The following is a 72,089-nucleotide window of genomic DNA, read 5'->3' as shown; positions in this document are numbered from 1 at the left end:
GTTTTCCTTTCTCTCTCTAACTCTCTGTGTAGGAGCCAGATTGTTGTTTTACTTTGTAGGCCTATCACACATCTATTGTTGTCATATACTGCTCTTTCTCTCTGTAGGCCTATCACCTCGCTCAATCTCTCCCTCTCTAGCATGGAGCAAGAATCTCACAGTGTATGTGACTGCTCTCAGCCTCACTGTGAACTGTGTGCTAGGTATGATGTTGATGCGGTCAAGGAATATCATGCTAGGAGAAAGAGGGAGCAGCGTGCTAAGAACAAGCTTGAGCAGGTAGCACGTGAGGAAGACAATGATCAAAATGGTGATGCAAAGCGTCAAAGACTTTGCAATGACCTTGTTATGCTCTTCATTCGGCGTACAAAGGCCCTCGATGTTGCATCACGCTCAGATATTTTGTGCAAGTTTGTCAATCATCTTTCTCTTGGAGACCTTGAAATGCCCAGGGCACAAACAACCTTCGTGGAAGCCATATGCAACACAATAGATGCAATCAAATTAGCCAAGAGCGGACATGAGCTCTTTCTTAAAAGGTTCATCACCACAATGCTTATGAATGTTGAGTGTACATCTACCTCAAAAGTGAATGTTTCAACTGCATCTAAATTGCTAAATTTGCACAAGAGGAACTTCATAGCTGCAAAGAATCGGTTGAGGGCAGCAGGTGATGGCAATTTGCCAATCTCTTTGTGTGCTCGACAGCCCATGGATCGTGGTTTCATAACACCTGATGAGAAAGAGTTGATCTTCTCTTTTTGGATGTCTAACACTCGTGTTTCACCCAATAAGAAGGATGTGTGTAGAAAGTGTATTGGAAGAAATTCATATGTCAAACATCCTGTGCATCTTCTTGAACAATCTCAGGTAATAACTTGCTTCACTATATCCATTTTTGTTTTCTAATATTTGCATTCATGACCTATATTCACTATAATTGGGTTGATAAGAGTAGATATGAAATCGGATATGAAGGAAGTTATAAATGGAAATAAGGGGAATCCGTATTTGGTCCTAGATTAAGAGTAGATAAATATTGGATGTGAAGGAGAATATAAATGGAAACATAGTTTTTATCATATGCGTATGTTTGCTGAAACATACGTTTGCAGACGCATACTTTCACGCGCATATGATATGTATAAACAAATGGGACTAAAATTAAAAACCCCAAATTTCTTAGCGATTGTACTCTGCGAGTCTGCTCCTGCCTGCATAGCGTTCATAGTATTCCCTTCCTTGCTTCGCAGCCTTGCCTCATCTCTTCCACATGGTAGTTGCTCCCCAATATTGACAGGTCCGATTCAGCACTAGTAGCGAATTCAGTTTGCAGGTTTGTGCTAGGTTCTCTGTGCTAGGTTAACCTAACCAGTTATGTAATAACTAATACCGATTTTAAATGAAAAAATTGGTTTACACAGCGTGTAGATTAATTATAGCTCGTTAACACTTTTTTCCCACTAGTATAGAACTTGGTCAAGTGTATATATGTTGTATGTGAAAGATGTACTAGTTAACCCAACAAATTATGCACTTACTAATACCGGTTTGAAATGAAAAGACCAGTGATATAACGAGTAAATTAATTTCAACTGGTTAACACATTTTCACAGTAGTTTACAGCTCAGTCAAGTGTATATGTGGTATGTAGTAGACATACTACATAACCAATTATATAAAAACTAATAGCGGTCTGATATTACAATACCGGTTAACATAGCCAGTAAATAGATTTAAAACCGTTTACACATTTTATGCCAGTAAACATCTTGGTCGAGTGTTCACATGTAATGTTTGTCATACCAATTAGGTAAAAAACTAGTTTACATGACCAGTGAAAAACTTTTAACACTTATTTCTCACTGGTATACATCGTGGTTAAGTGTTCACATGTACTGGTCGAGTGTTCACATGTACTGTTTGTCATGTCAGATAGGTAAAAAACATATCGAAAGGAAAATACTGGTTTACATATCCAGTAAATTCTTTTTAACACTTATTTCTCACTGGTATACATCGTGGTTAAGTGCTCACATGTACTGGTTAGGTAAATAACATACCGGTTTTAAATGAAAAGATTGGTTTACATCAACAGTAAGAACATTTGAACTGGTTGACAAGTACTTATATACCACTGGTACGTACCAAGGACATGTGTTCATTTTTTTTAACACTTGTTTCTCACTGGTATACATCGTGGTTAAGTGCTCACATGTACTTGTAATGGAATTGGCCTATTTAATTTGAGAGTAGCGGAAATTAATGAGAGTACTTTTAAGAAATGACTTTGTGAGCATAGCGGGTGAACATAATTGAAGATAGCAACATAATCATAGCAATTAGTTAACTTGGCATGAACAATACTTTTGCAAGAGAGAGAATTTAGAGAACATGACAACACTTGAGGACCGGATTTATGTGGAGCCGGTCCCCCCTCCAATAGGCATTTGTATTATGTTTTCTCCCATTAAGAGAGACTTGTTACAATACAATCTTTGTGTTCCTTGTGACCTAGGTGATGCAATGAAGATGGAAAGCTTCATGCATCACAAACATAACATAAACTTGAAGAAAGCGTTAACTATCCCAAGCCTCAGTCCCAAGACCTCAAACACCTTTGAAGGTGGAGAGAGCTAGCAGGGAATGAGGGTAGGGAAGAGGAAGAAGAAACATTTCATAGGAGAAAGAATTAGTTCCTCACTTATCATAACTCTTGTCGCTAGCATACATAATAGCATAGTAATGAAGAAGAAGGAGATGGCAAAGCTTAAGCATTGAAGCATGGCTCTTGGTTGGATTTGCACTCCATATCCAAGAGTGTTGGTGTAGGCTCTCAACCTCTACTTGCTTGGAGAAGGAGAGGGAGCTCTTGCACTTTGCATAGCACACAATGAGAGTGTTTGTGAGTGTGTGTGGGTGAGTATACCCCCTAAGCAACCCCCTAGCTTGCTTGGGTCGACCCCCCCTTGTAGCTCATGCTTGAAGCTCATTGGACCCATCCAGGCCTAGCCAATCACAAGCAGGAGGCATTACAAGCAGCAAGGGTAGCCTTGAGACAAGTGTCCCCCTTTCCCTTTTGAGAGAGAGGGCTAGATAAATGCTACATCAATTAATTAAATCTCCTAAATTATTATTGGACCCCTTCGGTGGCCAACCAATAGGCTTCAGGCACACCATGAGGGCAACATGAGGAGGAGCTTGACAAGTGTCCCTTTTGCTTTCTTTGTACCACGCATGCCTTGTGTGAGTGTTTGGGTGTTCTCTCTCATCCCCCCTCATGTAGGGCTCGCCCCCTCCTTGTAGGGATTGAATCTTTGACTTTTTGACACCTCAAGCCCCTCATGCATAGGCCCAGTTCCCACTACAAGCTTGGCTCATAAGCACTTTTAGCTTGGGCTGGGTTCCCACCTCAAGTGAAACCCTAGCATCTCAAGCATGTCAAGCACCTCAAGCATCTCAATAATTAAGCACCTCAAGCATCTCAAGCACCTCAATCACCTTAGTCATCAAGCATGACAAGCAGGACAAGAACCTCGAGTTGGGTCGGGTTCCTTCGCCTCAAGCTCAGCCCTAGCATACCGAAGGTCAAAGGCCTTTTACACACATTATTGGAGGTCTTCAATGAAGCTAACCCTAAGGTCTTATGCTCCATTTGTTAGCCTTTCTCTTTGATAGACCATCTCTCATTTGTGCCCCTTTACCATTGGCCCCGTGTTGAGATAGATCTATAAGCACATGTTTATATCTTAACACTTGTTCCCGTTTATTCTCCCACATTAAGTGATCAATTTAATATGAGAAAATCATTTGGGTTGTTTAGATATTAGATTTTATGACATTACCTCTCTCTTGAAATCATATTCGTCCTCGACTATGAGGTAGAAGAGATAAAGCCTTAGTCATTAGTCAATTTTACTTATTAGCGGGTAGAGGATCCCTTTTTACCCTACGACATCTTTCCAAGATGGATGACTAATCCATTTGGTGCTTGGGAGACATAGCTGCCGCAAGCATGTCTACTCTTTAGTCCATTTCATTCTCCCAAAGTAGAGTGACAAATTCTACTTGGTGTTTGAGAGACGTCGTCATCACAAACATGATTCTAAGCATGCATACTAGTTAAATTTGTGCACAATTAAAAAGAGGACTAGTCTTATAAGACAAAAACATGATTCATTTAAAAGAAATTTGTACATTTGCTTACTCTAATGTAGCATTGTAAGCATTGACAAGGTTCATACTATCCTTAAGTTGTATTCCTTGCATCCATCTAGCATCTTCAAAAGGATAATTTTTGAACTTAATAAGATACCGTCGGATAATCTTACCATGTCGTAGTACCTTGTCTTCATGCCGAAGGACAGCTTCGGGCTGTAGCACCTCTTCTTGGTCTTCAACTTCGGGAGGGTCTTCAATAATTGGTTCAGTTGGTGGCTCTCCTTTGTAGGGCTTAAGTAGGCTTACATGAAAGGCATTGTGTATGAGCCAATGGTTGGGCAACTTGAGTTGATAAGCCGTCTCATTGATGGGCTTCAAGATTTGGAAAGGACCATAGTATCTTTTTGCTAGTTTAGCATAATACTTTTGATGGCCCGTAGGATTTTTGCCCGTCATTTGCCTTAATTGAGCCTTAGGAAACTTGAGTAAGACCCAATCATTTTCTTTGAACATTAAGGCTCTTATGTGCTTATCAGCAGCTTCTTTTTTCCTTTGTTGAGAGATGGATATAGCCTCCCTAATCTTTTGAAAAGATTCTTGTAGGTCACGGCTATACTCATCGGCGGCGAAGATCTTCACATGTACTTTGAGTAGCAAGGGACTTTTAGGTCTTCCCTCAATGATCTCAAAAGGTGCTTTTCCCGTAGAAGTATGTACAGTATTATTGTAGGCATACTCTACAAGAGGTAAGTACTTTTCCCATTGTGAGCGTTGATCTACTTCAGTAACATAAGTCTTGAGTAGATCAAGTATCGTAAGATTGGCTATCTCACTTTGGCCATCCGTTTGTGGGTGATAGGCCGAAGAGAAATTCAATTTTGTTCCTAGATTTTCAAAGAGAACTTTCCAGAAATTACTGGTCATTCTAGGATCTCTATCTGACACGATGGATGTGGGTAATCCATGGTGCTTGAAAATCTAAGATATGAAGAGAGTTGCCATTTGATGTGCCTTAATAGTCTTTTTGACAGGAATAAAATGTGCTTGCTTGCTAAACTTGTCAACTATTGTCCATATTCCTGTATTCCCATGGATAGACTTGGATAATCCAAAGATGAAATCCATGGATATACTCTCCCATGGTGAATTTGGAATAGGCAATGGCTGGAGTAATCCAGGTTGCTTCCCTCTATCATACTTGGTCTTTTGGCATACTACACATTTTGAAACATACTCTTGTATGTCCACTTTCATGGTAGGCTAATAGAAGTACGTCTCTACTCCTCGGAGAGTAGGTTGAATACCTCTATGCCCCGCATATGGAGGAGCATGGGATTCATACATAACTTTCTCACGAAGGGAATGGGTAACACATATCCTATTGCCGTGGAGAAGATAACCATCCTGCAAGGTGAATGGTTCCTTTTTCTTCCCCAAAGCAAGGGCTGACATTATGTCTCTAAAGTCAGGGTCAGTAGCATACTCATCTATCATAGAGGATAGATCATTGTGAGTAGCTATAGACACCACATTAACTTTGGGTTGTCGTGAAAGTGCATCGGCCACTTGATTGTGCTTACCAGCTATGTGAGCAATATGGAAATTAAATTGTGAAAGAAAATTTGCCCACCTCATTTGTTTGTCGGAAAGCTTGGTTTGCGTCATGAAATACTTGAGACTTTGGTGGTCGGTTCGTAGGATAAATGGAGTCCCCAATAGGTAGTGCTTCCATGTGTCTAGGGCATGTAGAACAGCTAAAAGCTCTTTCTCATAAATGCCCAAGACTCGTTCATCAATATTGAGCCTTCGGCTCTCATATGCTATGGCATGCCCTTCTTGAAGCAAAACTGCTCCAAGGCAATCACCACAAGCATCACATTGGACCTCAAATGGCTTTGAGAGATCCGGAAGCACGAGGACTGGTTGGGAAGTAAGCTTCTCTTTGAGCTTTTCAAAAGCATTTTTCTCCTTAGCAGTCCATACAAACTTAATGTTCTTCTTAGTTAAGTCGTGTAGTGGTCCTGCTACTTGAGAGAATTTTGCTATGAAGCGTCTATAGTATGCGCACTTACCAACAAAGCTTCTTAGCTCATGTAGATTTCTTGGGTTAGGCCATGCTTTTATTACCTCTAACTTTGATGGATCCATTTGGATACCATCTTTAGAGATAATATGACCTAGGTATTGAATCTCTTGTAGGAAGAATTCGCTTTTCTTTTGGTTGAGAAAAAGCTTGTTCTCCCTCAATGCTTGAAAAATCACTTGGAGATGTTGCTTATGTTCCTCCAAAGACTTGGAGTAGATGATGATATCATCAAAGAACACTCCAGTGAATTTGTGGTATGGTCTAAAAATTTTCTCCATCAAACGATTGAACGTAGCTGGTGCATTAGTCAAGCCAAAAGGCATGACTAGATATTCATAAAGACCAAACGTTGTGCGAAACGCGGTCTTTAAGATATCTTCATCCACTATCCTTATTTGATGATAGCCACTCTTAAAGTCAATCCTATTGAAGTAGGTAGAGCCTTGTAGCTTATCAAACAGATCTTCTACCCGAGGTACGGGAAATCTTTTTTTGATAGTGATATGGTTTAGTGCTCGATAGTCCACACACATACGATATGTACCATCTTTCTTTTTCACTAAAAGGACTAGAGAACAAAAGGGAGAGGAACTAGGCCTCACCATCGCTTTGTCTACCAGCTCTTGTACTTGCCTCATGATCTCCTCTTGTTGAGCTTGTGAGACTCGATAAGGAGGCTTGTTAGGTGGTGAACTTCCAGGAAGAAGCTCAATGCGATGGTCATCATCCCCTCGTTTTGGAGGTAAGTCCATAGGGATATCATCGATGAACACATCTTGGAATCCTTTTAGAAAATTAGACAAGTCTAACTCTTCTTGATTCCTACCATTTACATTTGATGAAACATTAGTATCTTTTAGAGACTCTTTGACAAAAATCATGTACGCAAAAATTGAGCTCTTCATTGACTTATCAAAAGCAAGAGGATTTACAAGTGGAATAGTGCGACCACGCTCACTAGCATCTATATACATGTTCTTTCCCCTATAGGTGAAGTAGATTCTCCTTTCAGGGAACTTCATGTTGGCAGCCATGCGATCAAACCATGGTGCCCCTAGGATAACATCCTCATGTTGGAGAGGAGAGATGAAGAAGTCTTCTTTGTCGACATAGCTTTGGACATGAAGCCTCAACTTCCCAATGAAGGGAGTAACGGAGGCTTGTTGTCCCTTGAAAGCTGCATCAACCACTACTATATCTCCCATCTCAAAAGCTTGAATGCCCAACTTGGTGGCCAACTCCATTGATATGAAGTTAAGAGTAGAGCCAGGGTCAAACAAGATGAAGGCATCATGCTCTCTTACCTTTCCCCAAGCATAGGAAAGTGATGATTCTTTGCAATGAGCATCCTCTTTTGGAGCTTCGATGGTGGAAGCCCTAGGAGTCTCATTGCGAGTATTCTTCTTGGGGCAAGAACGATAGCCATGTCCTCGCTCCCCACACTTGAAACACTTATGGTCCTTGCGAAAAGCTTCAAGCTCTTCAGGAGAGAGTTTGTTTTTACCTTTGTAAACTCCCTTCTCCTTGGACCGATTGTTGTTGTTGTTTGAATTGACTTGGGAAGTATTTTGAACATTGGTTTTCCCCTTTGCATCATTTTTGTCTTTGTTTTCCATGGGCTTGACATTACGTCTAGCCCCTTGATGGAAATTGATGCGTGAAGCAACCATGGTGTGATGGATTACATCGATAATAGTACCAGGCCGTTGAGAGTTGATGTACTCGGCCATCTCTTCAGGTAATCCCGCACAAAATTGTTGCCTTTTCTTGGCAAAGTCTATCTTTTGAAAGACAGTAGCCTTGAGATGTAAATCCCAAAACTTGTCTACATATTTGTGGATAGACTCGTGGGAGAGGAGCTTCAAGCTGCGCCATTCGGTAAGCACTTTGTCTTTTGCATCGCTTGCAAGGAATTGCTTCATGATGGAAACTCGTAGAGTTTTCCATGTCTTTGGGGCTTCACCATTGCCACGAAGGCTAGCCCACCATTGACGAGCTGATTTTTGGAAGTGCATAGCTACATGGCGTAGCTTGGAGGACTCTGTGAAGCTCTCATCTCCAAAAGCTGCATCAAATTGTTGGATGAAGGCCAACACTTTGTCGGTAGCACCAAAGGTGCCATCATAGGTGAGAAAAGAGATACTCTTTCCTCCCTCCTTGAACTTCTTTAGCTTTTGTGACCTTCGCCATGCAGGAAATGATTTGTGATGTCCTCCCCTCTTGTATTCTCTAGGAGAATAACCATAACTTTTGTCAGAAGAGGAGGAAGGTGAAGAAGAAGGAGAAGAGGGTGACCTCTTCCTAGCCCTTTTCTTCCTTTGTTTCCTCTCTTGCCTTTCAGACTGATGAGGAGAAGGACTATGTGTTGATCTTTTCCTCTTGGGAGGAGTGGGCGATCGTCTAGACCGCCGTCTTCGTGGAGCCACATCTTCAGAGGAACTTAAACTTTCATTGCTTTCTTGCTCTTTGGATTCCTCCTCTCAAATGGGAGAGTCTTCTTTTGGGGGTCTCTTCAAGAGGCCTCCTAAGCTCTCTCTCCTCTTGGAGAGGAAGGGAAATTCCATAAGCATGAAGTTGTTGAGTAACTTCGGCTTGCAAAGCAGGGTTGCCCATAGCTTGCTGCAACCTAGTGACGAGATAATTCACAAACATGGACGCATCATCATTAGCACCTTCATGTGCAAAATCAAAGCTATCAATGTTCATTCTACTCTCTTGATTATTTTCAGCCATGTTAACAAAATTTATGTATGTACTTAGTGTATGCTTTGGCAATTCAAAACCTTAGTTGCCACTCCTCTTAGCCTTTGAAAATCGGCTCTTAAGTATCTACACCCACGGCTCGAAGTGGTTAATTATAAGGAGTAGAGGAGTAGGTCTAACATAGCAGAATTGCCAAGGGCTAGGACTTCTTATGGCTCAATAATGGTAAAGCCGTAGGCAAGTCTAAAAAGACTCCATTATTACGTCCAAAGCTTCCGAGGTGTGCACCATCCCCCACATAGTGGGCTCAACAAAACCGATAATAGATCCGAGTTCCTCTTACCCTAATATAATTAACAACATCAACCATTTATACGCTACTTAAGGACCTCTCTTCTTAAGCAAGAAAAGAGAAACCAAATGCTCTGATACCAATGTAATGGAATTGGCCTATTTAATTTGAGAGTAGCGGAAATTAATGAGAGTACTTTTGAGAAATGACTTTGTGAGCATAGCTGGTGAACATAATTGAAGATAGCAACATAATCATAGCAATTAGTTAACTTGGCATGAACAATACTTTTGCAAGAGAGAGAATTTAGAGAACATGACAACACTTGAGGACCAGATTTATGTGGAGCCAGTCCCCCCTCCAATAGGCATTTGTATTATGATTTCTCCCATTAAGAGAGACTTGTTACAATACAATCTTTGTGTTCCTTGTGACCTAGGTGATGCAATGAAGATGGAAAGATTCATGCATCACAAACATAACATAAACTTGAAGAAAGCTTTAACTATCCCAAGCCTCAGTCCCAAGACCTCAAACACCTTCGAAGGTGGAGAGAACTAGCAGGGAATGAGGGTAGGGAAGAGGAAGAAGAAACATTTCGTAGGAGAAAGAATTAGTTCCTCACTTATCATAACTCTTGTCGCTAGCATACATAATAGCATAGTAATGAAGAAGAAGGAGATGGCAAAGCTTAAGCATTGAAGCATGGCTCTTGGTTGGATTTGCACTCCATATCCAAGAGTGTTGGTGTAGGCTCTCAACCTCTACTTGCTTGGAGAAGGAGAGGGAGCTCTTGCACTTTGCATAGCACACAATGAGAGTGTTTGTGAGTGTGTGTGGGTGAGTATACCCCCTAAGCAACCCCCTAGCTTGCTTGGGTCGACCCCCCCTTGTAGCTCATGCTTGAAGCTCATTGGACCCATCCAGGCCTAGCCAATCACAAGCAGGAGGCATTACAAGTAGCAAGGGTAGCCTTGAGACAAGTGTCCCGCTTTCCCTTTTGAGAGAGAGGGCTAGATAAATGCTACATCAATTAATTAAATCTCCTAAATTATTATTGGACCCCTTCGGTGGCCAACCAATAGGCTTCAGGCACACCATGAGGGCAACATGAGGAGGAGCTTGACAAGTGTCCCTTTTGCTTTCTTTGTACCATGCATGCCTTGTGTGAGTGTGTGGGTGTTCTCTCTCATCCCCCCTCATGTAGGGCTCGCCCCCTCCTTGTAGGGATTGAATCTTTGACTTTTTGACACCTCAAGCCCCTCATGCATAGGCCCAGTTCCCACCATAAGCTTGGCTCATAAGCACTTTTAGCTTGGGCTGGGTTCCCACCTCAAGTGCAACCCTAGCATCTCAAGCATGTCAAGCACCTCAAGAATCTCAATAATTAAGCACCTCAAGCATCTCAAGCACCTCAAGCACCTTAGTCATCAAGCATGACAAGCAGGACAAGAACCTCGAGCTGGGTCGGGTTCCCGCGCCTCAAGCTCAACCCTAGCATACCTAAGGTCAAAGGCCTTTTACACACATTATTGGAGGTCTTCAATGAAGCTAACCCTAAGGTCTTATGCTCCATTTGTTAGCCTTGCTCTTTGATAGACCATCTCTCATTTGGGCCCCTTTAACATTGGCCCCGTGTTGAGATAGATCTATAAGCACATGTCTATATCTTAACACTTGTTCCCGTTTATTCTCCCACATTAAGTGACCAATTTAATATGAGAAAATCATTTGGGTTGTTTAGATATTAGATTTTATGACATGTACTTGTTAGGTAAATAACATACCGGTTTTAAATGAAAAGATTGGTTTACATCAACAGTAAGAACATTTGAACTGGTTGACACTTATATACCACTGGTACGTACCAAGGACATGTGTTCATATGTACTGGTTTGCCTAACCAATTAAGTGAAAAAACATACTGGTTTGAAATAAAAATACTGGTTTATAGTAATGTAACAGTTTTCTTCAAAGATAATAAAAACCTGCAGTTTTCTTCAATGTTCTTTAACCATATATGTTTTTCATTGTAGGTGGAGCTCTTTCTCAACTACAAAGAAAAATACCCTGAAATTGTAATAAGGCAGCGTGCATTTGAGTACATGAAGCCATATTTTGTGTGGAAATTGAGAGAACGATATACTTGCTGCTGCATTTCACATGTTCAAATGTCCTTCCTAAAGGATGCCATAAATCACATGCTAAGTTCTGTATTCGGTCTGCATGGAAAAGCTTGCCAATGTCAATGCAACATATGCAAAGACAATGGTGGATGCAAGGCACCAAAAAAACCTATCAAGAGTGTAACAGCCTTATTGGACTCTATATTGTGTCTAAAATTAGATATGTCCACCTTCCATGCCCTTGCCTGCTTGAGTGGCCATGTAAAAGGTGTGGCCCGGATAAGTTAGATTTTTGTGCTGCAGAGGCTGCATTTATTGCTAAAAATATTGTGGTGAAGATTTTGGAGGACCTAGAAGTAGGAACTGCACGTGACGGTCAGAAGAAGAAAAGGAAAGTCTTGTCGCATAAGAAAATATCATGCCAGGATCTCTCAGTCATGTTCAAAGACCATCTTAAGAAATACATAATGCATAATTTTGTGTATAGATGGCAAGTAGAACAATATAAGGAATGTATACAAAGCTTTCCAGAAGATGTTGTTGTGTCAGTTGTTGACTTTGCTGAAAATTATAGTTTCAAAGAACAAAATGAGATTCAGTCCATGCACTGGTATTCAAATCAAGTAACTATTTTTGTGCACATAACATATTTCCGAATTGCAGGTAACGATATCACCCTAGATCAATATTTTTTAATTTATGATTTTTATATTATGCAGGTGACATCCACATGACAATTCACTTCTTCATTTCAGATGACAAGCAACATGACACACATTTTGTTCAACACTGTTTTCTGAACCATGCAGAATGGCTAAAGCAATTTGGTCTAAACATAAGGCGTCATTGGGTATGGTCTGATGGAGCAGCTTCACAATTCAAAGCAAGAAGACCATTCTATTTCCTTGCCAGGTATACCATGTTCTAACAAACATTATATGAAGGTGGTTTTAATATAGAGACCTACAATATTGGCATTAAAGTTGTAATAAAATGCTTGTCTAACATCAGTAATATTATAATACGTGTTTTTTTTGGTAATTTTATCGTGCCAAGAGTATATTAATCTTCTTCTATCCATTGAATAAAATGCAGATACATTGTTTTTACGGGATGGAAAATGTCTTGGAACTTTTTTTGGATCCGGCCATGGTAAGGGAGAACACGACGCTACGGGAGCAGTGATAAAAAGGTCTTTAACTCAATACCAATTGCAGCCAAGCTGCCCAAAGATAGACTGTGATGCAGATGTTGTGGCATTATTGAGACAGACCTTGTCAGATGGTGCTACAGCCACCTATGCATCCCAGGCCCGTTATGTAAGCAGGATTTTTTGGGTGATTGAATTGGGGGATGTCGAAAGGGGAAAAATTTGGGATGTAAAGGTTGTAAAAAATACCCGCTCAATGCAATCTGTTTTTGCATATTCAGAGCATGATACAACTTCTTTGAGAACACGTTCACTGTCTTGTTTCTGTAGTGCGTGTAAACAGGAAAAGTGGAGGAGATGTGTGAGCAAGTCACACGTTCCTTTTTGGACATACCTTATTTTGGAGCCTACAGAAGAAGGCAAAGACGATGACGATGAAATAAATGAGGATGCAACGTATGAAGGACACTATGACACCCTCAGTCAAGCTCTTATTGTTGGTGATAATTTTGATGTTCCTACACCAAATGACAATGAAGAAAAAGTGGATTTCTATATAGTGAAATGCACTGCTATTGAGGAGTTTCATCCAGACGCTGAAGATGACTGGGGCAATATCATTGGGCGAGGATCCTATGCTATCAAAGGGTTTTACTATTGTATGATAAATGAGCAAACCTACGAGCTTTTGGACAAAAAGCCAGAGGTGTTCATATATTCACATCTTGTTCGGGCAATCAAAATCCCCATGATTCCCCATCCCAGCAACTCAAAACTATATACAATATCACTTGATGTCAATGAGTCTATCTACAAAAATATACCTTTTGAGCTATAACCATCTTAAGAAATACATAATGCATAATTTTGTGTATATCTGCCTTTAACTGTAAACTGAACTGTGTTTGAAACCAGTCACTTCTCAGCATCATACCAATATCATACAAGTCTCTCTCTCTCTCTCTCTCTCTCTCTCTCTCTCTCTCTCTCTCTCTCTCTCTCTCTCTCTCTCTCTCTCTCTCTCTCTCTCTCACTTCTCAGTATCATACCAGTCACTTCTCAGTATCATACATTCCCTCTCTCTCTCTCTCTCTCTCTCTCTCTCTCTCTCTCTCTCTCTCTCTCTCTCTCTCTCTTTGTTTTTGTCACTTCTCAGTATCATACCGGTATCATACCAGTCATTCCTCAGTATCATACCGGTATCATACAAGTCCCTCTCCCTCTCTCTCTCTCTCTCTCTCTCTCTCTCTCTCTCTCTCTCTCTCTCTCTCTCTCTCTCTCTCTCTCTCTTGGCCAAGCAGGTTTCCGAAAGCATCATAGCACTATTGATCACCTTGTCACTCTTCGAGTTCTTATGGAAGCGTCTCGATTGAAAGGAAAAAAGTTGTATTGTTGCTTTGTGGATTTCAAGAAAGCTTTTGACATGGTACCGCGAGGAAATCTTTGGAGACGTATGCAAAGCCTTCAAGTGCTGAGAGAATTTATGCATGCAGTCTTTCGCATCTACCAAAAAGTGATATGTCGATTACGTATGAGAGATGGAATTTCAGAATTTTTTGCAAGCACTATTGGTGTCAAACAAGGATGCCCACTTTCCCCAACCCTCTTTGGGCTACTCATTGATGAATTGGAATACATGGTTCTTGATTTTATGCAGCAAGAAGGCATAGAAGAGGTTAAGATTGGAAATGCGGTGATCATGCTTTTGCTTTATGCCGATGATGTAGTGCTCTTGGCACATACCTTAGAAGATGCACAAAAGCTTATGAGTGTCTTGGAACGCTTTTGCCTACATAGCGGGCTGATCGTGAATGGATCCAAAACCAAGGTTATGCTTGTAAAGACCCTCAATGATGAAAATCCATGCATTGTATACAACAATGAGAAACTTGAAGTGGTAGATCACTTCAAGTACCTTGGCCTTGAGGTTCCATCCAATCATAAATGGAAGGATTGTGCAATGCGTCGCTTGGAAACCGGAAAGAGGGCTTATTATGCATTTGAGAACATGTGCAATGCAGGAGAGATCAAGTGTTGGGCTCTCAAAAAGTACCTCTTTGACACATTGGTGACACCGGTGCTTCTTTATGGAGTGGAGGTGTGGGGTGGAAGCATCGGGAAGTCTACTTGGAAAGAGTTTGAGAATGTCCAAAAGCGTTTTCTCACCAACTTTCTCCAAGTCAAGACACAAACACCCTACATGCTCTTACCTCTTGAGTCCGGATCGCTTCCCATTGAGGTCTTGGGCATGGAAAGGGTTGTGGAGTACATGCGTAAGACACAACGTAGCCCTTTGCATCGACTTCCTAGAATCGCATATGAAGCAAGTCAAAAGGTTCAAAAGACATGCAAGAGCAAAATACTAAGTTCGGGGTGGATGCTTGATATCAAGAAATGGTTTGGAAGATGGGATGCATGTCACTTGGTCAAGGATGCGTCGATCGACTCCCAAGTTAATGAGGCCTTTTTACAACGCCAATGTATCATGGCTTGGGAGAAATCCGGAGGTTCTCGCTTCAGCCATTACACCACACACGTTGCCCCAAACTACAAATCTCTCTTCTTCTCGGAACGAGGTAACCGAACCCATTCCTATATCCTTGAGCCCATCCCGTTGAGTGCGATCCGCACCATTGCCTCCATTCGTCTTAGCTCCCATTCTCTACGCTGCGAGACAGGACGTTGGGGCACTGGCGAGGAGTGTCATCGACTTTGCACCTTATGCCCTCGTCAAGTGCGAGAGAGTGAGTACCACACACTACTTGAGTGCTCAGCTTTTGACCACATTAGGTCCTCTTTTCCCCATATATTCAGCCATGAGCTCTCCCTACATACCTTCCTCTCCCAACCACGATGTGGACTCTCTATTGCGACGCTCATTTCAGCCATTTTTGAGCATCGAGAGTCACTTATGAACTCCACTCACACCACGTGACATGTTCATTTGGTCCCATAGGTCATATTTGACCTCCCAGGACGATAATAGAACTATCTATCTATCTATCTCTCACTCTCACTCTCTCACTTCTCAGTATCATACCGGTCACTTCTCAATATCATACCGGTATCATACCAATCACTTCTCAGTATCATATCGGTATGATACCGGTATCATACCAGTCATTTCTCAGTATCATACCGGTATCATACCTTCCCTCTCTCTCTCTCTCTCTCTCTCTCTCTCTCTCTCTCTCTCTCTCTCTCTCTCTCTCTCTCTCTCTCTCTCTCTCTTTGTCTTTGTCACTTCTCAGTATCATACCAGTCACTTCTCAGTATCATGCCGGTATCATACCAGTCACTCCTCAGTATCATACCGGTATCATACAAGTCTCTCTCCCTCTCCCTCTCCCTCTCTCTCTCTCTCTCTCTCTCTCTCTCTCTCTCTCTCTCTCTCTCTCTCTCTCTCTCTCTCTCTCTCTCTCTCTCTCTCTCTCTGTGTGTCACTTCTCAGTATCATATCGGTATCATACCAGTCACTTCTCAGTATCATACCGGTATCATACCAGTCACTTCTCAGTATCAGACTCTCTCTCTCTCTCTCTCTCTCTCTCTCTCTCTCTCTCTCTCTCTCTCTCTCTCTCTCACACACACACACACACACACACACACACACACACTCTCTTCTCAGTATCATACCGGTCACTTCTCAGTATCATATCGGTATCATACCAGTCAATTCTATTATCACTCTCTCTCTCTCTCTCTCTCTCTCTCTCTCTCTCTCTCTCTCTCTCTCTCTCTCTCTCTCTCTCTCTCTCCCTCTTCCTCTTCCGTGCAACTTGCTTGTAAATGTATTATACATGAATTCTGTTACATTGATTGACAAGAAGGCTGAGTAATTCTCCATTTACATCCATCGACAAAAAATACATCGACAAAAGTCGCCCACTTCACAGTCTTTATGAAGCTTTTTTTTATAATAAAAAAATGTTCCTTTCTTCTGGAAAAAGTCAATCCGCCATTTCCAATAAAAACGACGCACATAGGTGTCGTCAAGTTGTGCGTCTTCACAAATTACAGTCCTCTTTGTATACTCAATTCTGTCCTTAGAGATCAACCAGTGTGCTAGCCAGTTTATGACAGTGGTTGATAGAAAACAGGCGTGCACTTCTTTAGACTGCTTTTCTAACTTGGGAAAAACAAGAAATGACCCCAATGGATTAAACATTAGCTTATATCCAGAATCATCAAAGATAAGTGTGTCAGGTGGTAGGTCAGGAAAATTTTTGAGATTCTTGTGGAACACCAGTTTATCTGTCACACCCAATTTAAAAGGGGCCCTTGTGCACTGCACCTGACTTACTACTCTATTGAATCTTTTGTGGTGGTCAGGGAACACTGTCGCTAGCGTGCGTTTGAGCTTCTCAAACTCGCAGTAGCTCCATATCCACACTTCAAACCATCTGAAACAAAAATTCAGAAACACTTCTCCATCGGGCCTTACCCAAAACTGTGTATCCCCTTCAACAACATACCGCATTTCTGGCCAGTAGGGAAATTCTTCACCATATTTTTCATCAAATTTCTTGAGCAGTAATCCATTAAGGTCCAAAATGAGAACCCTACGCTGGATGCTCAACGGAGGTGGTGGCCTTGGCCATATCAGTGGGATTCTTTTAGTTAGTCTATACCATAGAGGAAACACGAGCACTGCAGGAGACAACACGCAATTCCATATTGCACGAATGTCAGCCCTGCCATTTTGCTTGTCAGCCCTGAACCTATCTGCAAGGCGCCATTCTTCAAGTGAAAACATATCTGCAGATGCAAAGTTACACAACACTCAAATTTAAATATGCAATTAGGACATATCTACATATTGAAATCATACAATAAAAATACGCAATGTTCAAAAATTAGGCACACGATGAAAGAGACGTCGAATGGGAAAGAAAGTTATATTAATTTCAGAAGTGGTTACATAGAAACATAGGGGGGGCAAACTATAATCTTTTGCAGGCTCTGGGTTTAGGGTCAGAACTTGTGTCGGTATTCTGCATCTCCTTAGTGTCTTCTATGTCCATCTCCTCTTCTGGCTGCCCCTGGGTCTCTTCCTCTTCCTTGCTTTTTTTCTCCATTTCAGGCTTCTAATCTGCAGTCTTCTCGATTTTATTTTATTTTTGCCTTTCTTATATGCTGAGCAAGGGTCTCCTCGGGACTTCCCTCCAGCCTGACATCTACACGACCATCAGCTTTAGAAAGCTGTGCAGCAAAAGATCATTTATTAGAGCCTTAATCAATGAAAAAACTTAATCTTGCCACGTTGGCCTCGTTTTCTCGGGGTCTTTGATCTTGTCACCCGCACGCCAGTGTCTAGCAACACATCGTCTTCCTCATTCTGGGTTTTCCCTTCAGCACCAGTCGTACTCTGCTCCTTTACCTCAAAGTTTTGTTCTTCTTCTGTTGTTTTCGGAACAGGTTTCTCAGCATTACCAGGGACACTTTCATCAAGCAAAACCTCCACAAGTGTCTTTTATGCAGGCGTCACTGCATCGTTCCCTGTGTCTTTACCAGTAGTAGTTCTGAAGCAGCTTGACTTTGAAAAAACATCAAAGAAGACAAAAATCAACCACCTGATTAAAACGATGGTGTGTTTCTTACCCATTGAAACAATTTTCTCACCTGTTTTTGGGCATGGTTCAACTGGCTTCTTCTTTAGAAGGGATTGGTCTTCTGCAGAAATAACTCCGGGGCAATCCTTAAGCAGGCACTTTCCTTTCTCAGCCAAGTGAGCATAGCAGAATGCATGGTATGCATGTGAACAAGGCAATAGAACAACATGGCTTGAGCGATTGTGATCATGAATTTTTACACCACAAGCATTGCACACATTAATGAGAACAACACTATGTCCAGGAGCTGAAACTCGTGCAGGCAAGACTATGGTTTCAGGTAGCATTGGTTGACTAATCATGTCTGTCACAAACGTGACACAGAGACCAAAGGTTTCCTCACGCTCCAAGCATTTGGATAATTCTTCCTGTAGGCAAGAGACCTCTGTTATCAGACAATGTCAAACAGGTATAGAATTGGTATGAGTGCTTGAAGATCGGTATAATGATGTTATCATAATGGTATGATTACATCCTGTCGATATGATGTTATCCCACCGGTATGATGTTATTATACTGGATAATATAACATCATACCGGTAGGATAACATCCGGTAACATCATACCGGTAGGATAACATTATACTGGAAGCATAACATCAAACCGGTTGGATTTTATCATATCATTAGGGTGTAATCATATTGGTAGGATATAATTATACCGGTAGGATGTAACCATACCGGTAGGATATAACCATACCGGTAGGATATAATCATACCGGTAGGATATAACCATACCGGTAAGATGTAATCATACCGGTAGGATATAATTATACCGGTAGGATGTAATCATACCGATATGATAACATCCTACTGGTATTGTCATCTACCCTTACCGAATTGATGTTATTGTCATACTATTATGCTTTTTTATTATTCGGTTTTGTGGTACCACATTCTACCCATCCCGGTATGATAGAGCCATAATACCGGTATTGTAAAACTTATAATACCATTTTCACTATTAGAGTTTCAGTATAGTATGGTTATTATAATCATATCGTATGGTACTTTGCAGGTATTATACTACAATCAGATGGAGTTAAAAGCATACATGTGCCTGCTATAGGGTGGCTTTTGCTTGGTCAAATTTTTCTTGGAGGTTGTCAAGCAAGCATGTTGGTACATTGGAATTGTCAGGGAAGTGCATTCGGATGGAGTCAAGGGCACCCTCGCAACGGTGCACATCAACAACAGATTTGACCACAGAATCCTTAGCCTTCTGACACTCGGTTGATACATTGTCATGAGTTTTCTAACCTCAACAAGTAGTTCTTGCAAGGAAGTGGATACTTCAACACTAAACGCAGACTGAGTAGTCGCAAAAAGCCCACTTCCGGCTGGTGTACTTCCGGATGGGGTATTTACTAACAAGATGGCAGAACCACTTGGGGTTCCTGTGGATACTTGGGAAGTCTCTAACTTCCATTGTTCTCTTTTCCTATCTAAGTGACCTTCATTGGTCACATTCTTCACCACCTATGCATACAAAATAAACATATCCGCGTGCAAACTTGACTCCCAGCAGATAGTTTGGTGTTTTGGATTGGTACACCTACTTGTAGAGCTAGTAGAGTGCCTTGTAGTGATCCGGCCTTGCTGTTTTTATCGGCACATTTTTCTCCTTCATTGGAAGACACGTGAAAACTTTCATCCAGTCGGATATGGGCACATCTGCATCTGTCAACTTCCTAACATCTGTCCCCTCAAGACTTAACCCATATTCCCTGTGAAAATCCTCCTTTGTCATGCAGAATGCCTTTAATGGCACCTCCACATCCTTGGGGTGAACAAAGCGGCTGATTTTGGGAGGAGGCTATAACTTCTGTCTCTGAAAAGAATAAATCCATATTCATTACTCAATGTATCCACACCTCAATACTCTACTACACATACAGGTTCGTTGTACACAACACAGAGAGAGACAGAGAGAAGTGACATACCTTCGTGGGAGAATGTTGGGTCTTTGTGGGGGAGACCTGTCGGGTTGCATTCCTTGGGCTCTTTCTTAGGTTGCTATCCATAGCGAAGGATAAGAAGCGTGCACAGGGGGCTGTAGAGTGAGCTGAGAAAGGCGCAGAAGGAGAAAGGCACAGAGATATGGAGAAGTACAGTCATGAAAACATTCGACTGAACATTCGTCTTACGTGGGCTCCACACGTGTTTGAATCCTCCACATGATTATTAAGATTTTGTATCCTCCACACGATTATTTAATTCAAACAATTCTTGCCCATAACACCAGTTTCATACCCCCTAAATTTTAAGCCTCCAAAAGCAACTTTCAACTGGTTAAAACCGGGCCACCTATTCATGCATTCACCCTTACGGGTTTTCAACTCCTTTATGTTCCAAGATTGGATAGTGAGAGACTCCATCATTAATGAGGGGTTCATTGGGAGAGAGGAATGAATTCTTCAGCATCATCCGAATCATCTCCCCCCCTCCCCTCCCCCTCCTTGGTCTCAAGAGAATCTGGGGTTTTCAAGTAAGGGGATTTCTTTTCTTGCAGTGCTGCAAATGGATTGTGCAGTGGGATAGTGAACCACCCTCCTTTCAAAGGGGTGGAGGATGGATTAGAACCTTTCACCTCAAGTGTTCTTACCACTTGAAGCACTTTGGAGTCTCTTGCCACTGCCTTCACCCTTTTGGCTCTTTTCAGACCATGGACTTGAACAACCGTCACCGTTGTAACTGTCATAAATTTCGGGGTAGCAACAAGAGTGGTGATCATATTATTATTGCATGCACTATTGGACATTTGTTGTACAAAGCTAAAAACAATTGTGTAAGAACTCTTTATCTTCTTGCAAAATACAAGTCGATTGGTAAACAAACAGTATTCAAGCAGTCACCCGATGTTCTTATACATGAATGCCGAAATGCTCAAGCATTTCCAAAAACAGCACTCGATGCACACCCTCAAAATACATTCTTATTTTGTGTAGGGTAAAGGGGCCAATATAAGGCCACTTAAAACATGGGGGCTAATATAGGGACATTCAATCTTGAATGATATGAATTATTTAATAGGATTGACAATTTTCAATGAAATTGATACAAAAAGATAGCTCATATCAAGCTCTTGCCATTCCCAATGCCATCCCAATCATAATTATCATTTTTTTTAATGGTATTTTCCATTTATTTTGAAGGTGGCCTTATTTTGGACCCCGGTTCGTTATTGGCCCCTTTACCCTAGCTAAACTGAATTCCATCTGTTCCATACACTTTGTATCCTTCCACATTATCCCTTGTGACAATAAGAGAAATATCGTTCATCATGCTTTACAAGCGCTCCAATTCATAAGGTGAAGCGTGTCATATGGCCATTTCATACTCCCCCACTTAGGAATGGAATCCTTCCCAATTAACCATGGTTCCATAATACACAAGAACACATGTCCAAGATGAATCACTTCTAATTTCTTTGATCCATGGTTTCCCCATATAGAAAGGGTGATGACATCACAACTTTCGTTCCTTATGATTCTGGCACACAGACAGAGTACTAACTCTCTGCCATACTTTTGTAGTTCATGTGCTACATAGTATACATTTGTGTGAATTTCTCGTGGCATGATGAAGAGCTTAATTAGTCCCATTGATTTCCCTAGCAGTAGAAGTACCATGAGGCATGCAAAACCATGGATGCGGTCCATCACAATGTATTGTTTAATGATGGATTTCCCTAGCAGTAGAAGTACCATGCGGCATGTGAATCCATGGATGCGGTCCATTACATTGGATTCACAGAGCACATAGCTTTGTTATCCTTTAGCTTGACATGTAGGCCCAATATTTCAAGCTCACATGCATCGACACAACCAACTCCAAGGATCTAATGCATCTAGTGCATCACCCATTTTTGGCCTGCCCAAAGGGCTAAGGCCATAGTGATGTGTTTCCTTTTTGCTAGTGAAAAAGGGGAGGTTAGTATTTTAAAATTACACAATTTTTTATTGGCCACAAGATGCTCATTACATGGCCACTGAATCATTATAGATTTTATATTTACTCAATGGTAGATAGACTTGATTCTATGAATCTCTCTAGCCAGATCTCTATTGAGATTATTATTTGGCTTCCTTAAAGGGCAAATATGATTGGTAGATAAATAGAGCCATGATGGGTGAATCCTTCAAGTTTATTATGTTGTGATCTCATAAGTAGTTTTTGGCCTGCCCAATGGTTGCAGCCTTAATAAAGAGAAGGTTTTTGTGAAAATTAGAGGGATGTTTTCTTGGGAAGAGAGAGGGAGAGAGAGGCATGTAATGAAATTGGCCTATTTAATTTGAGAGTAGCGGAAATTAATGAGATTACTTTTGAGAAATGACTTTGTGAGCATAGCGGAGGTGAACATAATTGAAGATAGCAACATACTCACAGCAATTAGTTAACTTGGCATGAACAATACTTTTGCAAGAGAGAGAATTTAGAGAACATGACAACACTTGAGGACCGGATTTATGTGGAGCCGGTCCCCCCTCCAATAGGCATTTGTATTATGATTTCTCCCATTAAGAGAGACTTGTTACAATACAATCTTTGTGTTCCTTGTGACCTAGGTGATGCAATGAAGATAGAAAGCTTCATGCATCACACACATAACATAAACTTGAAGAAAGCTTTAACTATCCCCAGCCTCAGTCCCAAGACCTCAAACACCTTCGAAGGTGGAGAGAGCTAGCAGGGAATGAGGGTAGGGAAGAGGAAGAAGAAACATTTTGTAGGAGAAAGAATTAGTTCCTCACTTATCATAACTCTTGTTGCTAGCATACATAATAGCATAGTAATGAAGAAGAAGGAGATGCCAAGCTTAAGCATTGAAGCATGGCTCTTGGTTGGATTTTCACTCCATGTCCAAGAGTGTTGGTGTATGCTCTCAACCTCTACTTGCTTGGAGAAGGAGAGGGAGCTCTTGCACTTTGCATAGCACACCATGAGAGTGTTTATGAGTGTGTGTGGGTGACTATACCTTGCAAGCAACCCCCCTCCTTGCTAGGTCGACCCCCTCTTCTAGCTCATCATTGAAGCTCATTGGCTCATGCCAAGCCTAGCCAATCACAAGCTTGGGCCATTTCTAGCAATAGGTGTAGTCTTGGGACAAGTGTCCCCCTTTCCCCTTAGAGAGAGAGAGAGGACTTGATAAATGCAAAAACAATTAGATAATTGTTGTAAATTATCATTGGACCCCTTTTAATCCTAGCCAATAGGGTTCAAGCACCTCATGGAGGTAACATGGGTAGGGGCTTGCCATGTGTCCCTGCTGCCTCTTTAAGCTTGGGATTTCCTTGAGAGTGTGTGTGTGTGTTCTCTTTCTAACCCCTAAGAAAAGGGCTCGCCCCCCTCTTTGTAGGGATCTTTTTGACCTTGGGTGCTCAAGCACCTTAGTCATCATGCATGGCTAAGCACTTGGACTAGGGGGCGCTACATCCTGTCGGTACTGCTTTCATCGTGTCAACGAGCGCAAATGTGCACCGATGCAATTTTTTTGCACCGCCTTGGTTCATTGTCTACAAACCATGCTTTGGCTGGAGCCATTATGCATGGGGTCTTGTGCATACCTTAGCGTCAGCTTGAAGTCCCATAAGATAGGCTCCATGAAGGACACGCAGGTCCAGGGTAGAAATGTGACCAGAAGGGAACTTTGTCAGCTGCCTCGCGAGGTCTTGGCAATAGGTGGCGGAGCTGCTCAAGGATCTCCGTGGCTTCCATGTTTTCCATCTCCTTCCCTGACGAGGGCAGATCATTCACCGGAATTACATTGTGGGCTCCATTCAGAGCCATCTTTCAGTATGAGCTCATCAAAGCTTCACGCACTCATTCTCTTGAGCACTCATTCTCTTGAGTTGATCTATGAGTGCCTTTATCAGTATTTGCAGGATACAAGGTGGCTATGGAAGCTTATGAAGCTCCACACATGGTATATTCGCTATGGATCATGGTATTCAAGGCAAGGATGATAGCCCAATCAGTTGGTAATAGGGCCAATGTTTCAATCTCAAGAGCTGTTAGCTACATGGTAGGGTCAGAAGAAGGAAACCAAAGCTGGACATCAATTGCCTTGCATAGTCTGAATGCGCAAGATAAGGGACTTAATGATGGACCTCATGGCGATAGAGGTGAGACCACAAAGTATAGTGGCAGTTGTGCATGCATGATGATCAGATGCCGCCGTCCAAAACATGATGATTGGTCTCTCTCTCTCTCTCTCTCTCTCTCTCTCTCTCTCTCTCTCTCACACACACACACACACACACACACACACACACACACACACACACACACACACACACTCACATAGGTTGAATTGCAAGAGGATCGTCCATGGCACACACCCAAGCAAAACTGTATGCGCCACTATTGTCTCCATACCGGAGGTGGAAACGATAAATCTGGAGTCAAATTGGGTTGATGACGTTAATTTAAGCACTTCAGATGTAGCTTAGCTATTGATTTCTCATGGAGTTGTATAGAAAATTTTATTGTGTAGCATTGTGTATGTCTGTTGATAGTGTAGGTGATGGAAAGCTAAGCCAACATTGGGAAGGTGCAAGCAGAGGAGAAAGCATTTGATTCAAAAGCTTTTTGAACTTTTTGGATATTACTTGACCTTCTTATGATTCTTATGAGTGTCTGGGGATTGAAATCGTTTAATTGTGGGAGAGTATGTCCCCCTAATTTTTTTTGCATTTCTTTTTGTAAGAATCCAGGGAGATACCTTTGTTTAAAGGGATGTAAAAGTAAAGGTACGTATTTTAGTTTGAATAGAAAAGGAAGCAGGCGTCCACGTGACCCATTAGTCAAGATTTTTGACAATTGAGAAATGTTCTTTAGTGGTTAGCATGCAATTTGTCACATAATATCTAGCAAAAAAAAAAGGAGAAGGCAATTATGTCTAGAATATTAACTAGCTCAAATATAATTTAAATTACAATCAGTTGTTATGGAAAGCTATAAAAAAATCATTTTTGGAGAGGTTTGCTCTGACAACCAAGTGTACTTTGGGATTTTTGGAAAATTTGAAGGGCATTTTGAGAATTTACGAGAAAATATTGGGAGAGCAAGATTCTTTTATCGCAGACAAGACGTGCATGGGCAAAGGGCGGTGGGGTGTGCATCGGCCATTTGATATTTTTGTTGCATGGACGTCAGGCGGTGCAGGGTAGCATTGCATGCAACAACTGGGACGGAGACATGCGCCCTCTCCCTCTCTCTCTCTCTCTCTTGTCTTATCTGTGCGCGCTGATGTCGATGTATTGGGTGGACGCAGACAGAGCAGGGAGCAACATCGACGAGAAGGGAAACGGGGCTGCGAAGGGGAGGCAAGGCGTGTATGCCCTAGGTTGTAGGGCAGCTGAGAGAGTGAAGAAGGTTTGCCTTTGCAGGGTGCAAGCCTGTGCGATCTGCGTTGCTGACTGCTTGCAATGACGAGAGCGGAGACAGAAGGTGGTTGGAACTAGGGGAGGCATGGAGAGCAAGGCGATGGGGAGGACGAGGCGACAACGAGCTACGGTGAGCTGTTGGAGCAAGGAGCATGTGGATCGGCTCCAATTGATAAAAGTTAAGGATTTCAACGAATCTTCGTAGGGAATTAATTAATGAATGTGAGAACGACCCAGTATTAGTATTAGTTGCTAATACTGGGCGACTTCTCCCTACCAATTTTAGTTAGTATTAGTACTAGTAAAACGGTGCCGCCTTCGGCGGCAGCATGGTCCCTCTTACCCTCAAACCCCTTGCTTCGACTGCCTATTCAGAGAGGGTTTTGGACCACTAAACAAAGTTATGAGATACCACGATCAGAGATGCCTTAGCCTATTTTTATTGGAGCTACACAGATGTAGGGAGAGCCTCTCGAGGAGACCAGACAGTAGGAGACACTTACAGAGGGAGATCATCGATTTCTTTACACTACATACGTGGCATTCAGATGAGTAGGCATCACAACAGACCCTCAGAGTCCACCTGTACCAGAGGTACACTAACTGATAGGGCCACTGATCTTGGGAGATCCAGACGCCCATGACTATGAGGGTCATCGAGACATCGGTAGAAGCTGCATCAAAGGGTACCGACTGTTCTAGCACAACATGGGAGACGCCTAGTCAGAGTACTCACAGAGGAGGACCGTTGATGAGCTGAACCAAAGACCGATGTTGGATAACATAGGATAGGATCTTGATTCTAGCATCTCAGCATTTCATTTCATCCCATTTCACTTTATTAGTTCAGTTTTAGGTTCTTACTCTTTTATACAGATACTATATCAAATTCACCATTTGCAAAGATTCTCCCTCTCACACAGTTCATGTATCAGATATTGCTTCTCTCTTGGTGTTGCTTTGCTAATTGCATCTAGAGAGAGACCCTTGTTCGACATCCGTCCAAAAGAGCCAATAACTTTTGGCCATGTTTGGCGTATCCCACAATCATTGCATTCCAAGAGACGACATCCCGGACAGGAAGCTTCTCAAGCACTTTTTGTGCTTTATGAGGTGCAGCCCGTTTGGCATACATGTCGATCAAGGCAATGCGCTCTTCCCCTCAATGTTTTCTTGTGGAGCAGATATTGCGCTTTCTTGGCACTACCCTGCTGATTGCATCTCTAGAGAGAGATACTCTTGATTAGCATCATCAGTGGAAAACAACCCAGAATTTCCTGGCCAAGTTGAGGTATTGCACAATGAGTGCATTCCAAGAGACGACATCCCGGACAGGAAGCTCCTCAAGCACTTTTTGTGCTTTATGAAGTGCATCGGATTTGGCATACATGTTGACCAAGGGAGTGCACTCTTCCACCTATGTTTTCTTCAGTACCGGATATTGCTTCTTTCTTGGTGCTGCTTTGCTAATTGCATCTAGAGAGAGACCCTCGCTCGACATCCGCCCTCTAGAGCCAAGAACTTTTGGCCAAGCTGGGCATATCCCACAATTAGTGCATTCCAAGAGACGAAATCCTGGACAGGAAGCTAAAATGTTTTCTTGTTCATTGCATCTTTAGAGAGAGATACCCTCGCTTGGCATCATCAGTTGAAAACAATCCAGAATTTCATCGCCAAGTTGGGGTCTCGTACAATGAGTGCATTCCAAGAGACGACATCTCGGACAGGAATCTCCTCAAGCACTCTTTGTGCATTATGAAGTGCACCACATTTGGTATACACGCTCTTCCCGTCCATGTTTGCTTCTGTAGGGGGGATTTCTTATTTCTTGGCACTTCTATGCTAATTGCATCTAGAGGGACACCCTCTCTTGGCATCCGCCAAAAACAGCCCAAATCATCTTGGCCAAGTTAAGCGTATGCCACAATCAGTGCATTCCAAGAGACGACATCCCAGACAGGAAGCTCCTCAAGCACTTGCTGTGCTTTATCGACCAAGGCAGTGCGGTCTTCCCCTACATGTTTTCTAGTGTAGCGGATATTGCTTCTTCTTGGCGCTGCTCTGCTGATTGCATCTAGAGGGACACCCTCTCTTGCCATCCGTCGAAAATAGCCCAAAGCATCTTGGCTTAGTTAAGGGTGTCCCACAATTAGTGCATTCCAAGAGACAACATCCCAGAGAGGAAGCTCCTCAAGCACTTTTTGTGCTTTATGAAGTGCACCACATTTAGCATACATATCGACCTCTCTCTCTCTCTCTCTCTCTCTCTCTCTCTCTCTCTCTCTCTCTCTCTCTCTCTCTCTCTCTCTCTCTCTCTCTCTCTCTCTCTCTCTCTCTCTCTCTCTCTCTCTCTCTCCAGGTCGCAGGAGCGCCCTCTCCTCCATGATAAAAAAGTCTAGTAACTTGTAGGAGCTCCCTCCAAGGTGCTAAGAGAAGAGAGAGTACATAGGTATGCGGTGTAAAGTCGTGCCCATTTTGCATAGAGATTCAGCTACAAAAGAGGTGCTATGGTACTCTTCGTGGGTAGAATGACCAAAAAACTCCACCCTTCAACATAGCCTTTTGAAAAGGCCTCCACGACTATTGCAACCATAGCTTATATAAGCCTCCGACAACACATCCTCCGACTCACTGAGAGGGACTGCCATGATGTCATTTGAGAGGGGGAGAGATCGTTGCCACCATGGTCGGATCCTTTCAACTTCCCCGCCTTTTGTTGGATTAGAGAGCCGTTTACTTTTTAACTTTTCACCACAGCAATACTACGTACAGGCACAAAGTCAATTACAACCTACCATACCAACTTGGGCCTTGCACACAACTGCTCGAGTTTGCTGCACGGTTGCGAGCTCCCACACCTCAAGCTTAAGACCTGCTGTCATGGCAACTCACCATCCCTAGTGTCTTTTCGGGGATGCCACTCTTAAAGCTACAACCATGGACACTCTGCAAGGTTCCCCGAGAATAGCTTGGAGCAGCAAGCCTGAAGTCTGCTACAAATCGTAACGGCTAGCTATATTGGGAATTGGGGCGCATTAGGGGGCGGGGGCAACGGGCCAGCGGCGCCACAATGAGCAATGAAACTCTCTCTCTCTCTCTCTCTCTCTCTCTCTCTCTCTCACACACACACACACACACACACACACACACACACACACACACAGTCGGCTGGGTTGCAGACCACACCCTCCGATTGAAGGAAACCTTGCCACGTGTCGAGGGGGGGGGGGCGGAATTCCCTCCCCCATTATCTCTGTGTGTGTGTGTGTGTGTGTGTGTGTGTGTGTGTGGTACGCTCATGGCTCACTTGCTTGTCTTGAAGTTGCTAAGTTGGCCTTGGCTAGATTGGAGCTAGTCTACAACGGGGGCAATGCTCTTTGCTCAATGCATGTGCACTGTGGCAATGAGGGTGCCACCGTCCAGTGTCCAAACCTCTCAACGGCCCAATCGTGCCTCCTCACACTCACGATCCCACAGTGGACCACACAGACGCACTCACAACACAGTTGCGGCTCGCTTATGGTCTCACACAATCCGGACCAATCATTTTTTCAAGCATACAAAATTCTTTCCCTTGAATGTTTCAATAGGAAAAGTTATTAAATTATGATATTTTTTCTGGGTTTTTGCACTGTTTTTCTCTATTTCGGGATGGAATTTCTCCTTTTCTCCATGCTCCGAAGTTTTCAATAGAAAAACTTATAAAATTTCGATATTTTTTCCGGGTTTTTGCACTCTTTTTCTCTATTTCGGATGGAATTTCTCCTTTTCTCCTTGCTCTGAAGCGGTGAAAACGGCACGACATTAAACTGAGGCATTGTTCCCGAATGCTGTCCGACTTCAGGCCCTCTCTCTCTCTCTCTCTCTCTCTCTCTCTCTCTCTCTCTCTCTCTCTCTCTCTCTCTCTCTCTCTCTCTCTCTCTCTCTCTCTCTCAACCGCCACGGTATTAAGCTAAGATGCATTTTTCACAAAACAAAGGACTCCAGGAAATTGAAACCGGTACGGTATTAAGCTGAGACGCATTTTAAGGACTCCCAACAGGACGCGGGAGACTGCGTGACGCAACAGAGAGAGAGAGGGAGGCTCGGACTCATCCCGTGCATAGTAGTCTTGGCAGTGTTCGAGAAAAATGTGTCTCAACTTAATATCGTGCCGTTTTCAATTTCCAAAATGCCGGTTGAGCGCAAGGGGAATGGGAGAAATTCCACCCCCCAAACATGAAAAAGTATCTTAATTTTTTAAATTTCCTCTTGGAAAATTCAATGAAAGGAATTTTGTATGTTTGCAAACTCCGAGGCTTTAAATTTCCTCTGGGAAAATTCAATGAAAGGAATTTTGTATGTTTGCAAACGCCGAGGCGGCTCTACTCTCTTCCGCCTGCACTATGCATTGTGCACGCACGTGCCAAGTCAGTCAGTCTCTCTCTCTCTCTCTCTCTCTCTCTCTCTCTCTACTGCAAGTGCGTATTGCGCATTGTTTTCATTCGCCGTTTTTGCTCAACGCACACCAACCGGAGCCCGCCTGAGTGTTCAGGAGATGACATGTGGCAGGGGGGGGGGGGGGGGAACCGGAATCCCCTCCCCCATTATCTATTAGTGTAGATTAGTTGCTAATACTGGGCGACTTCTCCCTACCAATTTTAGTTAACTCGCAAGCCTCGTGATTTTATCAGTTGGTCACTTTCTCTTTTGTTTGTAGCTCCTTAAAGAAGATTTCTCTTAATAACAAACGTATCTAAGTGTGCCCGTCTCATCAGGTTAGTTCTAGCTCTAAGTACACATTTATTAAAATTCTTAAAATAGACTTAGTTTTGTATTCAAAAATTGTAAATCGGTTGTGGTAATGCTACATTAACCGATGCTCAAGACAAAAATTCTGGTAATTTAGAAGCACTTTTGTACCAAATCTATCTAATGCTATTCCCATATTCTACATGGTTTTATTAGCAAGAATCTTTTGAGCTTCTGGCTCACCCGTTCCTTAACCCCTGCGCTTGGAGGGTGCTCCCACGCCGGCTCGTCCCCTCCCCTACACGCCTCCCTACTGAGCTTGCTCCCCTCTCGTGTCCTCGCCTGCATCGCCACACAACCGTTGCCTCACGCTGCCCGTTGGCACCAGTACAAAAGAGAGCTATCCTCTCATAACGCGCAGGAAAATGCCCTAAGACGTACCCCTGCCCATGTCCGCCCCCCTTTGACTCCATACTGGCTCTATGCCTGCCTCATCCACTTCCCCCATAGTGTCCGGCACACTGCAGCTGCAAACGAACCCTCCCTACTGAGCTTGCTTCCCTCTCATCGGGGCTCCAGATGAATGCCCACCCTGTATGCCTTCTCCATACACTCTTGCGTCTTGGGCTGCATCGCAATGCATACCAAAAGAACACACACACACACACACACAGAGCCGCTGCCAACAACTCTAGCAACAAGCCGTGCCCGATCTTTGTTGCAACTGAGAGAGAGAGAGAGCGAGAGAGGGAGTTGTTGCGCAACAAAACCTTTTGTAGATGACGTCCCTAGGTGCAAGCTCCTCCCTCCGTAAAAAACCTCTCTCTCTCTCTCTCTCTCTCTCTCTGTGTGCGCGCGCGCACGCGCGTTCGTCAAGACCCTTACGTTGCATCCTCATACTCGCTCCCCTTGTCCATGTACTCACACCCGGATACACGGTGGACAGCTCCCAAAAGCATGACGACAGTTGTGTGTCCTCTGGCTCCACGAGAGAGAGAGAGAGAGAGCGTTTGATTTAAACTCAGCCTTCTCCACCTCCACGTGTAACCGCCCCCGCCCCGCTCTTTTTGGTTATGTGGGCTTTGGACATGAATTGCTTCATTAATTTTATATTAATTTTAGACATAATTTGCTTTTTTTTTTGGGGAAGGTAATTTGTGACAAATTACATATTAGGCACTCAAAAACGGATCTCAATTGTCAAAGAAGGAATAAAGATTAGAAAATCATGAACAATCCATCCAAAATAGATAAAGGGTATTTTGGGAATTTCCACAAATTAGAGGGCTATTTTGGTGATTTTTCCAAAAAAAACACCAACCCCAACCCCCCCCCCCCCCCCCCAATCCGACTAAGTGGCATGGGCATGAAGAGGTGGGATTTACGACAGGAGAATTGTGGGCCGTAGATCTGGGCACGGATACCCTAGATTACATTTTTGTAATCTAGGGTACCCTCTAGGATATCCATGTTTCGAAGTATAGGATATCCATGTTTCGAAGTAATCTAGGGTATCCCATTTTGCAGGCGTGGGGTTTGAACTCGTGATCTCACCCATGGGAGACACATGCCCTAACCACTTTGCCTTGCGCGTGTTCTGAAGCACGGGGGCCCTAATTTAATTGAAACATGTGTGCAAGACGAAAACCCCCAAAAGTAATCTAGATATCCTAGATTACCTTCGGCACCATCACCCAGATCTACGACCCACAATCCCCCCATCGTAGATCCCCATGCCCATGCCACTTAGTCCCCCCCCTCCCCTTTTTTTTCCCCTTCCTTTACCATTAAGTCAAAGAAATCTCTTTCTCTCTCTCTCCTCCACGCGTTATCTCCCCTCCTCAAAATACTCAAAGAAACGGCAGCTTAAAACATTTGGCTTTTCTTTCCTTCCCATCCAAATAGCATCTTAGTGAGATTTCATAAAAAACTAATGGGTTTAAAATTGAACAGACGTACAGTTATCACAAATTGATTATCTACAGAAAAGTGAAACAAGAATGCCTCAGATGAAAAACAAGTAATAAAATCACAAGGCCTGCCACTTAAAGGTAGTTATGAGGGAGTTCTATATTATTATCAACCACGGAGATTTTTTACTAATCAAGTAGATAAAATGTTGAGCCAATTTCCTTCGACTATGTAGATCTTTTTAGCAATACATCATGTGTAGGTTATAGAGACTACACACAAGAATGATGTTTTGGCAAGTTACAAGAATGTTGATCTTTTTAGCAATACAGATAAAATACTCATGTGTAGGTTATAGAGACTATAGACAAGAATGATGTATTGGCAATTACTTCATAGAGACTGTCTGCATGTAGATTATGGTAACTACTTACATTCTACGCTCTCAATCACAGTATACATATACTCTCTTTAACATTCAAGTTTGTGTTCTTCTTTGTTTTGGTGGTGTCACAGACTTTATTTGCTTCTCATTGCCATTATGCAAGGTATTGACATGAGTAAACAACTTCATGATTCGAAGTTTTCACTTAGCAAATGGAGCTTGGGCTTCTTTGCAATCAACTATTCTTGCAAATACACATTTCATCATATTGTCTACAACGGGTTGGTCCTCTTGTTGTACACCCTTATCTACTACACTAGGGAGACATGACATGTACCCAAAGCCTCGTAGCCAATAAAATAGTCAATAGACTAATTTCCAAATTCACCTGCACAAAACAATATCTCATAAAATATCATTATGCCATTGCCACATCTTCTTAACTTAAGTCAAACACACTAGATCGATAGCACCACCATCAAAACATGGACATCAAGCAAACATAAAAAAGAAAGGGAAATTAGCCCCACAAACGAGAGCTTGAGCATCAGGCTAATTTTATTAAAAAAAACACGAGCAATTTTTTGTGCAACAGTAGCATGACACAACCACACATAGCAACTCAAATTCACATTGACTTGTTAAGTATCAATAACCAAAAAAAAATCACCACTTTAAGAGAATCAACGATATATAAAAAGAACCTTTTGAGCATGGGGCAAAATTGAAACAAGAGGTACATATATAAGTAATTATGCCAAAAGCAAACATATGCAAGGATATTACAAAATGAGGCTAAGTTGCAATAAGGGGAACAACACCCGTAGTTACGGGATAATTAAACAGGTAGAACATTGCTGACCTCTACGAAGCACCACATCGCTGCTCCCCAAAGCCTCTTCCCTGATTTTCGTGAGCTTGATATAGGAGAACAAAAACGTCACCATGAAAACGAGCTGAGATTTAAACAACAAAACACAATTTTGGTTCACACTTACCAAGGCGTAAAGAGTCACAAATGATCGAAATTCGGTATCTACAAACAAACATGAGCATGAGGCATACGCCTCACCCATCCCACTTGTTGCTTGCCTCATGAGGTTGCACGAGTTGGAGAGGTAGGTGAATAAGCACAAGCGATCCTTATTGTGTGTCGGCTCACCATATTAAAGGTTGGAGTTGCTTTGCACATCCACAATGGAGGGTAGCATTGCAGAGAAGTGAAGAGGGGTAGCGATGGCGTCGAGGTGAGGCGGGGGAGGGAGGGGCCTATCCAAGGTGCATGAGGGCGATAGGCTCTTCACTTTTGCTTCTGAATTCCAAATTCTCTAGGAATGTTTGCCACTAATTAATGATCTTTTTTATTTTAAAAACAAAACACACTGTTTCTTTTTATAAAGTACAATGGGTGATGCGACAACCGTCGACACCTTTGACGTGGGTTACTATAGCAACCTATAGATCAACAAGGGTTGCTACTGTCGAATCAGGAGTTGACGTCCGATGGCAACACATTGCCACAATATCTTCCTCGTCCAATCCCACGGCTGCAAGTCTGCCAATGATCGTTGCCACGTCCAAGTTCGGGTTCGGAAGCGCCGCCGTCACCTTGGCAATGGTCGCTGGGCTTGTTGCATCCCTTCTTCCCAAGAAGATGGCCCTCCAACCTACATGTATGCATCATCATCAACAACCCCATGCAACCAAAAAATAAATAAATCCACATATAATTAACGTGCTTTCCGATAAATTGTCATTCGAGCAAGTCGACATGTGACGTAGTGAGCAAGACAAAAAATACTGAATATGGCAATAAATATGGGGGCGCGTCATTATACCAATGTGACAAATGCATCTACTACGAGAGCAAAGATGTCAGCGCAAGACATGGTGACGTTGTAAACCGCCTCGACACCGCTTTTGATTTCATCCGCCACCTCGAAGCCACGAATGCTCTTGTTGTTGGGAGCTGCGGTCTTCTCCCTTATCATCGTGGCAGTGTCATCCAACAAGACAGATCCATCACAACCCTATATGTGGTGATCACTTATGCTAATTTTGTTTCCACCTGGTCATCGATTAACCAAGGATGCTAATTCACAGGGTTGGCGACAGAGATCACATGAGTGTACTCCCGACTCCAAGCCCCGAGCCCCAACTCTCCTAGAAAACTCCGGCAACAAGCGAGAACTAGAGATTTTCTTCGAAACTAAATAGCCATTACTGGGCACAAGGAGAATTCTTGATTGCGTTTGCAGAGAAGGCGATCCTCTGTATGAATCGAGAAAGCCTGGTGCAAGTCGAAGGGAAGGGGGTCTGCTTCAACCCACCTGCATGGGACAACACTAGCAACCTGCACGGCCCACTATGTAGGCGTACTTCAACCTTTGGCAACCCCCAATGCAACCGTCGATCTGCCCTCGATGCAGCTACAGCCAGTGAACGAGCAACACACCCATCCTCGAGCAAACCCAATTCATTCCCCAATCCAACCCTAAGCAAGTTAAGGTACTGCAGCCATATCCCTCATCTCCTCGCCCTCTTCGTGCACTACTGCAAAGTGGCCTAGCCCTCCTTCACTGAAGTCACGACAAAAATCCATCTGTAGAGTCTTCCCTGACCTGAGAGAGAGAGAGAGAGAGAGAGAGAGAGAGAGAGAGAGAGAGAGAGAGAGCAAACGTGACAATATCAGCCTGAAGAGATAGGGGGAGAGGTGCACGAAAGAAATCCATTTGCAGAGTCTCCCGATGAGAGAGAGAGAGAGAGAGAGAGAGAGAGAGAGAGAAACTAAACATACCAATATCAACCTGAAGGGATAGGGAGAGAGGCGCACGTGAACTTTATTCACCTTCTCTAAAGCCGATGCGTCCTCATTTTCTTGATAACCAAAATCAAAATTGAGTGCCCAATATCTTATTTCAACCAATCACCATTTTTGACCTATCAAAAAATGCTTGAAAATACAACTGAACATTTTTTCTATTTTAGTAAGCAAAAAGAGAATGCATCTCTATAACCTTTGCCCTTTGGACAGCCCAAAAACTAAGTCTAGACTAAAAGATGAATCAATAAATTTCATCCACTCCTATGAATATATTGTGTCTAAGAATATTCAATAGAAAAACTTTATTTAGGTATTAAATTACCTTGTGACATTTTACAAAGAAATGAGCATGCGTAGACATCTACAATCAAAAGATAGAAACTAATATGACAAGGCCAAGCATGCATGGTTTCTAATTGGGTGGCCTATGTGTAAACAACAACCCCCCCCCCCCCCCCCCCCCCCCCCCCCCCAAAAAAAAAAAAAAAAAAAAAAAACCCTCAAAACACCAAAACATGTGTGCGTATGCACACACACACACAAACGCAAAAACAAAGGGCTGCTTGGCATTATTAGTGTCAAAACAACCTACCATTTGCCTTGAATGCCTCTCTCTTTCTCTCTCTCTCTCTCTCTCTCTCTCTCTCTCTCTCTGACTACCAGGACAAAGAGGGCCAGTACAAAGACAAATCATAGATTTTCTATCCACTAAGATCAACGAGCAACATATAGAGAGTGTAAAGAGAGTAGCCACACAAGATGTTCTCACTGATAGAGCTACACAATTGCATCGATCTAGACGATCGAGGATTAGAGGGAGGCCATCACAGTGATGACGGATATAGAGGAGGATTCATGCCATCATTGCCAAAGAGCATGCGAGGCCCACCCGCTTCTTCACTATGGAGGAGATTGACACTATACTAGAGAGGCCCATGAGACATTCATTAGCTGATATACTCCCATCTTAGTCTTATTACCTCCCATTTTAGTCATAGCCCTACTCGCCTTTTAAGTCTTACCATGTCAAAGATATTGTATCTAGTTTCATTTCTAGTTTTATTTCATGAGGCTATGAGTCTCTCTCTCTCTGCAGAAGGTACGAGATGCACGGACCGTAGGTAAGCACGTCGTCTATCGTGGTGTTAGAGCCATCATTGAAGAGTTTCGAACATAGAAACCCACCCGACATCCCCCTCCTCCCCCTTGGCGACCCCTACCCCATAAGCAACATTTGTTGCAATTTTGTTGTATCACCCCCCAGCCCCTCCCCCCACCACATCTATATGTGTCATTGCATACATTGTACCCTCTTAGATAGAGGAGCCTCTATTATACACGTTTTCTTGGTCCCATACGTCATATTTGACCTCCGAGGACGATAATGGAATCTCTCTCTCTCTCTCTCTCACACACACACACACACTCAGATAGATCTTTAAGGTCTCTTTGGGATAGTTTCCTACGACGTTAATCTTCTTCTTCTTCTTCTCTCCCTCCGAGTCCCCGTTGAAAATTTGAACCTTTAAACTTGGGCGCCAGTGTGAACGTGATGAACTTTGCAAGATCGCACCTGTCGAGCGCCTTTCCTCCATTCCTTGAAGCTCGTGATTATCAGAGCCGTCTGCAAATTTCATTATTCTGTGAGCGGCAAACCATCACGTAGTTTTATGCACAAAGAGAGGCTTGGTGGATCGATATGCTGCCATATTCAAAGAATGTCAGGTGACTGTTTCTAATGCAACAACGTAGCAGCAAATGCACATTGCGATGTAATGATTATACCTTCCCTGAAATCCATGGAGTAGATAGTGTGCAAAGATGATGAGCGAGGAGATGCACATGAGCAGCATAAAGAGGCCGGCTGTGAATCATCATGGCAGACCTGATGCCAGCTTTCAAGGTGAATTTCCAAAGCTCTCCATGCTTCCTCTTGTAGCGCTCATCTTTTATGAGGTCTCAGGAGGGCCTTTTGGGGTAGAAGACTCTGTGAAAGCAGGTGGACCACTGCTAGCTTTATTGGGTTTTCTTGTTTTTCCTTTCCTGTGGAGCATTCCAGAAGCCTTGGTAACAGCAGAGCTTGCCACTGCATTTCCAGAAAATGGAGGATATGTACTTTGGATTTCAGCAGCTTTTGGCCCTTTTTGGGGCTTTCAAGAGGGTTTTTGGAAGTGGTTTAGTGGGGTAATGGACAATGCTTTATACCCTTTACTCTTCCTCGATTACCTTAAGCATTCAGTCCCACTTGTCGGCTTTGGATCTGCACGTATGCTGGCTCTTCTTGTGATTACATTTTGTCTCACATACCTCAATTATAGAGGGCTTACAATTGTGGGGTACATGGCCGTTGGGCTCGCCTTTTTTTCACTTGTTCCATTTATGGCAGTGGGTCTCCTTGCACTTCCAAGAATAAAACCCAAGCAGTGGCTAGCATCAGATTTGAAGAGAACAAATTGGCGGGGCTTTTTGAACAGTCTTTTTTGGAACTTGAACTTTTGGGACAAGGCAAGCACACTGGCAGGAGAAGTTGAGAAGCCCAGAGAGACATTTCCAAAGGCACTTTTGGCTGCAGTGGTTCTAGTCATTTTCTCGTACCTGGTTCCTCTTCTGGCAGGTACAGGTGCCCTCACTTTAAATCAAAGTGAGTGGGAAGATGGTTACTTTGCAGAAGTTGCCATGGTTATTGGAGGTACTTGGTTGAAATGGTGGATACAAGCTGCTGCAGCTCTTTCCAATATGGGTCTCTTTGAGGCCGAAATGAGCAGTGACTCTTTTCAGCTTTTGGGCATGAGTGAGAGAGGAATGCTACCTGAAATCTTTGCATACAGGTACTGTCTCTGTGTATGTGTGTTGGCATGTGTTTGTCTATGTATTATGTATATTTGTGCGTGTAATTGAGCACCTGCATTTTTATGTCAATGCCCAATTGGTTGAAGTGTCTTGCACTTGGTTAGGGAAAAGCCCTCAGAGGTATGATTGCAACCACTACCTTGGTCCCCCCCCCCCCCCCCCCCCCCCCCCCAACAAAAGATCACAAAAAAAGATTTTTTTTTTTTCAAAACTGGGCTGAATCTTTAAGATTTTTGGGAGTCATCTTTTGGGTATTTGCCTAGATGCGCAAAGTAAGGGTTTCTTGGTGGTGAGGCTAGTCTCTTTTGATTTGGTATTGGTCCTTTTCCACGTTGAGTTCGGGTTTGGTTAGATTGAGTAGGACCCAAGTGCCCTATTTTGGTCTAATGACTTTTTGTATTGCCCTTTGTTTGGGTCGTGGGTGCTGTACGGAGAGTCAGGCATCCAGGACCCAGTTTCTACTCCTAGATGTAGGGGGGTTGAGGGCCTTCTTTGAGAGCACCAGCCGCAACAGCTTGTTTCGTTGTCGGCTGTCCAAAAGCTTTTGGACGGAATCAAGAAGCCACAAGGAACGGATGCCGATGGGCATTAGGAAAACACTGACAATGGAAGCAACCCGCGAGGGGATGGTGCGAAAAGCATAGTTACAAGGAATGGCCATTTTTAGGTCCCCGTTCCCCATTCCCATCCCAACTTCCCGTTCCGGATCCTCGTTCCGTGTTTCAAACGTGAGTATTCGAAACAGGGAATGGCACTCCATGCATGTTGTCGTTCCCCGTTCCCCGTTCCGATTTCCCATTCCGGGTAACTATGGCGAAAAGAGGTGCCGAAACGCACAAGAGATCTCCGGACTAGGACAAACAGCCTTCCAAGAGCAAGGGCCAGGATAAAGAGCTTTCTTTGCTTAACGAAAGCAAGAAAGTCTCTATCTCTTCTCCATCATACTCTCCTAACTATACTACTACATCTACTTCTCCTACAATATCTAAATCTTCTCCCAAGAAGAAAACTCCTACTACTTCCCTACATAATATTAAAAAGAAGCCCCAGTTCAAGAGGGATAACTGCAAACGTCACCGCAAGATGCGGATTTTCAAATCCGGTGACAAGGATGTGAAGTTTGACAACTACACAGGACGGAGAGATATCTCCAAGGCACTGTCTTTCATCAGGCAATTTGAAGTTGCTTTTGCCAACGGAAACTTCACTGAAAAATCCAAGTTGCGTCATGTTGGGATGCATCTCAAGGAGACTGCAAGCAACTGGTGGTTAGCCAAAATTCTGGAAGGTACACAAGCCAGAACATGGACTCAATTCAAAGCGGAATTTTATGAACAATTTCTTCCACTTGATTTCGAGAAGGACATTTGGAAGGAATGGGACTGGCTTGCTCAAAAGGAACAAGAGAAAGTCACGGCTTATGTTGACAAGTTTTGGTCGGTTCTTCTGAAAGTTACGTCTTTTATGAAGATTTCCGACGAGGAAAAGATGCGAAAGTTTGAAGTAGGCCTTCTACCGCCACTTCGGAAGAGCATGAAGGTATACCCACACGACACCCTTCAGCAGATGATGGAGTCAGCAATCATTGCCGAGGATCTATATTCCACTGGTACCCCCAGACGGATGGAACATAGCACGTACCGTGCAAGGCAAAGAGCGGTTTATGATGACCATGGCAACCAAGGCAAAAAGCGTCTCCCAGAGGACGTGGATTAGCCTAAGAAGCCCGAGGGTACCGGAAAACGGCTCAAGTATCTCACACCGAACCAAGTATAGACCTTCAAAAGAACAAGGAAGGTGCTTTTACTGTGGTGAGAAAGGACATATGAAGCCCAATTGCCTTGTTCGACAACAACGGCAGGAACAAGCATCTTCGAAGAAGGAACCGAGCTTGAATTCCATTCCTGATGTGCAAGGGAATATAGAAAACGAGAAAGGGAAGCATCAGATCCTTAAAGGCTAGGGATCTGTGAATAACCAGCGGGTGTTGATCCTCTCTTTTTGATGGCACCCATCGAGGGATGTGATATCATCTTGGGTATGCTATGGCACTACCATATGCAACTGGTCCCAGATTATGTAGAAAAGACCCTTGCTTTTGAGCATGAGGGCAAGAACATTAAATTTTTTTGCTGATGCAGGGGATTGGCTATTCCCTATTGTAAGCTGTATCTCCATCAAGAAGGAAATAAAGAAGTGTGTTTCTGATTACTTGATTTTCACACGTGAAAGAGATAAAACTAATGAGGGTTTGCTCTCAACGTGGCGGTAAATGGGGAGTCCACCTCACGTGGGGACTCCAAGGCAACTAGATTCACGGTGAATGGGGCACCTGGCTTGCGTGCAGGGCTCCACGGGACCGTCAACCGGCACATCAGCACGTCTCATCATTGGCAGGCTTCTGTGGTTCGCTATTGTTAGACCGTTTATCTGAATTTAACGTTTAGATACTCCACGCGGAGGTCTTGACTTCCTCCTTGAGATCAGCTATGGACATTTACGACTTCTGGATTACATATCGAGAGTCTACCTCTCTTCGATCCGTGGATCTGCTTCCCAAACTTGGGTACGAAACCCTTGGGCTGATCTGGCTCTAGTTCCTCAGAGTGCTTTTCTCGTGCAGAGGCTCGTGCCTTCCTCTACTCCTACTCCCTCACGAAGAGGAAGTACACCTACAATCAAATACTCAGAGATCATAACATGAAAATCGTTACCTTCAAAGTCTCGATGCTCGAAACGCAACTCGGTTCTCGAAAAACAATTCCCCAGAAGAGATCTCTACAGAGAAAATCCTCTCTTCCAATCTTACACACAGAAGAGGTGTGGTCTCGGGTTCCTTCTCGTAAATCAGCCCCGTCTATGACGTTTATGGGCTGAAAACAGAGAAAAACAGCAACTTCTCACGATGGAAACACGCTCCGTAGGCACTTCTTCGCGAGGGAACTTGCGCACTGGGTCTTGGCAACATTTGGTACACTTGGGACAGCCATGGGCATCACCGGCAACGTCTTCTTTACGGTTGAAATGTGCAGCAGCATCTCCTCCTTGCAAAGATTGGTCTTCCCCTCTGAGTGAGGGCATGTGATGCTTTTATAGCTCCTAGCCACGGGTACGAATAGCTGCTCGCGTAGAGATTGTGGTCGGGTTTTTTTTTTTTTTTCCCAATTTTTTTTTTCGCTGTTCTGCGCCAGAAAAAGAGAGAGAGAGAAAACGCTGGCTGATCTGTTGCCTTATTTATCAGATGGCTGCCCACTTATTAAGTGGGCGGCCGTCGTATTTTAAAATTAGTCTGAACCTGCCCAAAAACTCAATAAAACCTTATAAGTTAAAAACAATGCTTTCACAGCACTTCCCAGGCGTCCCTGGATGCAATCACATGCACAATTGCAATGCAGACATAGACTTCCTCGCGGGAAAGCATCTGCTTTCCCAAATAGCAATCCCGCTTTCTCAAAAAGCATCTGTTTTTCCTCAAAGTTTCCTCTGAACCCATCTTCATTCAAGTGCTTGCTTTTCCTTGTGCACAATTCCAACACAGTTCGGAATTTCCTCCCGACTATGGATATTCCCTTTCCGATGCACCCGTCACCCACCTTGTGACGCATCAAGAATACCCATCACCTAGTCCTTTCCTACCGAACTTACGGTACAATCTCCTTCACGATGCTCTATGTCACCCATCCTATGACGCATCAGAGATGTCCGTTCCCGGATGGTCGGATACTTCTTTCCGATGCTCCCTGTCACCCATCCGATGTGACGCATCAGAAGTACCCGTTCCTGGTAGCCTTACAGATATTCCTGTTCTCAGTGTTCCCGTCATTACTTTGAATGACGCACTAGGAATATTCTGTACTCGGATGTCTCCAGTGAGAAAAGCGCTCTCACTTAAAATTCCAATAATTCAGTTAGAATTATTTTTCCTTAGTGTTCCAAGCGAGAAAACCCTCTCACTTATAAATCCAATAATTCATTTAGAATTATTTTTCTGTAAGATAAAGCCAATTTAGCAACATCCCTCTCACTTATAAACAATTGTCCTCAACTATAGAGGTCCAATTGAACTGCCGGGGAGAAACCGAAAAGATTCCAAATCTTGCTCAATGGTGAGTTGAGCTAGTCCTTTCTCAAAAGAGAACTTAAAAATTAAATTAAACAAAGATTCAATAATTCAATACTTACCTTACCAGTTCATGTCCTTCCTCTAGTACCTCGAGGATATCCTTCACTATTCATTCAACTTACGAACCATGTAAGAACTCGTCGTTCGTGTCTTTCCAATAGATCAAAAGTTTCCTCATTTGAGAATCTGTTAACTCGAGAAGAATAATCCTCCTAGAAATCAATCTAGGTATCTGTCCTTGCGCGTAATCTTGCGCTGTTAGTCCAGAGGGTATTAAACCTTCCTTTTGCCTTCTCAACCTCGAGAAGAATAATCCTCCTAGAAATCAATCTAGGTATCTGTCCTTGCGCATAATCCTGCGCTGTTAGTCCAGAGGGTATTAAACCTCTTGTGTCCTCCCACATAGGGAATGCTCAAGTCATAGAGCATTAAGCTCGATGTCTTTCTTTCACAAACAAAGTTTGCGATCACCTTAAAGAAGGTTCTTGTTTCGGGCCGTCGCTCAACGTAGGCGGACGGTTCCAATCCGAAGATTCTTTGTGCACGGCGGCACTTCCTTCCAATCTTTTCCTCTTGCGAGTTATTACCACCAGCAGTGATTTCCCGACGTCCATTAGCGTATCTTCCTTACAAAATCATAAAAAAATGATTCACCTTGCGAGCATCAATGACGATTTGCAAAATCTCAGGCAGATAGGATTCTAGCCATAGCATTTTTTGAACGTATGTTCAAACCCGGTTCACAATAGAGCGAACCCTCTTTGATTCTTACCATTTTGAAACGGTTGGCGAACTATATTCTTACGAACATAATAGTTCGAATTTATTCCAGCAGCATGTAAATGCTACTTGACGTGCTCATGTAAATGCTACTTGACGTGCTCATGGAGAAACATATACCGCAACCAAAAGTTGCTACTGTAATGGTAAAAGCACATAGCGTACTCAATGATCACGACCATAAGAAAACCTCTTCTCCGTAGAGAAACTCAAATTCCTTCTACCGAACACATCTCAAATAAAGATTCTCGTGTCGGAATATCCTTGCGCGCAAAAAGGCGCTCAAGAGAGTATAACAAACTCTCATCGCATAGGTCTGCATCTTCGTGTGTCATCCATGTACTCAAAAGGTGTACATAATTCTTAAGCTGTGTTAATGTTTCGATGAACCTGGGAAATTACCTTCCCTTCGTAAGATCCTTAGAGCGAAGACGCTCAACTTGACGATCCCTTGGTTCGATTCTTAGAGCAAAACCGGCTCATCAAATAATCTAGGATTTCAATCCTTGGATTCCTCGAGCACAGGCCGTACTCGTCGCTTGTTCCTTCCCTCGTAATGAGAGTGTTCATTCACTTGTGCGGAAAGCACTACCATATCTTCCCTTACCGGATAGGGGGTGTGGGCTTAAAGAGTATTCAAGCTTAATGAAAGCTTTTCTTTGCTGGAAAACTCAGAATGGTTCATTCATAATTTCCTACCCACAATAGCAAGTAATTTGTTGGAGAACTACTGGATACCATATCAATCATGGACCTTCCGGATGGTTGAGCAAACCAATTCATCGCATAAAGCAATGTTTCAACTCAATTCTACTCTCATAAACACTTGAGAGTGATTGTCCTGGTTAGACACATGCATATCTTGTGCATAAAAGCAATACGCAGTTTATGAGTTCCTCAAAGATTTAACTTTGATCAAAGACCTGCCCTCTCACTTAAAGTTCGAGGGTCTTTTGTTCAAAATCTCACGAGTTAGATTGAATTCCCTTACTCTAAACTTTCTCCGGATAGCAATGTATCCTTCGAGGAGAGGTAACAAAAATTCATTGTTTCTGTGTTCAATGGTTCCCGTCCCATTGTGGGGATTAGATTCTATGTACACTGAGGTGTACACTTTCAGCTTGTATTGCTAACTCCATCATCTGCTGCAAAGTATCTTGCAGATGCGTTTACAAAATTCGGACAAAAGTCCTTCGTTAAATTTGTTCATCTTTCCTTCCTCAGAGAGGATCAAGAATGGAGCTACCTTGGCAAGAGTGAACCACTACTTGTTTTGACTCGCTCGCGTTCCTATTAGGCAAACCGATCCCAATCTTCTTGAATGCCTTCCTCAAAGCGTAGAGGAAAAAATTTGTCGGAGAATTCAGCCTTGAATTGTTGTTGTAAGTTCCTTGCAGAGCTTTGGTATACCACCAAGTACTTGCAATCCCCTTGAGGTGTGTCACATGCCTCACCTTCGATACTTCTCAGAAATTGCTGTTTGCAAAGGCAACTTCAAACCGTTGAATGAAAGCAGTAGCTTTCAGGAAATCTTCCCTTCCGTCAAAAGTATCAAACTTGACTGGAGTGTTTCTAGGTCTAGAGACCGTCTTCATATCCTTCCCGAGATGATGGGATTTCTTGGCTATGGTTCTGGATTGATGTTCATGGATATCTTCTGGATTCTGAAGGATCTCGAGCATTCTGCTCCTTGGATTCTCTAGGTTCTTGAGCATCATGCTCTTGTCACCTTCTCACAGAATCCCAAATCTTGTGTCGCCTTCTTGCAAAGAGAAAAAAATTTCCAACTCTGCGAGCTTTTCCTGCAGGACTTAGGTTTCCGCCTGCTTACTTCTCTCTTGGCTTGTTATGGCTTCTTCCCGTATCTTCCCAGAGTCGTCCTTTTTACAGAGAAAGAGAGGAGACCATGCTCTGATACCACTGTCACAAACGGGAGCGCATAACAATATAAAATACATTCGGATAAATAGATTTTATCACTTATTACTGAAGCCAAAGGATATAGAGAGAAATAGATAGAGAGAGAGATAGAGAGTGAGAAGATCGACTCAGTACTGGGGGCTAGAAGATGGGCTGGTCCCCCCCCGTAATAGTATCTTTATTACTGAGGAGAAGTCTATACAAGCACTTGAACCGAACGTATTACCACTTTCGTTCTAGAATAAGACTTGATGGTTCCTAGAAGCCTTAGCTTTCGATTCCTAGGGCAAAGCCCTATTCCAAGGAACTTCCGTTCCTTATTCCAAATCCTTGAGAACCAAGGTTCTCTCCTCTGGATCTCACCTTCCAGACTCAGGGCATGACATCCCTGCAACTCTTTTCTAACTCTGTTTCCAGAGTCCTCTTCCTGCAGATTAACTCCGCTTTCCTGGACACGAAGTCCTTCCCTTGGGAATTTCAACTTCTGGATTACATATCGAGAGTCTACCTCTCTTCGAAATGTGGATCTGCTTCCCAAACTTGGGTACGAAACCCTTGGGCTGATCTGGCTCTAGTTCCTCAGAGCGCTTTTCTCGTGCAGAGGCTCATGCCTTCCTCTACTCCTACTCCCTCACGAAGAGGAAGTACACCTACAATCAAATACTTAGAGATCATAACATGAAAATTGTGACCTTCAAAGTCTCGATGCTCGAAACGCAACTCGGTTCTCGAAAAACAATTCCCCAAAAGAGATCTCTACATAGAAAATCCTCTCTTCCAATCTTACACACAGAAGAGGTGTGTTCTGGGGTTCCTTCTCGTAAATCAGCCCCTCACGTTTATGGGCTGAAAATAGAGAAAAACAGCAACTTCTCGCGATGGAAACACGCTCGGTAGGCACTTCTTCGCGAGGGAACTCGCGCACTGGGTCTTGGCAACATCTGGTACACTTGGGGCAACCATGGGCATCACCGGCAACGTCTTCTTTACGGCTGAAATCTGCAGTAGCATCTCCTCCTTGCAAAGATTGGTCTTCCCCTCTGAGTGAGTGCATGTGATGCTTTTATAGCTCCTAGCCACGGGCACGAATAGCTGCTTGCGTAGAGATCGCAGCCGGTTTTTTTTTTTCCCCAAATTTTTTTTTTCGCTGTTCTGCCAGAAAAAGAGAGAGAAAACACTGGCTGATCTGTTGCCTTATTTATCAGATGGTTGCCAACTTATTAAGTGGGTGGCCGTCGTATTTTAAAAATAGTCTGAACCTGCCCAAAAACTCAATAAAACCTTATAAGTTAAAAACAATGCTTTCACAGCACTTCCCAGGCGTCCCTGGATGCAATCACATGCACAATTGCAATGCAGACATAGACTTCCTCGTGGGAAAGCATCTGCTTTCCCGAAAAGCAATCCTACTTTTTCAAAAAGCATCTGTTTTTCCTCAAAGTTTCCTCTGAACCCATCTTCATTCAAGTGCTTGCTTTTCCTTGTGCACAATTCCAACACAGTTCGGAATTTCCTCGCGACTATGGATATTCCCTTTCCGATGTACCCGTCACCCACCTTGTGACGCATCAGGAATACCCATCACCTAGTCCTTTCCTACTGAACTTACGGTACAATCTCCTTCACGATGCTCTATGTCACCCATCCTATGACGCATCAGAGATGTCCGTTCCCGGATGGTCGGATACTTCTTTCCAATGCTCCCTGTCACCCATCCGATGTGACGCATCAGAAGTACCCGTTCCTGGTGGCCTTACAGATATTCCCGTTCTCAGTGTTCTCGTCATTACTTTGAATGACGCACTAGGAATACTCTGTACTCGGATGTCTCCAGTGAGAAAAGCCCTCTCACTTAAAATTCCAATAATTCATTTAGAATTATTTTTCCTTGGTGTTCAAAGCGAGAAAACCCTCTCACTTATAAATCCAATAATTCATTTAGAATTATTTTTCTGTAAGATAAAGCCAATTTAGCTGTTGCTAAATTGGCTTTATCTTACAGAAAAATAATTCTAAATGAATTATTGGATTTATAAGTTGCTAAATTGGCTTTATCTTACAGAAAAATAATTCTAAATGAATTATTGGATTTATAAGTGAGAGGGTTTTCTCGCTTTGGACACTAGGAAAACTGATTCTAAGTGAATTATTGGAAATATAAGTGAGAGGGTTTTTCTCACTGGAGACATTCAAGTACAGATATTTCTAGTGCGTCATTTAGAGTAACGACGGGAGCACTGTGAACGGGGATATCTGTAAGGCCACCAGGAACGGGGTACTTTTGATGCGTCACATCGGATGGGTGACAGGGAGCATCGGGAAGAAGTGTTCAACCATTCGAGAACGGACATCTCTGATGCGTCATAGGATATGTGACATAGAGCATCGCGAAGGAGATTGTACAGTAAGTTCGGTGAGAAAGGACCACGTGATGGGCATTCTTGATGCGTCACAAGGTGGGTGAGGGGAGCATCGGAAAGGGAATGTCCATAGTCGAGGAAATTCCGAATTGTGTTAGATTTGTGTACAAGGATGAGCAAGCACTTGAATGAAGATGGGTTTAGAGAAAACTCGAGGAAAAACAGATGCTTTCCAAGAAAGCGGGTTACTTTTTGGGAAAGCAGACGCTTTCCCACAAGGAAGTTTATGTCTGCATTGCATTTGTGCATGTGGTTGCATCCAGGGATGCCTAGGAAGTACAGTATAAGCATTCGTTTTAACTCGCAAGCTTTTTCTGAGTTTTTAGCAGGTTCAGACCATTTTAAAGTGTGATTGGCCGCCCACTTTGTAAATGGGCAGCCCTTGGTTAAAAAGAAAAAAGCCAGCAAAGCAGTAGCGTCCCCACTCTCCCTCTGTTTTTGGCAGAAGAAAAAAGCGATCTCTCTCTTGAGCCCTAGGCGCCCCCCAACCTGCCTATTATTGCGGGGAGGAACCCCCTATTCCTGCCGGCTGCTAGGAGCAATAAAAAGCGAAGTCTCTCTCACTCTCAGATACAGAAATAGCAAGTGCTGAGGCAAAGGGGAAGCTGCTGCAGATTTCAGCGGTGAAGTCGACATTGTCGGAGATGCCCATGGCTTCCTCGAGTGTACCAGATGTCGCAAGGCCCAATGCGCGAGTTCCATCGTGAAGAAGTGCCTACGGAGAGAGTTTCCATCGCGACAAGTTGCTGTTTTTCTCTGTTTTCAGCCCATAAATGTAAGGTGCAACGGAAATGAATGTTGAACTTTTCTCAAGATGAGTGCTCTGAATTGTGCTCAAGGTTCCTTTTACTTACAGAAGGGAGAGCCTTCCGTTCCTTTAGTGAGAGAGTGCAAATGATCTCAAACAAAGTGGCAAACATTGTGAATGAAGGTGCTGAGCTTGAGAGATAGAGAGAGAAGAATACGACACCAGAATATTGTCAAACCCTCCTCCGAAGGCCCCACTCTCTATGGCGAGAGCGGTCTACTATTGATTGCACAAATCTCTACAATGCAATGGACTTGCCGACGATGACGACGATGAGGACGACGACGAGACAGGCTGAAATCTGAAAACGCTAAGGGCTGAAATCTGCAAATCTTGTATCCGCTGAATTCTGACTCTATGTCGGTGACGACGACGTGCTGAAAACGCATGCTGAAATCTGCGTTTTTTGAGCTGAATCTGCAATCGCTGGCTGATCTGACCGTGCGGCGAGGATTTGCTGCGGGAAGGTGAGATCTGCAAGGTTTGGGGCTTGCGGTACGGAGTCTAGAAGCTGAAAATTGAAAACGCTGATGCAAAGAAGGTTATAACGCCGGAAATTTGCAAAAATGCTAGGCTGAAATTCTGGTGCAAAAACGCTAGGGCTGAATCTGTATCTGATGCAAAAACGCTAATGGAACTGCTGTCGCCAGGCTGGTCTGCAATTGTTGAAAACTCTAGGCTCCTTCTGCAGTAGATGAAAAATGTTGGCTGGTCTTTGATGGCTGAAAACGCTAGGTCTTCTTGCCGGTCTTGCTGAGAAGGTGCTCTGTTGGACACTTGGTCCCTGCTGGCTCTTTTGCCAGAAAGTGCTAGCGCTAGGTTTCTTATATATTAGAAGCATCATTTGTACCAATTTCATCTACACTGTGCATCTTTGTCATTCGCCTTATCTTGTTAAGCTCTATTCTATCAAATCTAGGTCCTGTATACTTTTTTGGTTGTGAAAAATGAACAACATTGTACGGGCTACGCATTTGAAGAATTAATGGCATTGAATTAATCTTTTTCAGGTCACGATATGGCACCCCAGTATATAGCATCTTGTGCTCTGCGACAGGGGTCATAGCGCTCTCATGGATGAGGTTCCAAGAAGTTGTAGAGTTTGTAAACTTTCTCTATTGTTTCGGCATGCTTCTCGAATTTGTAGCTTTTATATGGCTGAGAGTAAAACAACCAGAACTCCGAAGGCCATATCGAATCCCTTTGAATACGACATGGGCGACTCTGATGTGCATTCCACCATCTGTATTGCTCATCCTTGTAATGTGTTTAGCATCAATGCGAACAGTTTTTGTTAGCATGGTTGCCATCATTGTGGGCTTGCTTTTATACCCAGGTCTGCAACACATCAAGAAGAAGAGGTGGTTAAGGTTTTCTGAGAGAGCAGATATGCCATATTCTGATTTTGAGCAAGAGCTCAGTTGTTGTACTGAGAGTGAACAGAAAGAGCACTCTGTTACAAGCATGGGGCTCTTAATGGATCGCGATAATGAGTTGAATCATTTTGAGTGAGATGTGGCCCCCTAGCAGAGAAGATGGGGATTGAAAATGCAGATAAGTGGCCTTGCACCTGTTCATGTTGGCTTCGATTGCACCAGTGTGCATGAATTGGCCCTGTATAGTGGACTTGGTCGTATCGAAGATTGAAGTGGCAATACGAGTGATGCAGTTTAACTCCTTAATGAAGCTGTAGGATGTTGCGGATCAAGCGGCAGATCAGCATTAAAGAGATGAGACACACATGACTCAAATTGATTCATGAATGCTTTGTGATAAAACAATGGACGCAATTGCTCTTCTGAAAGACTTTTTCCAGAAATTCTACCTTGGAGCCTGCTCAGAAATTCCTATTCATGAAAAGCTGATCAATAGCATTGAAGCTTCAACGGCTGCATTTTTTGATCGTGCTGACTGCGACGTGATATTACTGATGCAATGCAAATGTAATGCTACTGGTTGCTTCTTGAGAATTTGGATGTGGATGTTCCGAGTGAAGGGTACGTGAAGAAAGAATAGTTGAAACCATAGAGAGCAGAAAGGTGCTAAATTGTGCAAGTGAGCACAATTTTCTCTCTATTGATGGAGCCAATTTTGATGATGGTGGCCCTTATTCTCATGTTTTTTGACTCTGACTCGAGAGCTTCAAAGCTCTCAGATGCTTATTTGACAGAAGAATGTCTGATACCATCAGATTATTGGTTTTAGAGGCTGATTTAGCACCTGGCAGCTCACTTACAGTCTTCATCTGGGAAACATTAGCTTCTGGCTTTTCCTAACCAGAGAGAAAAAGGACACTCTTTAGTTTTTAGGTGAAAATTGCGAGGACTTGCCGATTTTCTACTCTTGAACATGTAAATTTGTACCTGTTTTTTTCAAGGAAAGTTAGAATGTGGCCGGATTTCACAATTTTAGCTAGTATATGTATAAAATACTTTTGGTGAACACTGCATTAGCATGCCAACAAAGTGCTGGTTTTGTGAATGATAACATGAGCTAAATCATTTTGCTGGTCAAGGTGCTTGGTTATTAAAGTTGTGAATTACTACATGAGCTGCACATGTAGCCTATCCATGAGAAATCTGCCGCAACCTAGACAAAGAATGAAGCCACTCTAATTACATAACTAATTTGGTTGTTTTAGTCATGTCAAAATGGATGGCTACCTTTTGTCTAATCTTTAAGAAAAATAATCTTGTGAAAGCTAGTGGTTGAGGTAGCATGCGTGAGAATTTCATCATGAGATGCATAGTTATCAGTTACTTTTTGACATAAGCGTGCCTCATGCATGGTCACACGTGCACCTGTCATTTGTCTTATATGTACCTATGCAAGGCTTTTTGTAACTATGCCAATTTTGGCCTAGTTGCCTTAGTCGCATCTTTCTGGTAATTGATTTATGTGTGACCCCTTAGTTGCCTTAGTGGAATCTTTCTGGTAATTGACTTATGTGTGACCTTAGCCGGCAATTTTGTTATTCAAAATTCCACAGTTGGTGGGTCATTTTTCGGAAAAAACGGATGATTGAAGAAAATCGAAACTGTATGGTTTGGAAAACGAAGGTTAAATAGTTGAGATTATGCATGTACCAAGGTAGTTGAAAATTTGCTATTTTTATTTTGGGTTATTTTGCTCATCCTATTGCATTACAAGACATCAATCCAAGTACAATACTACAAGTCACATGCTTGGAATTGGCTTAAAGTACGAAGGTTGTATTTCCTCACATGATTGTAAGTCCAATCACTACTTCAGAATAACAAGGTGCAGACTCACTTTGGCATTTCCAAACAAAAGGGTGAAACAAAGGACCATTTATAAACTAAAAAAAAACCCTTTTAAAACAAAAGGTTGAACAGAAGTCTTGAGGCTTTTCAATGAAGGGACCCGTTTATAAATTAAAAATTTGGATTAAAAAAATTATAGTCTTTTCTTCTTTTTCTCCAAGGCATATTCTCCATGCCAAAAATGCAAAAGAAGAGATGAGATTCTCCAAAAAAGGATTGCATTCACCAGATACTCTACATTACATGTTTAAACTAAAAGAGACGTGTAATGGAAATGAATATCATAGGGACACATGAGTATGATGTAAGTCACACAAATATGCTTTTAAGCACACTTATTGACATGTTAAAACATGCCTTTGAGAACAAGGAAAAATATTTGAATCCAATTTTTAAGTTTGCAGATGGGTCTTTTCATTGAAGAGCCTCATGGATTCCTTTCAACTTTTTGTTGCCTTTTTTTTTTTTCATTCTCATAAATGTGAGTGGAAGTATTATATTCACCCAAAAAGGAATGTACAATTATCTTCAAGCACAATAGGTGCTTTGAGGAGTTACAAAATACATTTCGGAGCTACTCAACCCCCCGGTCATGTTAGGGTAAGCCCACACTAGTGGCACCACATGGGAAAGATCCGTAGTCTACTAGGATGGATGAAATGATGACTTGGTCCAATAGGAAAGGGATGCAACTTCTCTAACCAATGGATGTAAACTACCAAGCCTATTTGAGATGCTATTTTCTAATGAATCTTTGCACTTTGAGTTTATACCATTGTGTCTATACTATACCTTTATACTCTTGCGATAATCTCTAGCATAGCCCTAATCTCCATTGCTCTAATCCTAACCCTAGCATCATGGTGAGCTTAAGGCTTAAGGCTTCATCCACCATAGCCTAGCTCACTAGTGGCGCTTAAGGTAGAGCACGCTGTCACTCCCCAATTCTAACAATTGGTATGAGAGCCGACGTTCCATACCTAGGCATATCCATCAATTAATCCCTATAGGCTATTTGCATTCCTAATAATCCACTCTCTAATCACTTTGATCGATAATTAAGTTTGGGCACGTCCTTGGAAATACCAATGAACCAGTATCCTTCTTAACTAATTGATTGGTGATTAGTGGCCTTCTCTCTCTCTCTCTCTCTCTCTCTCTCTCTCTCTCTCTCTCATGCACACACATGCACATGCACACACAGACACACACACGTCACACACAAATGGCATGCCAGCCTCGGGGCTGTGAGCAGTCGATGGGGAGCTTCTCTCTCTCTCACACACACATAGCTTGACAACCTCCAGGTAGCCAACAGTTGACACGAGATCTTTTCTCTCTCTCTCTCTCTCTCTCTCTCTCACACACACACACACACACACACACACACACACACACACACACACACACACACACACACACACACACACATGCACATGCACACACAGACACACACACACGTCACACACAAATGGCATGCTAGCCTCGGGGCTGTGAGCAGTCGATGGGGAGCTTCTCTCTCTCACACACACATAGCTTGACAACCTCCAGGTAGCCAACAGTTGACACGGGATCTTTTCTCTCTCTCTCTCTCTCTCTCACACACACACACACACACACACACACACACACACACACACACACACACCCACCCATTCACCCACCCACCCTATTAGGGAGCCATGAGTTGATCTCTCTCTCTCTCTCTCTCTCTCTCTCTCTCTCTCTCTCTCTCTCTCTCGGCTACTGCAAGTCGCTAGAATTAATAAAAGAGGCAAGATGACTCGACAATGAGGAAGGCTCAAAAGTTGGCAAGCGTGCAGTCCATGCAAAGCTTGGAGAACTCAATAGGTGGAGTCCCTCTCCTTTCTCAAAAAATTTAATCTCCATCCTATATAGTATAGAGAGATTACATATGTTTTATTGGCTTTCTAAAAGAACCCTTAGAGGAGAGTTGAGTTAGGTATACTTTGAATGTTTTCAATGATGATTGAGACTTACCTCAAATGTTATTTTGGTTTTAAAATATTAAATGGGTCTTTTTATCTCACCTTTCATTTCACATCATGACATGTCTGTTTTTGCATTGTATTGTTTTAGAATGCTAAAGTGAAGCTTCACCTTGCTTAACTTGTATGTGACCCGCGCGTTGCTGCGGCCAACGAGACATCGCCTCTATTTTTTTAGGGCTATCTTATCTTCCAAGTAGAACACTATCCATACTCTGTTCCTATATGTATAGTCTATTGCATTTCTAAAAGTGATGCATGACACAACCTCTTGATAAATTCTAACAAACATGAATATATGTAAGATGATGCAAAGAATTCTTTGATACGAAGCTTGGAAGCTTCTCATAGAAATTATTTTTCATGAGGTGCTAGCGCTTGTTCAACAAATTCATAAGTGTTGTACTTCTATTGATTGAGAGAGAGAGAGAGAGAGAGAGAGAGAGAGAGAGAGAGTTCTTTTGGTCTATCTTGGTGTAGCAATGCTATGAAACTTGATTATACATACTAGATAAGTGAACATGGTGTGAAAAAATGAAAGCTACTAAAACTTCTTTTCAGAATGGAGTGGGTTTTGTAATTGGTTTCAACAATAGGAACACAATTGAATTCAATTTCTCTGCTACACTCTCTTACGTGCTTCTATCCTTGCATCTGTCTTATGAGCAAGGCTTGGTAGTAGTGCACATCATAACCTCCTATATAGTAAGAAGGATGTCTTTCCCTTGGTCTACCTAGGGTTGACAAAAGTGCTACCAAGTCGAGAAGAACAAACTGGGTAAGACAAGAAAGTTTTTAAACATGAAGGCCATAACTGCTACATTGTGTAATTATACAACTTTTCATGTCTAAGAGTAGAGTTGTGAAAATATTAGGGCTTATAGTTTCCAATATACCAATAAAGCTTCAAATTTCAAAGAGATGAGTTGACTTTCTTTTGTGCACAAGCATGGTAATGGTTTACATCATCACCTAATCACAACAATGCATAACCAGCTTAGTACGCTAAGGTGCCACTATTTGTTCATGTACACTTTCACATCATTTGCATCTTTTTTTTCCCCATAACTCACAATACATGAGTGGTTGTCTTAAGCATAAGCAAACAAAAAATTAAAACCCTGCTCATACATTAAGCTAGGGTAGACCAACATCAAAATGAAGACCAACATGAGAACGACACCAAACAAATTGGGCTAATAGGGGAGCCACCCCGACCAGACCGACCATAGAACAAGATGACACAGGCTGAACATGGAGCCACCCTTGACATTGGAGAGGGAGAGGGAGAGAAACCACAACTTGAGTAGCTGAAGAGAAGCAAGTTGAACACTCGGCGGAGACGAGCTTCATCACCGGTTTCAAAGGAGCCTACACCAAAAAGGAAAGGTTGCATGTCCATCAAACCTTGGGTGCCACCAATAATAGGGCACTGCCAAACCACTGCCATGCCTGAAGCCCAAGGACAGACCACCCAGACTCGAAAGTTGTGCCCCACCACTTGCATCAAATCCAAACCGACATGCAACCAATAGATGAACCCAGCAGCACGAATAGAAGTCGAACAGTTGGAAACAAACTTACTGGCACCAAACAACCAGCCAACCGCAACCATCTGAGACCTTGAACCTCCCGCAACCCATGCAAGCGATTCCCCTCTTGTAGAGGGTGGGCAGCCGTCAAGCCACTTTGCCAAAAAAAAAGGTACTGATCCTGACCCACTTTGGCCCCACGAAGAGAGAAGGGGCAGCCGAGAGCCCCACCCCCGGAGCTCCCCTGCCCCCTTGGCCACGCCCACCCCTCTCATGCTTTACTGGTCTTGCAACTAGCTAGAGCTCAACACGCCCTTGTGCAGAACCGCCAGACACTCCACCTAGAGGGCCCCTCAACCCATGTGCGAGCGCTGAAGTTGGTTTAACGTGTAGACCAGAGTTGAGCTGAGTGAAGCCTTCGCGCAGACCTAACATGAAGCAGTTCACGTCATTTGCATCTTAAATTGTGATAGAAATGAAAGAAAAATAACTTTGCGTAGTTGTTCATTTTTGCAAGAGTTTTGGCTATTATGCTAAACTATAGGATGTGGTGGAAAATTGAGGTTGTGACCTAAAATCATGCATGTCATTGATCTCTGTCTCCAAAGCATGCTCCTCTTTGAGAGAGTAGATTGTATTCAACCATTTACATGCTTGAGCCTATTCTCTTCCACACAATCTCTACCATACCAACCATTTAGCTTAGCTCCTACTCTCTTAAATGTGAGACTGGACATTGAGGACATTGAGGCAATGTAGGGGAGCCTCCTTTTGTATACACATTATGTCCCTTTAAAATTTGAGAGTATGAGTATTATACCCTACTTTAGTGCTCATGTCTTGATCACATCAAATTTCTTTTTTGACATTTTAGCCTGGACCATTGCCTACAATTCTGTCTCTCCTAGAACCTTCATGGATTATATTTGTCAATTGCGACCATTATATCTATAGTCTTCAAGCATGCTACATGTTGAATTTAGTCCCATAGGCCAATCTAATCTTTAAGGACGCAATGTCGACTGTGTGTGTGTGTGTGTGTGTGTGTGTGTGTGTGGTCATTTTGATATTTGTTTGTAAGATATTGAAAATCCCACCCCCTTTCCCTCCTTGAGAAAGTATCTGTGCATGTAAGCGATTGCATTCAAGAATTAAGACTTGTTGCCTATATTTTTTAGGTATCTTCTTCTTCTTCTTCTTCTTCTTCTCCTCTCTCTCTCTCTCTCTCTCTCACACACACACACACACACACACACACACACACACACACACACACACACACACACACACACACACACACATTCATAATAGGTCTTGAGTTCAACTCTCCTCGTTGGATAGATCTTTATGGTCTCTTGGGATAGTTTCCTACGACGTTAAAATTCTCTCTCTCTCTTCTTCTTCTTCTCCTCCTCCTCTCTCTCTCTCTCTCTCTCTCTCTCTCTAAACTCATTTGATAGTATTTCTCCCTCAATTATTTATTTTGGTGATGTTAAACATTGTGTGTGTGTGTGTGTGTGTCTTATTTAAGCTATGGAATAGGATGACTCCTTGTGAGCAGTGTTTGGAAAAGGTTTGCCTAAGCTTAGCTGTTGTGATTTTAGATTAGCCAGTCTCAAACCAGGTTAAAAGGAAGTGAAGTGGCTAAAATTAGTCCAAAATGCTATAAGATTGGCAATTTTAGATATTATTAGTACTTTTGGTGTGAATCTTAATTCAAAGGACATGGGCATTGTAGATACATCAATAAAATGAAAGCCATTTTGGCTACAAAGGGCAAATGCCAAAAGGTTCTTGAGTGCTTGAGAGAGAGAGAGAGAGAGAGAGAGAGAGAGAGAGAGAGCATAGTCCAGCAAGACACACACGAGGCCATTACTATTTGTTAATACACTGTACTATGAGCATATTCTCTCAACGACGCTGTTTATAGGTAGAAGGGAGGTTATGTGTAGAGAAGTCAAGAGTTTAGTAAACTCTTCATGTCAAGAAAGAAGTTATAGAATATTTTAATGTCATAGAAACAATAAAAAATTATTTTAAAGATTTGAAGCATTTAATAAAATTGGATTGATACAAAGATGACATGCATACGTTGAGATCTCTCTCTCTCTCTCTCTCTCTCTCTCTATATATATATATATATATATATATATATATATAGATATATATATATATATAGATATATATATATGTGTGTGTGTGTGTGTGTGTGTGTGCACGCTTAATTTGAAGATTTGTCACATAGGTCTTGAGCCCTCTTGCTATTGTTCCATACAGTAAATATGAGATTCAAAATTTCTATGCTCCCCTCGTGTCCCCCCCAAAACCTCTCTCTCTCTCTCTCTCTCTCTCTCCCCCCCCCCCCGGTCCCCCAAAGGTATATCAATTGTTGGACTTGTCCTGTAACTTTAACATCTCTTTAGATTGTTCCTACACCGTTAAAACATTTTTCTCTCTCTTCTCTCTTCTCCTTGTCACATCATTTTTTGGGCACTAAAACATTGTTCTCTCTCTCTCTCTCTCTCTCTCTCTCTCTCTCTCTCTCTCTCTCTCTCTCTCTCTCTCTCTCTCTCTCTCTCTCTCTCGTTGATTTTTTATGAGTACCCTCGCATGTCAAACTTTAGAGAATTTATAAATTTTTAAGTATGTCCCATAGTTTAACTCTTGAAAATAAAAGGGCAAAATATCCCAAAAGTGGTAAAATCCCCCTCACTTGGCAATCTCTCTCCCCATTTGGGGCCAATGTGAGTGTTTGTTTTTGTCGGGCATTTTATCCATACTCTAAGGGTGAAAAATGTTAGCTACTCTTTTAAAAATACCCTATAATGCCAAGAAAACCATAATATCTTGAAAATTTGAAGGGCTTGAAGGGTGCCCTTGGTGAGACAAAGTCCTTGTGAGCTCGACACTATAATATATATATATATATATATATATCACACACACACACACACACAGAAGCAATGCGATGGCCTCTCTCCCTCTCTCTCTCTCTCTCTCTCTCTCTCTCTCTCTCTCTCTCTCTCTCTCGCACGCTCGCTCTGCCAATAACAATAATGACCCCTTCATTTGCATCACGTCCTCAAAGTGAGACAACCCCAAGTCAACGCAAGTCGAGCTTTTTTCTTTTTCTCAAACTCTTTAAAGAAATACAAAGCAAGACAAACCCAAGTCAATGCTAGTCGAGCTTTTTTCTTTTTCTCAAACTCTTTAAAGAAATACAAACTTCCAAAAAATTCTAAAAGATATCAAAATTGATCTTGAAAAAAACCCTTGAAAAAATAAAGCCAAATATATAATCAAAAGTTAAATTTCTCATTAAATAACAAAATCTCTACTAAAAGTAATCCTTTTTTCTTATGTGCATTTAAATTGGAACATTTATTCTATATAGAGTACAAAATCATTTGACTTTTAGAGTCTGAAAAGCTTGTCATTTCTTACAATGTTAACATAAGCATAAGTGCAGATCATCCAATGATGTTGTATAATTTCAACATAAGCATGAGTCCTTTTAATGCATAATTATCAATAATATGCATCAAACAATACTTTCCAAGGCAATCTATCATATTGGATCTATATCCTTATTCTTGAATCTAAACCATCACACATGCATATTTCACATGCAACCAATAACCTTCAACACATTACAAATGTGAGTACTCCTCTTTTTGGACAATGTACAACCATCCTTACAAAACTGGTTTAATGTAGAAGATAATTGTGAAAGAGGCATAAACGGTTTCCATGCTTAATTAACTAAGTGCTTGAAGTGTTCAATTCAAACCAAATGACTTAAGAAGCATAAAAGACCTCAGTCCGATGAGTTTCATTTCTGTGCTTCAAGGGAAACTAGGGAAGTTCATCAAATACAACTACTTGTACATGTGGCAAGCTCAACAGTTCAAGGAGTGTTTGGCCAATTTTCTTGACGATGTAGTGGTGTCTATAGTGGATTTTGTAGAGAATTACTCCTTCAAGGTGCAGGACGAGATCCAATCAATGCATTGGTATTCATCTTAGGTCACAATCTTTGTTTACATTTCATACATACGTGATGCGCTTGGTGCTATACAAAAGACAACTCACTTCTACATATCTGACGACAAGACACATGACACTTTGTTTGCGCAACACTGTTTTCTTTTTCACAATGATTGGCAAAAAAGACAAAGCTATAGTGTCTAGTGACATTGGGTGTGGTCGGATAGTGCTGCGTCACAATTCAAAGCAAGGCGGACATTCTATTTTGTTGCACGATTCTTCAATATGACAGGTGTCGAAATGACTCAAAATTTCTTTGCTTTAGGACATGGAAAGGGTGAACACGACGGGGCTGGTGCACTGGTCAAAAGAGCCCTCACACAGGAGCAGTTGAAATCTGACGGGTGGGAGCTACATAACTCTTCAAGCGTTGTTGTATTCCTCAATGCAACTCTCAGAAATCAATGCCCATAGACATAGAAGAAAGTCGATCGTGCTTTTTGGGAGGTCAAGCTCGGTGATGTCGATAGAGTTATAGAGTGGGATTGCAAGCACATGACATGGTCTCGATCCTGGCACTGTGTCAATAGCTACAGGCAGACGGATATGCATGGACTAAGGCACAAGCTGCTCTCTTGCTTTTGTGCTGCGTGCATCAAAGGTCAATGGAGGAGATGTGCCAACAAAGATCATGTGTAGGGGTGGGTATACTTGCAAATATAATCCACAGTTACGGATGAAAGCGATGGAGAAACGTTGAGCGCGGATGAGGATGAATATGCCCCCATGTATGCTGGACACCATGATGACCTGAGCAATGCCTTGATGGTTGGCCATAACTTTGCAGTGACTGCAGAGGAGTCAGGTTCAGAATTCTACGCCCTGAAATGCACCAACACAAAGCGCCTGGCATAAACAGAGGAAAAGAATCAATGACACAACATCATTAAGAAAAATTCGTATGTGGTTGAGGGCCTATTCTATGACAAGGTAAATGGCCGAGATGATACTTATGTCCTTTTGGACCACTTAGGGCCACGTGACCACCACTTTTAAGCACTTTATACTACTTGACAAGCACTATGAACCACTTGACCACACCCTAAACCACTTGTCTGTCACTTTATATCACTTGACAAGCACTCTGAACCACCTGACCAACACTTTGAACCACTTGACCAACCCTCTGAACCACTTGGACAACACTTTGTTCCACTTAACCACAATTTACCAGCCCTGTGAAAAGCTTGACCAGCTCTTTGGACCACTTAGGACCTCATGACGAGCACTTTTAAGCACTTTATACCACTTGACAAGCCCCTTGAACCACTTAACCACCCCCCTGAACCACTTGGCTAGCACTTTAATACCACTTGACAAGCACTCTGAACCACCTGAACAACACTTTGAACCACTTGACCAAACCCGTGAACCACTTGGATAGCACTTTGTACTACTTGACCACCACTAAACAACCACCTAAACCACTTGACCAACTCTTTGGACCACTTTGGACCACCTGACCGACACTTTATACTACTTGACAAGCACTATGCACCACTTGACCAACTCTTTGGACCCTTAGAACCACCTGACCAGCACTTTGGACCACTTAGGACCACCTGACCAGCATTTTAAGGCACTTTATACTACTTGACAAGCACTATTGACCACCACCCACTTTTAACCACTTGACCATTTTAAGGCACTTTATACTACTTGACCACTTGACCACCACCCACTTTTAACCACTTGACCACTTAACCAACACTTAACATAAATTCGAGTTGACAGCAGAGCAGTAACAGTTGACTTTTAAAATTATTCATAGTATTTAGCTTTTTCAAGGAGTAAAGTCAGTCGGTTAGTAGACTACTTTGTCCATTCCTGTCGGCGTGGCCGCTTATAATTGGTTGTTGGACCTGGCATTTTTGGTGCCAGAATTTCTTGCTGCACCCGTACTTTTCCATGTGCCAGATTCCAGTTCATTTGTGCAAGTTCATCCGTCCTGGAACCAAATGGACATTCCCTAACAGTCTTGGCTCTGTCAGGAGTCTCAGACCTCTGTATTATAAATGAGGCAACATCTTCTTTGAGAAAAATTTGTGCCACTCATTTTGCTTTTCTATCCCATGCAGAATGACAAAGTTATTGGGATCATTGAAGTACATCTTATAAAGGGAATCATCCAACAGTAAAGTGTTAGACTTATTGAACTTAGGAAAGAGGTGCCAAAAGGTTTCAAGTTTTTTCAAAAACATTTGCTTTGGGGGATTTCCAAATTTCCAACTACTAACATGGCAGCAGTTCTGCGCTAGCCACCCACTCAGACAACGCTTGGCCTGAGATAGGCACTTGTCCATACCCTTCTCAAGATTATGGCAAGCACGCGACGACCACATAAAAGTCTCTGCTATCTGACTGAGTCCAAGCAAGAATAATTTTGCATCGTTCTGTACATAGTAGATGACGGTATCATCCCCCTTTACTTTGTCAAAGTACAGCGTGTTTAAATCTGGAACCAATCCTTTGCGCTTATCATGCACACAAGCAAGCACATTATTGAAGTCTACAATTACTACCGAATCTCTATGGACTGGGAAGCGAGACATATTGTAGCAAGGAAGCTGGCAATCAAAGTGCTCTACCTCATCAGTGGGCGGTGGGGGTTTTGAGCCAACCACACGAATTTTAACTATAGAGAACAAATGGAGAGAAACTAAGAGAGTATACATAAATTTATATTGCCGGGAAAGAAGATACAAAGCTGCAATCTAAAAAAGATAGCATGAAAAAAAAAGATACAAAGCTTCAAGAAGCTAAAGCTTCTTGAATGCTCTGGTTTTTGGGGGGAGTATGCCAGTACTCTTTTTGGCGTCCTGGGACAGCTCGTCCTCCATATGATTTTTTCTCTTCTTCTACATCTCCACCGCTTTGCAGGGTTGATTCCATTTCAAAATCCTCTACCTCAGCTACACTGTCCTCCTTACAGGCATCAGTACCTAGGCAACATATTGTGACCACAATGAACACGGTGACCATGATTCAGACATGGGAGGAGACAGATACAAAACTGACATTACCTTGGTTGCTTGCGGACGGAGTTGTCTCCTTCAGAATGTACTGGTCACCACCCTCAACAGTTTTCCCACCTTCAAAGTTCTTGTACTTCAGCAGCATGGCGTCAAGGTCAAAGACCTCGTCCACATCGTGCATGGCCGATGTGGAAGCTTCTTTCTCAGCCACCACTGGCTCAGCTGAACCAACACACACAATTAGTCTCCACAACAGATTATCATAAGTTCTGTTGTATAAAATGACCAACCTACCTTCAAGCTCCTCATAAGAATTTCCAAGTACCCATCATCTTGCTATATGGGGTATCTCCCATTTATAGTCTGGTACAAGACACTTGGGATCAGTCGCACTGACACTTGGGATCAGTCGCACTGACCACTGAAAAGCAGAACGGATGGTATCTGTGGGCACAGGGCAGCTGAAAGACACCGGCTGCATATTTTCCTGATAGTTCTTGACCACAGGCCACACAATTTTCAGACAATAAAACAATATCCACACTAAATTTGGACTTGGAAGGTGGAGTGGGCACAAGAAGGGCCCTGCCCTCTCTTTTCATGAACTTGCTGGACCCCTTCATGAAGGAGCCCTACCTTCTGAAGTCACCAAGTTCCCTGTCCATTTCCTGAACTATTTTCTATACAAAATTAAAAACAAAAGAAGATTATTGCACAACCAACCATAATGGGGGACATGCAAGCCCTAGCAGCAGCAGGCACTTGCAAGCACCTTGAGCACTTGCTGGAACATTCAAGTACTTGTAGACACTTGCAAGTGCCTGCAAGTGCTCTATCTGTCCACTTGCAGCACTTTGAAAGGCACTTGCTAGCACTTCGAAGCTCTTTTTAGCACTTTGAAGCACTTGCAGGGTCTTAAAAGTGGTTGAAAGTGCTTTAAAGTGCTTAAAAGTGCCTCAAAGTGCTTTGAAGTGATTGTAGAATAAACTTTTAAGCACTTTGAAAGCATTTTGATGCAAATTTAAGCACTTTGAAGCACCTTCAAGCACTTGCAGGACTCTGCAAGTGGTTGAAAGTGCTTCAAAGTGCTTTAATATCCCTGCAGGTGGTTCAAAGTGCTTGCAAGTGCATAAAAGTTAGGCACTTTTTAGCACACTTGCTGGCATTTGTAGGTGTTTAAAAGTGCTTGAGTGCTTCCAGGGGCTCAATCTATCCTCTTGCAGCACTTTGAAAGGCACTTGCTAGCACTTGGAAGCTCTTTTTAGCACTTTGAAGCACTTTCAAACACTTGCAGGGTCTTAAATAAAAGTGCTTTAAAGTGCCTCAAAGTGCCTCAAAGTGCTCTTAAGTGATTGCAGAATAAACTTTTAAACACTTTGAAAGAATTTTGATGCAAATTTAAGCACTGTGAAGAACCTTCAAGCACTTGCAGGACTTTGCAAGTGGTTGAAAGTGCTTCAAAGTGCTTTAATGTCCCTGCAGGTGGTTCAAAGTGCTTGCAAGTGCAAGCCAGGCACTTTTTAGCACTTGCTGTCATTTGTAGGTGTTTAAAAGTGCTTCCAGGTGCTCAATCTGTCCACTTCCAACACTTTGAAAGGCACTTGCTAGCGCTTGGAAGCTCTTTTTAGCACTTTCAACTACTTGCAAACTCTTGCAAGTGCTTGCAGGGTCTTAAAATTGTTTCAAAGTGCTTTAAAGTGGTTAAAAGTGCTCTGAAGTGATTACTAAAGGCACTTTTAATCACTTTGAAAGCATTTTAAAGCAATTTTAACCACTTTGAATCTTCTTCAAGCACTTGGAAGAGTTTACGAGTGGTTGAAAGTTCTTCAAAGTGCTTTAATGTGCCAAATGGTGGTTCAAAGTGCTTGCAAGTGCATAAAAGTTAGACACTTTTTAGCTCTTGCAGAAATTTTTAGGTGTTTAAATGTGCTTGGAAGTGCTTGCAGGTGGTTAAGGTGTTTGCAAGTGCTAAATAGTCAAGTAGTTTTTAGCACTTGCAAGAACTTTTAACCACTTTTATGCACTTGCAAGCATTTGTAGGTATTTCCAGATATTTGCATGTGCTTAAAAGAGCATGCAGGTGGCTGAAAGTGCTTGCAAGTGCTTAAAAGTGACCATTCTCAACCACTGTTAGCACTTTCTAGCACTTTATACACTTTAAAGACAGAGAAGACTGGAGTACCTGCATGGCTGACACCTCCCCCTTCATCCTTGCACCATCATTGAATCCAAAGGACTTGGAGAGTACCCTTGTAAGGGCTCCGATTTCAGCTTCCTTTTTGGCAATCGCAGCTACATATTCTGTTGGAGAGGATTTCAGTTTCTTTTCTCCACCTCCTCTTCTCCACCTCTGCAGTGATGGGTGTACAAGTCGACGAGGTATCTTTGTTGCACAACCATAAGTCCCGCTTTGCAACCAGGACTGTTTTTGAAGACTTCACCTTCTCTTCTGCCTTCACTGCCTACTGCTCAAGGTCATCGGCCGTAGGACCGTCCACAGCATTCCCTATTAGTCCTACAAATATGGGGGACTTCGTTCATGACGTAATCGAACATGAACTTCTATATTTTCCGATTGAGCCCCCCTTTTTGGGTCTTGACATTCTCTAATACTTGATCCCCAACCAAAGCCCATGCAATCATATGGTTGTCGGGGTCTACTTTGGCAGCATTGTAGTATTTATATGCAAACCCCCTCGCAAACCTCGTCATGAGCTTGCCGTTTGAGGGGGCAGCCTGGTAAACCTTCTGATACAGATACCTGCATGCATCGTAAAGGTGGTTATGCACCTAGTGGAGGAAGATCTCAGTCTTCTTCTTCTCTGGCACCTTGAAAACTATTAACCACTATTCAGGTGGTAGGTCCTTGTCTGTTAAATCCATTATGTGAAATTTGGACTCACAGGCCATGAGATTCCTCATATTTTAGAAGATTCTTTTTTTGATTCACTTTGATTTCGACAGAGTTGTCACATCATAGGTGAATCAAAAAAGGAATCTTCTAAAATATGAGGAATCTCATGGCGTGCTATATATCAGTAGATAGAGCTTGAAGAGGACATTCTAATTGTCAAACTTCCGTCAACTTTGGATTTTGTTTGCAAAAATTTATCCATGTGCCCGTTTTGGTAGAGAGAGGTAAAGTCAAACCCCTTTGTGAGTCCAAATTTCACCTAATGCTTGGGCAGCTTGCCCTCCATGCTCAATCCATATTCCTCATGCAACTGCAATGCAAAATAGCAAAACCTAGAAATTACCGGATACTCCACCGATACGGCAAGCAAAGTCATGGAGAAAATGATTTGCAACGAATGCTGAAAAAAGGAAATTTGGCCATGCATTGCCATGAGGCGCATAGACATGAGGCGATGTAGAACTCACCTTTCCGAGTATATTTTTCAACCGACAACATGCATTTGGAGAGGGAAGTTTCGACAGTCGTGTTTGTTACTGGGGTCTATAGCGTCGTGTTTATTGTAGGGGACTACTGTGTCGTGGTTGTTGAAGGTGTCTGTTGTGTCGCATGTGTTGGGAGGGTCTGCTATGTGGTGGCTATTGCAGGGGTCTGCTGTGTTGTGGTGTTTGTTACAGGCGGTGCCTGCTGTACCAACTCCGTGCTCTGAGTCGGGTTTTTGCGCTTCTTGGAGGGAGTGTTCTTCTTGGGAGTCATCTCTGCAGAGGGTGCTACTACAGCCTTTATGCTTTCCTGCCGAGGGCAATGGGGACAGAGCTCCACCAGGGATATGGCAGAGCATGACAGGTGCAATGGGGGGTAGAGTGCGACGGCTACATCATGCAATGAGGGTAGCACGAGCTATGGGAGCAGAGCGAGCACACAGGTACAGGCGGGATTCCGAGTGACAAGCTAGTTGTGTGAGAGCTGGAAAGGAGAAAAAGGACAAAGGCCATGACGATTATAAGTTCGAAAAAAGGGGATCCACTTCACCCCATAATGGCTCGCATGCATCTAGTTTATAGGTAGAAAAATTATATTGTACACAAATTTAGAATTTCCCTCTCCCTCTTTTCCCAAAGTTGAAAAACGTTGAATTTCCTCCAACTAGGTGCTATTGGTGGTATCACCAAAAAGTGCAAAAAGTGGTACCACCTAAACATGCTATCACCCAATTATAAATGTTCTAGTTATTTAATGGCTTTCAAAGCTCTTTTTTGCTCAATGTGGAAGACTAAGCATTATGTATACAAAGTTCATAACTTGAACTATCCCAAATTACACCCATGTATCAATCACTATATCCAAAGTTTAGATCATATTCAATATGATATATTGAGGTAGCAACATATTTTCTTTGAAACAAACTAAGAGAAGCTTTTTATTGTATTTAATAGAATTTTTTCATCATAAAATTTTTCTATCTGGAGCAAGAATTCACTAGTGAATATTTTTCAAATAAGATTCCTCTTTTTCATCGTGGTAAAAAATATCAATAGAAAAAAAAAACAACGTTGATATACTCACGGTGCTGAGATTGATCATGTCTCAATTCTCAATAAAAATTTCAAAATTGTCATTGAAAAAAAGACTTTAACACCACTTTTTATAGAATGAAACCTTTTTTTGAGTAGCGAATAATTTAGCACGCATCAAATCTTTATGGGCACCCAATGCAAACAAGGTAAGAAATATTATAGGTATGAAGAATTTACATTATAATTACAGAAACGTTATGCTAAAGAGTGAATAATAAACATGGAAAATATATTTTGGTTACAAAAAATTTATGGCATAAAAAATATGCATGTAAAAAATAGCAGCTATTAATATTTATTGCTAAGTGGAAAAAATCTTCATAAAGAAATGAGTCATTTTTCATAGGCACAAGCGTAAGAATGGTGACAGGTATGAAAGATTCATATTATAATTAATTAGAGGCTAGATAGCGAATAATCATCATGGAAATTTTTTTTTGGGTGCGAATATTCTATGCAGGTATAAAAGATTAGAGGCTACATAATGAATAATCCTCATGGAAAAAAAATTATGGGTCCAAATATTCTATGGTATTAAAAATGTATATGCAAAACATTAAAGGATATTAAATTTTATAGCATGAAACGTTGTTAGGCATGAAAAATTATCATTGTCAAAATTATCAATTTAGATATTAGAGGGGAAATAATTTTCATGAAAAAATTAGTTCTAGTTTAATAAATAGATGGAAATTCTATCAATGCTCATTGGGTGATATATTTTTAGGTACAAATATTATAGATGTCTTTTTGCATGGATCAGGCACAAATATTTCACCTTTAATGCATTGTGGCTAATTTAATGGCATCGATACTCCATCATAAGCGTTATAAAAAATGTGCATAGAAAATCACTTTCGATAGTGAAACAACAAATTTACACTCATTGGACTTTTTCTAGTTGGCAATAGAAAAATGGGTAGAAAAAGTGCCATTTTTCGCAAGTTGAGAAAAAGTGTAGTGATTGGCAAGCCCTGGGTAAAGCACATCTACGACAAATTGTTTGTGAGAAAGCAAACGATAATTGGTCATAAGCTTGTGTGTGCGGACTGTACAGTTCTTGAGGTCTGTCATGGCGAGCTCGATCGTTGGATACAGACTCTCTCTCTCTGAGCTTCGATCTGCATCTGCAAACCTGCTTTTTTTTTTATTGCATGCCATGAGGCGGCGTGAGCTTTTCACAAGGGCGTTTTTTTTTTTGGATTACGTGCTGAGCTTTTCACGTCCCTTGTGCGTTCAGATAGTGCCTTTGGCTACCCAAGGAAAAAGCTAATCCTTCATTCGCCATCGCCAGCTACAGCTCAGACACTTCATATTTTGCTCTCAGACTCGTGCGCGAAGACGTAGATCTTGCTACTCTACCTACTCGCGACTATGGAGATTGTTTCTAGCCTCGCTCTGGGACTAGCTGGGCTAAGTATGGTTTTTTCGACTGTCTGCGCACGCACTGAATTCTTCAAGTGGGCAACAGGCACAGGCTCCTCCCCTTCTGTGCAGCTCCTTGAGACGGAGCTTATGTCGCAGGCTGAAGATGGCAAGGAGAGCACGGTCACGTTCGATGGCTTTCCTTGTTATGTCAGCGAGCGCACAAGGGTGCTTCTTAGCAATGCATCTTGGGTGCACTTGAAGCAGCTCCTGATACACCAGGAACTTGTCACTTGCCAGTCGAAGAGTCCTCCTCTCCGGTCCGTCTGGTACAGAAACCTATCATCAGATGTTGGCCAAGGCTGATCTGGCTCACTTGTTCGATGCCAAATTGCTCATTCTTGACGTAACAGATCACCTCTTCCCAAAGATGCAACGCAAGTGTTGCAATGCGGCCAGATCATCCAGCTCGAAAGGGAATTCAGGGATGAAAAATCGAGCTTTCAGAGGACCAAGTCCTGGGATTTTGAGGACGCGACGCTGCATGGGGCTCTGCTGAAGCTCTCCAAAAGTTAAGCCAACTGTTCTCTTCTTGCGCGACGTAGAGAACCTGGTTTCCAACGGCCCCAAAATTTGTCCCTTCTCCGATGTATGACTGCCAAGCTATCCGGATCACCTGTCTTCATCCTGGGTTTTAGAATTGTAGAGAATTTGGACAATGGCGTTCGAGCAGCTACTGTCAATCCTACAACATCGACGCGATGCCTCCAGAGGATGGTGCACAGCTTGTAAAGTGGCGGCGGACTCGATTAGAGGAGGACATGAAGGCCGCACGGGCACACGAGAACAGAAACCGTATCGCAGATGTGCTTGCAGTCAATGACATGATTTGGACGTAATCAATGTAGCAGATAAGCTGTTTCCTGGTCATCTGCTTGAGGAGATTGTTGTTTCCGCAATTTCATACCATCCGACGAATGTAGAGAGCCCTCAATATCGGGATGGAAGACTAATGATCTCTTCCTGAAGCCTGGTTCGCGGGCTGGGCATTTTTAATCAAACTAAATTACAAGCCAAAAACGATGTTTCCTCAGTCTAAGGCTTTAAGTCTGCCAAGGAGGAACATCAGCTTGCAGGCGACAAGCAGCTGTTTGATCAAAAGCGAATTCGTTGGGTGATTATTCCAGCTAAAAAGATAGGTGTGAGTTTCCAGTCGGCGCCCGATTTATTCAGCAGGGGAGGCCTAATCAGGCCATGTAAAGGCATCTTGTTGTTTGGGTCTCCAGGAACTGGCAAGACAATGCTCGCAATTTCGCAAAGGCACTGGCAGCAGAAGCTGGAGCTGGCTTAGATTTAGAAATATTCTCATGTAGGAAAACGGAGCCTTTTTCAATGTTTTTCATACCAAGGCACATCATGAGCTTCTCCTCGAGAGGCACCACATACCTAGCTGGGTACGATTGGGGGCAGGGGACCGCCGGCCCCTACACCGGGCCAACGGTCCCTTGTCCCCACTCGTACCTAGCTACTAGGTATTCGGTGCCTCTTTCACAGAAGCTCATGATGTTGAGGTGAGTCACAATGTGGGAATTATTGTGAGAATTTGTCCAAAACTTCTTGTGAATTGGCAATGTCCACCATCAACCCAAAGTTTTTTGCTGAAGGTGAGACGGTTGTGAGAGGCCTCTTTACTCTAGCTACCAAAGTTGCTCCTACAATCATATTTATAGACGAGGTGGATGGTATGCAGGGGCAAAGGAGTACAATATCAGAAGAACACAAGGTAATGAGAAGGATGAAGAACAAGTTTTTGTCCCATTGGGATGGCCTTCTATCTAGGGCGGGGAGCGTCGGGTGCTCGTTTTGGCAGCAACCAATAGGCTGTTTGATATGGACGATGCTATTATTTAGAGATTTGAAAGAAGGATCATGGTAGATCTTCCAGATAAGGCCAATAGGGGGAAAATTCTAAAAGCTATCCTTAACACTAGGTTGGTGATGGGACACTTTTATGTCCTGTTAAGTGACCATTTTCCTTGAATTATGTCAAGAGTTTCAAAATGGATTTTGAGGTGCTATCTATCTAGAAAATTGTCTCATAAGCTGAAAAAAACTTGACATTTTTTTGGAATATCAATTCCATCTTTAACCTTGTCCTTGCACAACATTTCACAACCTAAACTGTGTGAAAAAACGGGTCCTGTTTTTGGCTTTTTTCAACTTTTTACAACTATACCACTCTAGAATTCATGTTTGTGAGGTCTATAATGCTAGAGAACTATCTTTAGTAGTCCTCAACATGTCTTGATGCTTCTAGGGAGAAATAAATGTTAAAGTTGTAAGTTATGACCAAATTACAAAGAGACATGGTGGTTCATTATAACATTTTAATCCTTGTTGCATCTTTTGTTCATCAATCTGAGCTTGTTCGCTATCTATTTCTTATTTTAATCTTACTATACATGTTCCCCATTCTTTGTACTTTGAATGGATTTTGCAAAAAAAAAATCACACCTTAATATATAAACTTTTTAGATGTTGACCTTTTTCTAGCAATTTTTATGGATGATAGTGTGTAGCCCAGATAGTGCATGGGTTGAAAAGCTGTGTCTATGCATAGCCAACATTGGCTCTACTTTGCTTTTGATGTCAATGCTTTGCCAAAATATACATGGTGCAAGAGGAGGCTCTTAAGTGTAGGGTTTCTGATGTTGTTCTAATTTTCTCTTTTTCTCTTAGATAGAAGATCTTGAAGCAATCAATCGCATTCCTTGATAGTCATTTGTGAACAACCATCTTCGTCTGATTTATCAATCTTTGGAGGGATTGTCAAATCCTGTTTTTTAGCCAATTTTAGCTCTTCTATGATTTTTTTGGTGGCTTTCATGATATCCAAATGCAGTTTTGATTTTCTATGTCGCATATTGTAACATAAAGCTAATATTCCTTGAGTTTTGGGGCACCTAATACCCTATTTTGCATAGTAGACGACGATGGTTGATTTTTTCAATTATAGAAGAAAACGAAACATTCTAGTATATCAAAGTATAGCTTTTTCAATATTGTTAGTTTCTTGTGACAACTACATGCATTTTGTAGGTAGTAACCATATCTAGTCATAAGGATCAAATTTGGCTAGATATTGAATAGTTTCTATGGGATTCTACAACTCATAATGTTGAACCCAGGTTTTTCATGTTTGCTGTATTTAGCACTTCATCTTTGTCCCCAAGATTCCCCTTGGTAAGAGATGTATTATTCTTTTGACATGCTCCATGGCTCCTTATGAAGCTAAAGGACACTAGGGAACTAAGAAAACATGCATATATTATTTGTATTGAGCGTGGCTATAGAAACTTTGATGATAGGTTTGCAGAATGGTAAAAATTCAACTTTTTTGTACCTATTTCTTTTGGAAAAACAAAAAATAGTGAGTGAGAAGCAATCATATGTTCTGATCACCAACCCATTGAAGTTAACTAGGGAATTTATCTCAAGTCCTACAAAAATCCCTAATCTTATTTTTATGCAACAAAACGTAAGAAATGACTGTTTTGTTGAAAATGTAGTGGTCCATCAACTTTGGAGGCTTGGTGTGACCAAAAGATGAGAAATTTTACAAGTTTATTATTTTTTCCATGTGTAGTAGGTCTTGAACTATAACCTCATGAAAGGATTTTACAAAATGAGTGGATCTACTATGGTTTTGGAGGTTTTTTTCAAAACCTTGAAAGGACACTTTTATGTCCTGTTAGGTTACCAACCTAGTGTTAAGAAAGAAGCTATTGCTGATGATGCTGATTTTTGTGAGCTCGCTCTCATAACTGAAGGCTGTACTAGAAGTGACTTGAAGAACTTATGCCTGGCTGCAGCTTATCAACCCATTCAAGAGCTGATGAAGTTGGAGCAAAATAAGTCACTATGCAATACAGTTACGTCCACGAAAGAGGAATCGACATCCGAAATATGGCCTCATCTACGGTCACTCAATATGGAAGATTTCAAGCATGCAAAGATGCGAGTATCTACACAAGAAGATTTGGAAATTTTCTCATGTAGGAAAACGAACTCTTCTCCAGTGTTTTTCATACAATGAAAAACATCATGAGCTTTTGCT

The 72,089-nt window shown here is 42.3% G+C and overlaps 1 protein-coding gene and 1 pseudogene across 1 annotated transcript; both read left to right on the top strand.

Annotated features, from left to right (window-relative positions):
* The first annotated feature begins 36,880 nt into the window (after positions 1-36,880).
* On the top strand, positions 36,881-50,675 carry LOC147450591 (putative polyamine transporter At3g19553). Its single transcript, XM_086519760.1, has 2 exons — positions 36,881-38,196; positions 49,280-50,675. Exons 1-2 carry the CDS (start codon positions 37,190-37,192, stop codon positions 49,779-49,781), a joined length of 1,509 nt encoding a protein of 502 aa, XP_086375886.1. The 5' UTR covers positions 36,881-37,189; the 3' UTR covers positions 49,782-50,675.
* Positions 50,676-67,981: 17,306 nt separating this feature from the next.
* Positions 67,982-72,068, top strand: LOC147450590 (uncharacterized; annotated as a pseudogene).
* The last annotated feature ends 21 nt before the right edge of the window (positions 72,069-72,089 follow it).

The sequence above is a fragment of the Adiantum capillus-veneris genome, chromosome 9, assembly GCF_014529385.1.
Source record: "Adiantum capillus-veneris isolate H3 chromosome 9, ASM1452938v2, whole genome shotgun sequence".
NCBI lineage: Eukaryota > Viridiplantae > Streptophyta > Polypodiopsida > Polypodiales > Pteridaceae > Adiantum > Adiantum capillus-veneris.
This window is presented reverse-complemented; position numbering and strand designations above follow the sequence as displayed.

Excerpts from the sequence above, each read along its gene's own strand:
- LOC147450591 (XM_086519760.1), top strand. The coding sequence starts at position 37,190 with ATGATGAGCGAGGAGATGCACATGAGCAGCATAAAGAGGCCGGCTGTG. Across the intron at positions 38,197-49,279 it reads CCTGAAATCTTTGCATACAG|GTCACGATATGGCACCCCAG; the intron begins GTACTGTCTCTG and ends AATCTTTTTCAG.